Below are 60,787 nucleotides of genomic sequence, written 5' to 3' on the forward strand. Positions count from 1 at the left end.
AGATCCAGGTCGGAACGTCAGGGAAAACTTGAATCGTCCGAAAAACAACGCCCACCTGGCCTGGACGGGAGTTGAGACGTCTAGCCGATTGCACGTAAGCAAGATTCTTGTGGTCAGTCCAGACAATAAACGGTTGCTCCGCCCTCCAACCAGTGGCGCCACTCCTCCAAGGCAAGTTTCACCGCGAGAAGCTCCCGGTTACCCACATCGTAATTCCTCTCCGCAGGCGAAAGGCGACGAGAGTAGTAGGCGCAGGGATGGAGTTTACTGTCCGTGGAGCATCGCTGCGACAGGATGGCGCCAACTCCCACATCAGACGCGGCCCACTTCAACGACGAACTGACGGGCCGTGTCCGGTTGAGAGAGAATCGGTGCGTTGGTGAATCGCCTCTTCAAATCCAGAAACGCTCGATCCGCCTCCGGATTCCACTTGAAGGTCCTGATACTGGAAGTCAAGGCAGTTAACGGAGCGGCCACACGGCTGTAATCCCGGATGAATCTGCGGTAGAAATTCGCAAACCCCAAAAATCTCTGGAGCTGCAATCTCGTACCGGGCTGGGCCCATTCCAGAACCGCTCTAACCTTCTCCTGGTCCATCCTAATCTCTCCCCTGGAGATGATGTACCCGAGAAAGGATGTCGTGTGGGCGTGAAACTCGCACTTCTCGGCCTTCACGAACAGGCGATTCTCCAACAATCGCTGCAGAACCTGCCGGACATGCTGGACGTGGTCGGAAGGTTCCTTCGAGAAGATCAGAATGTCATCCAGGTAAACAAACACAAAGAGACCGATCATATCTCTCAGGACGTCGTTTCACCATACTCTGGAATACCGCTGGAGCATTGGTCAGTCCAAACGGCATCACCTGATACCGAAGTGACCCATCGGTGTATTGAAACCCGTCAACCACTCGTCCCCCTCTCTGATCCGGACCATGTGATACGCATTGCGTAGGTCTAGCTTGGTGAACACCGTAGCACCCTGTAAGGAGTCGAAGGCAGAACTCATCAAGGGCAGGGGATACTTGTTCTTGACCGTGATGTCATTCAACCCCCGATAATCAATACACGGTCGAAGAGAGCCATCCTTCTTACCCACAAAGAAGAATCCTGCCCCCAGGGGTGATGACGAGGGACGAACGAGACCAGCAGCTAGGGACTCCTTGATGTAGGTCTCCAAAGCCTCACGTTCAGGTCGGGAGATACTGTATAACCTTCCCTTGGGGTAGACAGCTCCAGGGAACAGGTTGATGGCACAATCATATGGTCGGTGGGGAGGGAGTGACAGAGCCTTCTGCTTACTGAAAACTTCCCCCAAATCGTGATATGTCTCGGGAACCAGGGACAAATCTGGGGGTTTAGCCTCAATCACCTGACTGGGAACCGAATGGGGACAGGCAGTCTTGAGACAGTTAGCATGACAATCAAGGCTCCAACTCGTTACCTTGCCCGTCACCCAATCGAACGTGGGATTGTGTTCCTTCAGCCAGGGGTATCCAAGGACCAGAGGAACATGGGAAGACGGCAGAATGAAGAATGAAATCATCTCAGAATGATTCCCCGACAACAGCATCTTAACCGGTTCAGTCCTCATCGTGATACGTGCCAGACTACTGCCGTCCAGAGTGGTAGCTTCAATGGCTTCCGGCAATTGCTCCTTGGAAAGCCCCAGCTGTTCCACCAACTCGGCATCAAGAAAGCTTCCATCGGCACCTGAATCGATAAAAGCGTTAATCGCTAAGCTCTGATTCCTGTTCATAAGGGTAGCCGGGAAACGGGGTCTGACAGAGGTATTGAGAGGTCGAAACTGGCTCGCTAAAAGTCCTCCCAACTTTAGCGAGCCGCGCAGTTTGACGACCGCCGGGAACCAGTGGCGAGGTAATGTCCCGAACCACCACAGTAGAGGCAACAGTTAGTCCCTACGTCTGTGTTGGCGCTCCTCCTTGGTTAACCCGTGCCGCCCCACTTGCATGGGTTCAGAATCGGGAGACAGGACCTCTCCACTAATCCTGTGTGGTGGACGATGATCGACGTATTCTGATCCAATCCCCGACCCGACTGGAACCTGAGAAGCTGATCGGTTGGACGGAACCCATTGCTTCTCCCTCCTTCGCTCTCGGACTCGATTATCCACCCGAATAGACAAGGCTACCAAGCTGTCCAGGTCACTAGGCTCCGGATAGGAGATCAACTCATCCTTGAGCTGCTCCGACAGACCCTGGTAAAAGGCCGCTTGCAGAGACTCCTCATTCCACCCACTCTCCACAGCCAACGTCTTGAACTCGATCACGAAGTCGGCCACGCTGCGAGTTCCTTGGCGAAGCGAAAACAGGCGCCTAGCTGCGTCCCTCCCTCGGACGGAATGGTCGAAGAGCTTCCTCATCTCGGCCGTGAACCCCTGGTATGAAGCCATGCAGGGATCCTGTCGTTCCCAAACGGCTGAAGCCCACTCCAGTGCTCGACCACGCAGCAACTCAATCACAAAGGCTATCCTAGCCTTGTCTGTGGCATAAGAGTAGGGCTGTAGATCGAACACTAATCCACACTGCATAAGGAAGGAACGGCATCTTCCCAGCTCCCCCTCATATTTATCCGGCGTCGGAACCTTGGGCTCACGGAAGGACACAGCTCCAGAAGCGGCAGGCGAGATGGGTGAAACCGGTAGTGGATCCTCCACCGGAAACTTGCGTTGGTTCTGGACCTCCGTCAGACCGGTAGAAAGGTTCCGAACTGACAACGCGATCTCCTGTAGTACCGTGCTATGATGGCCCAACATCTTCTCCTGATGGGTAATGGCATGGCGAACAGAGTCCAGGTCCGCTGGGTTCATTACTGGCCGGATCGTTCTGTCACGAGTTACAAAGCCAGAACCCAGAAGCAGACCAGGACAAGGTAAGTTGAAACGAAGGTGAGTGTTTATTTACAAATTCAAGAGTGATGCTGAATAATCCAGGGAACAGAGCGGGCGGCGTTGATTAGTTGTTGGGGGTGCAGTGGTTGATCCCATCATGGCTCGGCAGCCGCCGACCACCAGGCAGAGGTTGGATGAAGGTTCCGGACGAGTGACTGCAGATGGAACAAAACGGAGGTAAGTAAACAACAAACCAACAAGGTGCAAAACAACAAAACTAACGCTAGAAGCTCTAAGACTGATACTCTGGTAAACCTACTGTTCATGGCTAACGATCCGGCAGGGAATGGATGTTAGGCCAGAGCCTAAGAAGGGTGATGATCAGGACCAGGTGTGCAGATTGCTGATGGGATGCAGGTGCGGAAATCAAGAGAGCTCCCGCCTAGCAACGTTGCCCGGCAACCAGGCAGGGAGCGTTCCAGAACCCTCGGGAAACTGGAGATCACGAGCAGAAAAACTAGTCCACAGACAGGACCCGACTCAGACTGCCGGGATCGTTACATAGCAAGAGAGTTGGCTAAAGACGGCATGCTCAAGAGTTTTGGAGAGAAAAGAAAGAAGGGATACTGGTCTGTAGTTGTTGACATCAGAGGGATCGAGTGTTGGTTTTTTGAGAAGGGGTGCAACTCTCGCTCTCTTGAAGACGGAAGGGACATAGCCAGCGGTCAAGGATGAGTTGATGAGCGAGGTGAGGTAAGGGAGAAGGTCACCGGAGATGGTCTGGAGAAGAGAGGAGGGGATAGGGTCAAGCGGGCAGGTTGTTGGGCGGCCGGCCGTCACAAGTCGCAAGATTTCATCTGGAGAGAGAGGGGAGAAAGAAGTCAAAGCATAGGGTAGGGCAGTGTGAGCAGGACCAGCAGTGTCATTTGACTTAACAAACGATGATCGGATGTCGTCAACCTTCTTTTCAAAATGGTTGACGTAGTCATCCACAGAGAGGGAGGAGGGGGGTGAGGGGGAGGAGGATTCAGCAGGGAGGAGAAGGTGGCAAAGAGCTTCCTAGGGTTAGAGGCAGATGCTTGGAATTTAGAGTGGTAGAAAGTGGCTTTAGCAGCAGAAACAGAGGAAGAAAATGTAGAGAGGAGGGAGTGAAAAGATGCCAGGTCCGCAGGGAGTCTAGTTTTCCTCCATTTCCGCTCGGCAGCCCGGAACCCTGTTCTGTGAAATCGCAATGAGTCGTCAAGCCACAGAGCAGGAGGGGAGGACCGAGCCGGCCGGGAGGATAGGGGACATAGAGAGTCAAAGGATAAAGAAAGGGAGGAGAGGAGGGTTGAGGAGGCAGAATCAGGAGATTGGAGGGAGAAGGATTGAGCAGAGGGAAGAGATGATAGGATGGAAGAGGAGAGAGTAGCGGGAGAGAGAGAGCGAAGGTTGCGACGGCGCATTACCATCTGAGTAGGGGCAGAGTGAGTAGTGTTGGAGGAGAGCCAGAGAGAAAAGGATACAAAGTAGTGGTCGGAGACTTGGAGGGGAGTTGCAGTGAGATTAGTAGCAGAACAGCATCTAGTAAAGATGAGGTCAAGCGTATTGCCTGCCTTGTGAGTAGGGGGCGACGGTGAGAGGGTGAGGTCAAAAGAGGAGAGGAGTGGAAAGAAGGAGGCAGAGAGAAATGAGTCAAAGGTAGACGTAGAGAGGTTGAAGTCACCCAGAACTGTGAGGGGTGAGCCATCCTCAGGAAAGGAACTTGTCAAGCTCATTGATGAACTCTCCAAGGGAACCTGGAGGGCGATAAATTACAAGGATGTTAAGCTTGAATGGGCTAGTGACTGTGACAGCATGGAATTCAAATGAGGAGATAGACAGATGGGTCAGGTGAAAAAGAGAGAATGTCCACTTGGGAGAGATGAGGATTCCTGTGCCACCACCCCGCTGACCAGATGCTCTCGGGGTATGCGAGAACACATGGTCAGACGAGGAGAGAGCAGTAGGAGTAGCAGTGTTTTCAGTGGTAATCCATGTTTCCGTCAGGGACTGGAGGGTAGCATAGGCTGAGATGAACTCTGCCTTGTTGGCCGCAGAACGGCAGTTCCAGAGGCTGCCGGAGACCTGGAACTCCACGTGGGTCGTGCGTGCAGGGACCACCAGGTTAGAGAGGCAGCAGCCACGCGGTGTGAGGTGTTTGTTTAGCCTGTGCGGAGAGGAGAGAACAGGGATAGACAGAGGCATAGTTGACAGGCTACAGAAAATGGCTACAATAATGCAAAGGAGATCGGAATGAAATGAACTAAACATCTGGGAAAGCGAGAGAGCGTGGCCTCCCTCACTTACGTTTCACTGAAACACCCAAATATAACTCTCCCAACTTCCACCTCAGAAGCTATAATTGTTGTAAACAATTTTTAGACTACTAAATTTTTTGACTACTAAAATGTAAATGTACTTTTCTACTTCAGCCAATTTGTTGATGTTGAGGTAAAGTAACAATGCACTGTAAGTTATGCATGTAGGGAGGCTTCTAGAATTATTTAGTCTACTGACCTTCTTCAGGAGAACAAAGTTGTTTTCAGACTCGTTACGCTTGTTGATCTCCTCCTCATACCTGAGAGAGGAGAATAGAGCAAGCCTTTAAATCAAACAAGAAACATTTCTGACAAGCTTAAAATGAAATCATGTTTAGGATTAAAATTTGTATTTAATCAAAAAGAAAAGCGTCTTGAAATCATAATACTGAATTTGAGACCCAGATTTGTACAGTAGTGCAACTTTTCCAAAATAGCATGCTAATGCTAATGACCTTTTCAGGCCCAATGAACCCTTCTTGTCAAGACGTTATAATATGAAGAAAGTACTCACTTGGTCTTGAAGTTCTCCACCAGACCCTTCATGTTGTGCAGGTCCAACTCCAACCTCATCTTCTCGTTGCCCAGGCCGTCCAGCTGTCTGCGCAGGTTGGAGATGTAGGCCTCGAACATGGCGTCGATGTTGGAGCGGGTGGTAGTCTGGTCCTGCAGGAGGCTCCACTTGGTCTCCAGCATCTTGTTCTGCTGCTCCAGGAAACGCACCTGCAGGGACAAAAGGGAAATGCTCTGTGTCATTGATTGAAACTTGTGAATGAATGGATGAAGGAAGGAAGGAAGGAAGGAAGGAAGGAAGGAAGGAAGGAAGGAAGGAAGGAAGGAAGGAAGGAAGGAAGGAAGGAAGGAAGGAAGGAAGGAAGGAAGGAAGGAAGGAAGGAAGGAAGGAAGGAAGGAAGGAAGGAAGGAAGGGAGGGAGGGAGGGAGGGAGGGAGGGAGGGAGGGAGGGAGGGAGGGAGGGAGGGAGGGAGGGAGGATAGGAAGGAAGGTATGAACAAACAAATGAATGAATGAATGCGCATGAATGGATATAGCAAAAGTGTGAATGGATGTATAGGCTAAAGAATGTCCAACAAACAAATGTGTGTCAATGTGTGTCCGTGTTTCAGCACAATGTGGTACTGTTTCTGAAACAAAGTTACACACAGTTTTGTCTTTTGTCCCCCTGCCCCTGGGTGGGGTTCCACTCAAACACAACAAGCAAGGAGGAGAGAGAGCAGAGGTGTGCATCGCTAAGGTGTGGAGAGGGGTAGAATGCCACACATAGATAAGGTTAACCTGGCGGTAAACATAACCGATTTATGGCTTAAGCTGTACATTGATCCTTGAGTTATTTGGTTCTTTAGAAATAAGGGGCCCCATTAAGGTAGGTAAAACAATAAGGGATGGTTGAAGCATGTAATCATTGTAGAGATAATTGACAGTTGATAAGCCCTGTGCATGAATGGGCTGATATATCTGACAGTGAATCTGCCATTTCCTGTTTGAGTGTGTAGGCCTATGGGACAATGGCACATTGAGCAAGAGAGGATCCTGTGACAAGATGGATCCCTGCCCAACAACAAATCCCTAGTTGCCTACAAATTCTACTGACAAGAAAGATTGTTTTGTGGATTTAAGAGTCAGTTACTAATGTCTAGAAGGGGTTTCCGAACAGCAAACCCTGTATTCATAAAGCCAACCTCGTCTTGTGGTCTGTCTCTGGCCGTATCTCTATCTACACCCTTTCCACTCTCTCTCTTTTAGTAAGAGGGTAGTGATCAATGAGGGAGTTTGGTGATGCCAATTTTAATCTGTTAATAACCAAGTTTGTCTTATATGCTTAGTATGCAATAGTATGCAATTAGTCACATATTTACAGTTTAATTTATTTCCATAGTTTTGTACATAATGTACATTCAGTTATGATTGACTAAAGCAGGGAGATTATTCGATGAAGGTAAGGCAATGCTTATAGGTAACATAGAAATTCCAAAACAGATTACCGAAATCACAAGATAATCTTTCCCTTCAAATACCAAGTTAATACAAACCAGACCTGTGTCAGGTATTTTACTGTCCAATGCTATAATATACCTGAGGTGTGTTTGATTTAGCTTGACCATGGTGCAGAGTGGGTGGACATTGCACTTTTGGGACCACTCCATTGGCCCCATTGTACCAGATGAGCTAAATCAAGCTCACCTCATGTGTATGAAAGTATTTGGCATGCACTATGCATTTGACCCTGTTGTGATAGGAACACATGAGGAACTGACCTTATCGATGAAGGAGGCAAAGCGGTTGTTCAGTGTCTTGATCTGCTCCTTCTCATGGGTGCGGACCACCTGGATGTTGGGGTCAATCTCCAGGTTCAGGGGGGCCAGCAGGCTCTTGTTCACCTGAACAGCTGTGATTTGAGGGGGTCCCGTACAGGTCATCTTCCCACCCCCCATCCCCATACCACCGCCAACACCCATGCCCGCATACCCAAACTCCATCACACCCCTTCTTTGCCCGGACCCCCCAGCCACAACTACCCTATAACCACCTGCTGCAACGCCCCCGCCGCTGCTACCAACGCCACCATAGGAGCTGCGGACGCTGTAGCTCTGTCTGGCGCTGCCGCCATAGCCGCCGGAGTAGGAGCTGCTGCTGAAGTTCTGAGGGCAGCCCATGACTGCAGAGGAGGACCTCACAGAGTAGCTGGTGTTCTTCACAGCTCTGGTGGACATGACGACTTAGCAAGTGCTACAGGAGGTGGTGTGTAGAGACTGAGAGACTCGCTGTAGATGGAGCTCACTGTTCCCTGGCCCTCTTTTTATCTGGAAAGGGGAGGGTCCGAGGGGCGTCATGATTGGCTAGCATGCATTGGGGATAAACGCAGAATAGAGGAATGCTGGAGGAAAATAATAGGGTCTTGTTACACATTTACAGCACACAGATTGAATATGAGAGAATACAAAACATACATAACAGGGATTGCCAGTCTCAGTGAAGCTTTAGATGGATTTGGAGCTGCTTTTCCTTGTTTTCAGCATAATGTGCTATCATCATGCTATTCTGGCTATTCTTATGATCATTTATTTATGTTAAAGTCTCAATGCAGTTGACCAGTGCAGAATGCATTATATCAGGGTTGGGGAGTATCTGATTACATGTAATCAGTTAGATGTAATCTGATTACAAAAAAACTGCAACTGTAATCAGTTACATTACCAGCAAACATATTGTAATTCGATTACAGAGTACTTCTTGGATTACTCTCAAATTTAGACAGGATGTTGGCTAAACTAATTATGACACCTTGGACACAATTCAATTCAGCATTGAAAAAAGGTGCAAGTTATGTTTGTTTCACCTGAGCGAGTCTGACCACAAGTCAGAGACCACTATGATGACACACCAAGTGCGTTTGATGGATCCTTTTTGTCTTCTTCTAATCCCTCTGATGGGGAAAGTAATCCAAAAGTAATCAGATCACGTTACTGAGTTTGGGTAACCCAAATGTTAAATTTCTGATTACAATTTTGGACAGGTAACTAGTAACTGTAACGGATTACATATAGAAAGTAACCTACCCAACTCTACATTCTACGCATCGTCAAACACACCAACAGTATTGAATTGTACAAAAACATACAGCTCTGGGAATGGGCTATTGCACTGTAAAAAAATAAAAAATAACGTTAATTATACTTAATTATAAAATTATAAAAAACGTAGTTGTCATCTTTACTTGAATATAATTAGCACTTTACTCTACTTCACTTGTTCAACCAACCCCCCCAAAAATTATATGAATTCAACATAAGATAAATGCATAATCTAAACAACTATTTGTGTGTAAAAACAACTACAAGGAAAATTGTGTTTAACTCACTCAGTTTTCATAATATTTCCTTTCAACTTAAGAATTGTAAGTTCTTCCAACAACTTGCTATGTGGCTCTGTTTTCAGAGGATTGTGGGTAATTGATTTATTTTTAACTTTACGATACTTTTACACAATGTTGTAATCATGTTTGAAGAATGAAAAGCACATGTGTATATTTGTATCAAACACTTTGTTATTATGTGAGGTGTAATGGATCATGATGAATGGATATCAAAACCGTTAGACAAATTGATGTTCAATGATGAGACCACCCATTCTCACCCTTAATAAGACTATACATGCCACACTTGACAGAAAAACTACATCAAGCTATAATGTTTGCAGCTTGACTTCCAGTTAATGGCTCATGATGAGCACTGTGCTCAGCAATTCCTGCTACAGTGGATAAAAATGTAAAGTGATGAAATACGTAAAACCATGTTTGATAGTAACATGTGATCAATGAAAGTAACTTATCAGAAAGATGAAGTAGATCTAATGTACTATAATAGTTCTGGATTTGATAAACTAAGTTGAATCTTAGCCATTTTTATGCTGGACTTAATATAGTAGTGTTTGTGAAACAGTAAAAGTTAAGTATATTATATGTAAAAATACATTATGTTGGAAATACTCAAAAAGCTAATGCAAATTGTTGCCTCCATTTTTTTTTGTGGAACTAGTACAATATCTAAAATGTTAGATGATTGCTAATTAACTTGGTGCTTGGCGTAATCCTGTGAGACAGTTTGTCACCGTTAACGATTTAACTTGCTGCAGCAAGCGTTTTGCATGTGTAAAAAGGAACTTTATAATGCCCAGAACTGTATTAGATTTTAAACAACATTTATTTCAACTCTCAAGTGAGCTAACATAATATAGTCCAAGGATATTCCATGAGAGATTCTCCCAAAATCAAGAGACATATTTTAATATGACCAATGAGCAGCGATAAATCTTACACAGACAGACTGCACGTGTCAGCCAGTCCTTCTAGACACATTAAACCACATAAAGTAGATTGTTCAGGTTTTTACAATCAGATATGGCATGTATGTGTTGATAGTGACTGAATGACTCACAGTTGTGGGTTTTAATGTTAACCTAATTGACAATCCATATGTTAACACCCCTTAAAGTGAGTCACACATACTGTATAATATGTTGCAATGAACAACTCTCATTGATCAATTACATTTTTACAAAGGCACCTTTATTGTGTGGAGAGTGTCATATTAATTAATATTCCTCTCTTATCTGCTGAACAAATAGCGAACAGTGGTTGTCTCTAGTTTCCTCACTATAAAGTGATTTAGAGTAGGACTTATTCCACATTTTGTTGGGTTACAGCCTGAATTCAAAATTGATAAAAAAATAAAATAAATGTTTCACCCATATACGCACAATACCCCATAATGACAAAGTGAAAACATGTTTTTAGAAATTTTAGCACATTTCTTGAAAATGAAATTCAGAAACATCTTATTTACATAAGTATTCACAACCCTGAATCAATACTTTGTAGAATCATATTTGGCAGCGATTACAGCTGTGTGTCTTTCTGGGTAGGTCTTTAAGAGTTTTCCACAGCTGAATTGTGCAACATTTGCCCATTATCAGGGCTTGACTTGGACTGCAATAGGTGCTGGTTCTCATTTTGGTGCTGGTACATTTATATTTAGTTGCAGGAGCGCCACAATACTTTTGAGCTAATATTCTGTAAGAGAAACAGGAGCTCAAGCAGTATAAAATGTGAGGTGCCGGTACTCAGCTCTGTTGAGCTCCTGCCCAAGTCAAATCAAATCAAATCAAATTGTATTGGTCACATGCGCCGAATACAACAGGTGCAGACATCACAGTGAAATGCTTACTTACAGCCCTTAACCAACAGTGCATTTATTTTTTACAAAAAAAGTAAAAAATAAAACAACAACAAAGAAAGTGTTGAGAAAAAAAGAGAAGAAGTAAAATAAAATAACAGTAGGGAGGCTATATATACAGGAGGGTACCGGTGCAGAGTCAATGTGCGGGGGCACCGGCTAGTTGAGGTAGTTGAAGTAATATGTACATGTGGGTAGAGTTAAAGTGACTATGCATAAATAATTAACAGAGTAGCAGCAGCGTAAAAAGGATGGGGTGGGGGGGCAGTGCAAATAGTCCGGGTAGCCATGATTAGCTGTTCAGGAGTCTTATGGCTTGGGGGTAGAAGCTGTTGAGAAGTATTTTGGACCTAGACTTGGCACTCCGGTACCGCTTGCCGTGCGGTAGCAGAGAGAACAGTCTATGACTAGGGTGGCTGGAGTCTTTGACAATTTTGAGGGCCTTCCTCTGACACCGCCTGGTATAGAGGTCCTGGATGGCAGGAAGCTTGGCCCCAGTGATGTACTGGGCGTACGCACTACCCTCTGTAGTGCCTTGAGGTCGGAGGCCAAGCAGTTGCCATACCAGGTGGTGATGCAACCAGTCAGGATGCTCTCGATGGTGCAGCTGTAGAATTTTTTGAGGATCTGAGGACCCATGCCAAATCTTTTCAGTCTCCTGAGGGGGAATAGGCTTTATCGTGCCCTCTTCACGACTGTCTTGGTGTGTTTGGACCATGATAGTTCGTTGGTGATGTGGACACCAAGGAACTTGAAGCTCTCAACCTGTTCCACTACAGCCCCGTCGATGAGAATGGGGGCGTGCTCAGTCCTCTTTTTTTCCTGTAGTCCACAATCATCTCCTTTGTCTTGGTCACGTTGAGGGAGAGGTTGTTGTCCTGGCACCACACGGCCAGGTCTCTGACCTCCTCCCTATAGGCTTTCTCATCGTTGTCGGTGATCAGGCCTACCGCTGTTGTGTCGTCGGCAAACTTAATGATGGTGTTGGAGTCGTGCCTGGCCATGCAGTCATGGGTGAACAGAGAGTACAGGAGGGGACTGAGCACGCACCCCTGAGGGGCCCCCGTGTTGAGGATCAGTGTGGCAGATGTGTTGTTACCTACCCTTACCACCTGGGGGCGGCCCGTCAGGAAGTCCAGGATCCAGTTGCAGAGGGAGGTGTTTAGTCCCAGGATCCTTAGCTTAGTGATGAGCTTAGAGGGCACTATGGTGTTGAATGCTGAGCTGTAGTCAATGAATAGCATTCTCACGTAGGTGTTCCTCTTGTCCAGGTGGGAAAGGGCAGTGTGGAGTGCAATAGAGATTGCCTCATCTGTGGATCTGTTGGGGCGGTATGCAAATTGGAGTGGGTCTAGGGTTTCTGGGATAATGCTGTTGATGTGAGCCATGACCAGCCTTTCAAAGCACTTCATGGCTACAGACGTCAGTGCTACGGGTCGGTAGTCATTTAGGCAGGTTATCTTAGAGTCCTTGGGCACGGGGACTATGGTGGTCTGCTTGAAACATGTTGGTATTACAGACTCAGTCAGGGACATGTTGAAAATGTCAGTGAAGACACTTGCCAGTTGGTCAGCACATGCTCGGAGTACACGTCCTGGTAATCCGTCTGGCCCTGGGCCTTGTGAATGTTGACCTGCTTAAAAGTCTTACTCACATCGGCTACGGAGAGCATGATCACATAGTCATCCAGAACAGCTGGTGCTCTCATGCATGCTTCAGTGTTGCTTGCCTCGAAGCGAGCATAGAAGTTGTTTAGCTCGTCTGGTAGGCTTGTGTCACTGGGCAGCTCGCGGCTGTGCTTCCCTTTGTAGTCTGTAATAGTTTTCAAGCCCTGCCACATCCGACGAGCGTCAGAGCCAGTGTAGTACGATTCAGTCTTAGTCCTGTATTGACTCTTTGCCTGTTTGATGGTTCGTCGGAGGGCATAGCGGGATTTCTTATAAGCGTCCGGGTTAGAGTCCCGTTCCTTGAAAGCGGCAGCTCTACCCTTTAGCTCAGTGCAGATGTTTCCTGTAATCCATGGCTTCTGGTTGGGGTATGTACGTACGGTCACTGTGGGGACGACATCATCGATGCACTTATTGATGAAGCCAGTGACTGATGTGGTGTACTCCTCAATGCTGTCTGAAGAATCTCGGAACATGTTCCAGTCTGTGCTAGCAAAACAGTCCTGTAGCTTAGCATCTGCGTCATCTGACCACTTTTTTATTAACCGAGTCACTGGTGCTTCCTGCTTTAGTTTTTGCTTATAAGCAGGAATCAGGAGGATAGAGTTATGGTCAGATTTGCCAAATGGAGGGCGAGGGAGAGCTTTGTATGCGTCTCTGTGTGTGGAGTAAAGGTGGTCTAGAGTTTTTTTTTCCTCTGGTTGCACGTTTAACATGCTGGTAGAAATTAGGTAGAACGGATTTAAGTTTCCCTGCATTAAAGTCCCCGGCCACTAGGAGCGCTGCATCTGGATGAGCGTTTTCCTGTTGATTTATGGCCTTGTACAACTCATTCAGTGCAATCTTTATGCCAGCATTGGTTTGTGGTGGTAAATAGACAGCTATGAAAAATATAGATGAAAACTCTCTTGGTAAATAGTGTGGTCTACAGCTTATCATAAGATACTCTACCTCAGGCGAGCAAAACCTCACACACTGCCCATTATTTTATTATTAATAAAAAATTATTCAAGCTCTGTACAATTGGTTGTTGATCATTACTAGGCAACAATTTTCAGGTCTTGCCATAGATTTTCAAGTAGATTTAAGTCAAAACTGTAACTTGGCCACTCAGGAACATTCACTGTCTTCTTGGTAAGCAACTCCATTGTAGATTTGGCCTTGTGTTTTAGGTTATTGTCCTGCTGAAAGGTGAGTTCATCTCCCAGTGTCTGGTGGAAAGCAGACTGAAGCAGGTTTTCCTCTAGGATTATGCCTGTGCTTAGCTCCATTCCGTTTCTATTTTATCCTGAAAAACTACCCAGTACTTAATGATTACAAGCATACCTATAACATGATGCAGCCACCACTATGCTTGAAAATATGGAGAGTGGTACTCAGAAATGTGTTGTATTGGATTTTCTCAAAACATAACACTTTGTATTCAAGACAAAATGTGAATTTCTTTGCCACATTTTTTCCAGTATTACTTTAGTGCCTTGTTGCAAACAGGATGCATGTTTTGGAATATTTTTATTATTTTCACTCTGTCAATTAGGTTAGTATTGTGGAGTAACCACAACGTTGATCCATCCTCAGTTTTCTCCTATCACTGCCATTAAAATCTGTAACATCACTGGCCTCATGGTTTTCCTTCCTCTCCGGCGACTGAGTTAGGAAGAATGCCTGTATCTTTGTAGTGACTGGGTGTATTGATACACCATCCAAAGTGTAATTAATAACTTCACCATGCTCAAAGGGATATTCAATGTATGCTTTTCTTTTACCCATCTACCAATAGGTGTCCTTCTTTGTGAGGCATTGGAAAACCGTCCTGGTCTTTGTGGTCAAATCTGTGTTTGAAATTCACTGCTCGACTGAGGGACCTCACAGATAATAGTATGTGTGGGGTACAGAGATGAGGGAGTCATTCAAAACATCATGTTAAATACTATTACTGCTCAGTCCATGCAACTTATTATGTGACTTGTTAAGCACATTTTTACTCCTGAACTTATTTAGGCTTGCCATAACAAAGGGGTTGAACACTTATTGACTCAAAACATTTCAGCTTTTCATTTTTAATTAATTTATAAACATTTCTAAAAACATAATTCCACTTTGACATTATAGGGTATTTTGTGTAGGCCAGTGACAAAAAAAACCTCAATTTAATTCATTTGAAATTCAAGCTGTAACACAACAAAATGTGGAAAAAGTCAAGGGGTGTGAATACTTTCCGAAGGCTCTGTAGATCATAATGAATAAGATGATATGGACCTAGGTTGGAACTGATCCTAGATCAGCACTCCTCTGAAACGTTTTATGGATACGTGCCAGACATCTGTACCTGGAAGTAACATCCTGTACAAATTGTCAGTCTTGTACCTGGACATTTCTATCAAGTTAAAGTTGTCAGTCATTTCTATCAAGTACGGTATATATCTTTACCTTCGGGCTTGACTTCTTCTAGTGTTGACACTCCCTGTACTTCAGTTGATAGACTGTGATTCGGTTGACCAAAACAGAGGTCAAATAGGGGATGCTTATGTTTGTCCTGTTTCACACATGTACAAGTGTGTAGTGGAAATGTTTTTAGGCATATCCCACTACCCCTGAGACAACCTCAGAGAGTGGGGTCACAGCCAGGAATCAGCAACCCTGAAGCACTAGGGTTAAGTGCCTTGCTCAAGGTTAGACCAACAGATTTTTCACCCTGTCAGCTCATGATTCAAACTAGCAACCTTTAGGTTACTGGCCCAACACTCTAACCGCTTGGCTACCTACCGCGGTTAATTGGTCACTTTTAGAGAATGGGGTCCTTGTAAAAGCCTGGCCTACTGTGTTTACATGCAAAAGGAAGGCGTCCTTTGTTTATTTAGCCCTAAGCAATTAAATGCTACTATAATATAATAATAATAATAATAATAACTATAAACTACTATAAACACCCCGACACTGTTGGCACAGTTAGACACGAAGCATGACTGTGTGTGTGTGTGTGTTTTGTGTGTGTGTGTGTGTGTGTTTTACAGCCTTGTTGCTTAGTAACACATGTTAACCCACACACTCCCCTGGGAAAGGCTTATCAGAGTTTGACTGCTGGGTTGAAGAGATAAGTAATGACTGTCACTCAATGAACTAAATAACACACCTCAATGAAGTCAGTTGGGGAAACATTATATAGTATTTAATTTTTCACATGGTTTTAAATTATTTTTACTGATCTGATCGAGTAGACAGTGGAGAATTTTGACTCCTTTTCAGTTTTTCTAAAATGTTATAACTCCATTTGTAAACAGACTCGAAGTTGCACTGTGAAGAGCCTGCACCAATGTTTATATTTTGCCATACGGAAGCCACATGGCTTACGTTTGCATTGGCTATTGGGAGCCCTTATCTGCCTCAAGCCTTACCATGTTTGTCAAAAAGTGACCAATGACCTACTATTCATCACGTTCATCCCTAAACAAACAAAAAAAGCTGTCATCTTTCTCTAATCTTCTTGACTTTGATGACTCATATATGGGACTAAATATATTTTCCTCTCTGTCTGAAATCACTACATTCCTCATCTACCGTCAGAGGCCTGGGGTAATTTCAGATGCCCGTTTGACATCTGACCCTCTCAACCCGTGGCCTCCAGAGACGAGAGATGTTTTGGGCTTCACATGCGACGCATAAAGATTGGAATGTGCTGGGATAGACACATACATGCAAAGGGTGGGTGATGGTGGGAAGGTCAGAAGACAAGATTAGAGCCGAGAAGAAACAGCCTCTTTACAAATATCAGAGGTTGACCCTGACCTGTATGGGGCTGCTGTTCCAAATAACCCTATGGGCTTGGCGGTATGGGTCACATAATTGCCCTACAGGCCTCTCCCTGCCACCTACGCTTAGAGTCATAAACATCTTTGTCTGAAGTGGAGTCAACACTAAGGTAGCGATTTCAACATCCCATAACAGCAATGGGATGGTCCACGGGAAGGTCAGGGCCAAGGCATAGGCTTCCCATTTGCACATTGACTGCCACACCCTCTTCAGTTATGCCTGTTTGGGGTTGCTTGGCTTGAGGCTGGCTCCCCCTAGTGCTCCTTGGGAAGAATCCGATGCTTTAATATTATAGTTGTGCCGGTCGGCGCGACTATAGTGTGCATACAACAAACCACATACCAGATTTTTAATAGGGTCGTTAGCAATTGAGTTTTAATAGTATTTTCTGCTCCTACCTAGCTCAAATTCTAGATGTTGGATTAAAACGAGATTATACCGTCCATAAAATGACCATTGGATTTTAAAAATGCCGGATTGACTAAGTTTGTAGGTGCAACAGTTTTTGTTAAATTTATAATTTATAGCTCTCACGATGTGCTACCTTTTTTGTAGCATTTCTGATGCTAACATATTTTCAGCTGAATCTCAGACTTTAGCTGTCTAACCTGGTCGAGCAACTTGGTTGCTCGTTAACAACAAAGCTGCTGCTGCCTGCAACAGGCTGCCTGTCATAAGAAGTGGCTGAGAACCAACCTAGGCTACTGTAGATAGCTAGAAATATGGTGGTATTCAAGCTGAGGTTCATCAATAAATGCAAACAGATACTGTATATATTATTAGGCTGTATGTATTTTTAGATATAGACCTTTTGTAAATGTGTATTATTGTAGCATTACCATCTTTATTGCAAATACAAATACATGCATAACTTTAAGCTACATATTCATTTGACAGAGGTAATGAACTGCCCATTGATCAGCACAGCAATTGATAAAACAGGACCATGTTTGTACAACAAGTGTTTCTGAGCTTATGTGAATATTACACAGGTAAGCTAACAGTAACAGAAATCAGGAATGCAGGCAGGCTCTATAGACCTCTATATGAGTGACTGTGTCCAACACACCACCACTGACCAAAAAAAGATGCTATGATTTTATTTATTCTCTCAATTCCATGTATTGCTAAAACAAAGATTTAAGGAAATACAGGCAGGCACTATATTACTACAAGATAAAACAACTCGCTCAATCAAGCAGGATGGTCTTGTAAGTATAAAAGCAAAGCTTGCTTTTATATAATAATAAAAAAGCTTGAAAAGGTAGAGGAATGGGATTAGTGTTGTGTGTGAAGTATCCAATACTTTAACTTGTATGCGATACAAATCACATTATTGTGGGAGCACCTCCTCTATTGTTGTCATAACCTTTATTCTAATCATTTTAAATACACTACCGGTCAAACGTTTTAGAACACCTACTCATTCAAGGGTTTTTCTTCATTTTTACTATTTTCTACATTGTAGAATAACAGTGAAGACATCAAAATTATGAAATAGATTGCCCTGTTTTTCAACAGGGCAATGACCCAACACACCTCCAGGCTGTGTAAGGCCTATTTTACCAAGAAGAAGAGTGATGGAGTGCTGCATCAGATGACCTGGCCTCCATAATCCCCCAACCTCAACAAAATGAGATGGTTTGGGATGAGTCGGACCGCAGAGTGAAGGAAAAGCAGCCAACAAGTGCTCAGCATATGTGGGAACTCCTTCAAGACTGTTGGAAAAGCATTCCAGGTGAAGCTGGTTAAGAGAATGCCAAGAGTGTGCAAAGCTGTCATCAAGGCAAAGGGTGGCTATTTGAAGAATCTCAAATATAAAATATATTTTTGATTTGTTTAACACTTTTTTGGTTACTACATGATTCCATATGTGTTATTTCATAGTTTTGATGTCTTCACTATTATTCTACAATGTAGAAAATAGTCAAAATAAAGAAAAACCCTTGAATGAGTAGGTGTTCTAAAACGTACTGTATTCCTATGTTCCTAAAGAGTATGAAGGCTGACTATGCATTTTCCGTTGAGCGTTATAGACTCAAGTACTGTATGTCCAAATGGTAAAAGGGAACATGTTAAATCGATAATTATTAGTTTCCTTACCCTGTAAGCGCTCTACTATGGGATATTGACTTGCATTGGTTTTGGGCCAAACATGCTAAAAAGTTCAATAAAACCAAAGTAGGATTGAGGATTGCTGTCACACCTTGTCCATAGAAACTTACAGGATAAGGAAACCAATATATATTTTCTTTTAATTTGGGTGAACTATCCCTTTAAGAGGCTATTATGCTGTGGAGTGTTCATGAAATTGTTGTCATTTAGGGCGAGTATTGGTTAAGTGGGATACGTAACAAAGTGGGACACTTAAGTTTTATGGATATCTTTAAATGTGTACAATAACATCACAAACACTCAATGCCTATGTGTTAGTGAGGAAGTATGCGATGATAAACAATGTTTTCAATGGGTACGATGTCATCATTGTGGGCGTAGCATCCTGTGTAATGACACGCATCTCCAGAGGCATAATGATAAGTAAAATGAAATGTCATTCTCAGGTAAATTATGTTAAGGTTATAAGAAACTAAGAAAGTATATTCAGTGTCTCATTACAACATATTTAGTTATAGGATGTAATTGTGAATCAAAATGACTGTAAATGGATTCCATACTACTTTTTAATGACGTTGGAGGCGGCTTATGGTAGAAATATGGAGAAATTAACATTCAATTATCTGGCAACAGCTCTGGTGGACCATCCTGCAGTCAGCATGCCAATTGCATGCTCCCTCAAAACTTGAGACATCTGTGGCATTGTGTTGTGTGACAAAACTGCTCATTTTAAAGTGGCCTTTTATTGTCCCCAGCACAAGGTGCACCTCTCTAATGATAATGCAGTTTAATCAGCTTCTTTTTTTTTTTTTTTTTTTTTTTTTTCCTTATTTTTTTTATTTTTTTTTTTGGGGGGATGGATCAGCTTAATATTGCAGATAGATTGTATCTTCTATCAATGTAATTGTCTGCATCACTTCCAATCCCCCATGTTTTTTTATTTTTTATATATATATTCCCCTTTATTACTTTTCAACCCCACCATCCTTTCCCTACTTGGAGTAAATTAGTGAACAACAACGCCCAGGCCTCTACTTCCGGTCTATACTTACTATCTACACCTTATAGACAGAGTTAATTTTACAATAATTCTATATATATATACATATATACATATTTATTTTTTTGCTCCTAAACTTCTTCTACTCTCAACCTCTCCGATCATTTTCATGATGTCCATCCGGTTTGCTTCTAAATGCCATATCTTTCTAACTGTGCTCTTTCCCAAAAGCTCCCAACATACAACCTATATACTTATTATGGACACAGTATGCTTACATTATTAGCTATCTTTGTTATTATTTGTTGTTATTTGTTATTAGTCCCATCCTTCAACTCTATTCAATACCTCCCATCTATCTCTTAACACCATCCATATAGGATTTCTATTTGCCATATATATTTCAACCATACTGTGATGTTTTACAAAAGTTCTGAACCTTTCTATTCTCATTGCTTCTACAGATTGTGAATTAAAAATAAACATTTTTGCTAAAAGTATTATTATATTATTGATTGATTGACTATGACTTTTCAGATCACCCAGTAATGCTATCTGCAAGGTTAGTTCCAGGTAAATATTGCAATCCTTTAGCCATTCCTGGACCTGTGTCCAAAAACAAGCTACAAATGGACAGAACCAAAACAAATGATCTAATGATTCTATCTCTTCACAGCAAAATCTGCAGAGCTGGGAAGATTGTATCCCCCATATAAATAACATTCTATTGGTAGCAAGAATTTTATATAATAATTTAAATTGAAAGATTCTAATTTTTGAATCCGGTGTCGTTTTGCGTGTCAGTTCATAAACACTATGCCATGGGATCGGTACGTCAAAGATCTCTTCCCAACTATTTTGCAATCTATATGGGACTGCTGTCAATCCTTTGGTCCTTAAGTGAAACTGATATACTTTTTTATTTATCACAGTTTTCCTTAACCAATTATGTTCTTTAATGCAAGGCCGACAGACAAGTTCCTTACTTTCTCCCCCTTCAACTTTCCTCTTCCACTTTTGCGGTAAGGCTGCAATTATTTGGTTGTAATTTTGGGTAGAGCAGACATTTCCATATGTTTTTGTTAGCTGCATGTGCGACATAACTCCACCAGTCCTACCGATGATATCATTTACGAAGATTATACCTTTTTTAAACATTCTGTCAAAAAATAAAGGTTTTTTGTCAATTAGTATATTTGAATTTAACCACAATATTTGTTGCATTATTTGTTCTGTCGTTTCTGGAGGATTAAATTGAAATTGCAACCAACTTTCTATGGCTTGTTTTAGAAATAGTGACATTTGGGAGATTATTTCCTTTTCAAATAACTGAAAGTGAGAGGTTGTAATCTGAATAAAGGGAAAAAGGCCTTTCTTGAACAGTGGGTGAGACAATCTTACTAATTTGCTTGAGAACCAGTTCGGATTTAAGTATAACTTTTGGATGACTGAAGATTTTAGTGATAGGTCTAATGCTTTAATATTTAATAATTTCTGTCCTCCGAATTCATATTCATTATATAAATATGCTCTTTTAATTTTGTCTGGCTTGCCGTTCCAAATAAAATTGAATATTTTTTTCTCATATAATTTAAAAAACTGTTTGCTAGGCGTAGGCAAGACCATAAGCAAATAGGTAAACTGGGATAATACTAAAGAGTTAATCAGGGTGATTTTTCCACAAATTGACAGGTATTTTCCTTTCCATGGTAGTAAGATCTTATCTATTTTTGCTAACTTTCTATTAAAATTTATTGAAGTGAGATCATTTATTTCCTTTGGGATATGTATTCCAGTATATCCACATCACCATCAGACCATTTTATTGGTAAACTACATGGTAATGTAAAAATTGTATTTTTTAGTGATCCAATACGTAATATAGTACATTTGTCATAATTTGGTTTTAATCCAGAGAGGTTAGAAAATGTATCTAGATCCTCTATGAGGCTGTGGAGGGATTCTAGTTGTGGATCTAAAAGAAAACATGAATCATCTGCGTACAATGACACCTTTGTTTTTAAGCCCTGTATTTCTAATCCTCTGATATTATTATTGGATCTGATTTTAATAGCTAACATCTCGATGGCCACAATAAATAGATATGCCGATAGTGGACAACCTTGTTTCACTCCTCTTGACAGTTTGAAACTTTCTGAGAAATAGCCATTATTTACTATTTTACACCTAGGGTTACTATACATGATTTTGACCCATTTTATAAGAGATTCTCCAAAATTGAAATGCTCCAGGCATTTATATATAAATTCCAGTCGAACTTTATCAAATGCCTTTTTCGAAGTCTGCTATGAATAGCAGGCCTGGTTTCCCATATTTTCCATAGTGTTCTATTGTTTCCAATACTTGCCTTATATTATCTCCAATGTATCTTCCATGTAAAAAACCTGTCTGATTAGAATGAATAATATCCGACAATACCTTTTTAATTCTATGCGCTATACATTTTGCTAGGATTTTTGCATCACAACACTGAAGTGTAAGGGGCCTCCAATTTTGTAAATGGACTGGATCTTTATATTTTCCACTTGTATCCTGTTTCAGTAATAATGAGATCAGACCTTCTTCTTGAGTGTCAGATAATCTACCATTTACATAGGAGTGGTTAAAACATGCTAATAACGGTCCTCTTAGTATATCAAAAAAGGTTTGGTATACCTCGATTGGTATGCCATCCAACCCTGGAGTTTTCCCGGACTTAAAGTCTTTAATTGCATCCAGAAGTTCCTCCTCTGTAATTTCACCTTCACATGAGTCTTTCTGTGTGGCTGTTAATTTGACATTATCAATAGGAAAAAAATCTCTACAATTAGCTTCAGTTAGAGGAGATGGAGGCGACTGAAAAGAAAACATATGCTTAAAATACTTTGTTTCTTCCTTCAAAATATCATTAGGTGAATTATGGGTGACTCCGTCAATTGTAACCAGTTTCATTAAGTTCTTTTTGGTAGCATTCCTATGTTGAAGATTAAAAAAGAATTTTGTGCATTTTTCCCCATATTCCATCCAGTTTGCTTTATTTTTATAATATATTACACTTGATCTTTCTTGAATAAGTTTTTCCATTTCTTTTTGTTTTTCCTCTAATTTATTCTGAGCCTCTATGTTACAGTTTTTATTGCCATCTATCTGTTCTGTTAGACTTTCTATTTCCTTTCTTAGTATAAACTCTTTTGACCTAAATTGCTTTTGTTTTCGAGATGAGTACTGAATTGCATGGCCTCTAAAGGCACATTTAAAGGTGTCCCATACAATGAGGGGATTCGCTGTACCTATGTTATGTTGGAAAAAGTCAGTTATAAATTCCTTTGTTCTAATTATAAATAAATTATCATCTAATAGGCTTTGATTAAATTTCCAATATCCTCGCCCACGTGGAAATTCAGTCAGAGTAATGTATATGCCTATTATATGATGGTCCGACCGCATTCTGTCCCCTATCAACACTTTTTTTACTTTTGGTGCCAACGAGAATGAGATAAGAAAGAAGTCAAGACGACTAGCTTGATTCAGTCTCCGCCATGTATATCTCACTAGATCAGCATATTTAAGCCTCCATATATCTACTAGTTCTAATGTATCCATGACATTCACAATTTCCTTAAGAGCATGTGGGTGATTGTTTGTGGTGTGATTTCCTTTTCGGTCCATTGAGCTATTTAAAACAGTATTATAATCCCCCACCATAATAATATTGTCTTGAGTTGCTTGCAGGCTTGATAATTTATTATATATATTGTCAAAGAATTGTGGATCATCATTATTTGGTCCGTAAAGGTTAATGAGCCATATCTGTTTATGGTCCAATACCATATTTAAAATAATCCATCTACCTTGCGTATCTATTTGGACAATTTGCACATTCGGATCGAAATTACTATTAATTAATATCATCACCCCCTTTTGAATTTCTTTTGCCCATGGGAGAAGTATATTTCCCCCCATTCTTTTTTCCACGCTACTTCATCTCGAATTGTTGAATGAGTTTCCTGTATACAATAGATATTATATTCCTTCTCTTTGAGCCATGTAAATATTGTTCTTCTTTTGTTATTATCAGCTAAGCCATTACAATTATAACTGGCTATACTTATTTCACCATACACCATAATGAGATACAAGTTTCAAGTCTATTTATCATTATATATGTTTGTAAATTTACCAATAAAAAATAGCGTAATGATTGAGTGTCCATATAGCTGTACCGTGATATTTGCATTGCTACGGAGTAACCCTTCAATTGTTCTCCACTAATTCCCCGCTAAAGCCCCTCCCCATCCCAAGTTGAGCCGTCATCCCAGTGATCAGCATCCCCCCACGTCCCTCCGTATCCCTAAGGCCCCGAGAGGCCAGGACCCATCCATCGAAAACAGCACACAGTGCCACCCACAAAACAGAAGCAGGTTAACCGCCAAAAGCATTTCCAATGCTTTCACCTCTATATATATATATATCTATATAACTATTTTTTTTATTTTTATTATGCATATCCTATTTTCCATCATTATCAATTAATATGCGTAATAATGTCGGCAGTTCACGCATAGGATTCTAACATATAACCAGGATTGCCATTGTATTACATTTAATTCATTGACAAGCAATTATTAAATCAGCTTCTTGATATGCCACACCTGTCAGGTGGATGGATTATCTTGGCAAAGGAGAAATGCTCACTAACAGGGGTGTAAACACATTTGTGCACAACATTTGAGAGAAATAAGCTTTTGTGTGTATAGACATTTCTGGGATTTTTTATTTCAGCTAATGAAATAGAGATCCCCTGTAGCTCAGTTGGTAGAGCATGGTGCTTGCAACGCCAGGGTTGTGGGTTCGTTTCCCATGGGGGGCCAGTATGAAAATGTATGCACTCACTAACTGTAAGTCGCTCTGGATAAGAGCGTGTGCTAAATGACTAAAATGTAATGAAATGTGGGACCAACACTTTACATGTTGGGTTTATATTTTTGTTGAGTGTACTTAGAAGGATATTACCTCACCAACATTAACCCTAGCTAGCTATATTTATAACCATACAGGTACTGTGTATGACAAAAAAAAAGTTTATTTAGCTGTATTGTCTGGTGACAATTAAACAGTCATTGAAATGGAAGGGTGAGGGGTCTTTCTGGTTGCATTCTACAAAATGTCCACTAGAGTGTAGCGTTGAGAATGTTGACCTGATGGGTTTAGATATAGTTCTTTTTATTTTGTTTATAGGCTATACAATTACATATGCACCATATAATTATAATCAAGTATGATGATATTAATAATTATGATAATAATACAATTAAGACAATTGGATGATTTTGTAAGGTGAAAGCACATTTTCAGAAAGTGTCCCACTTTACCAATACTCACTCTACGTGTGCATGTTAAAAGGGAGCGTATTAATTAAGCAGGCCATTGGGCTGACAATGCGTTTTCTGTAAGTGTTCATGCATTTGTTGTCATGTAGTTGTTGACATTTGTTGTCATGTCAGTTGGTAGAGCATGATGCTTGTTACGCCAGGATAGTAGGTTCGATTCCTGGGACCACCCATACGTAAAATTTATGCACGCATGACTGTAAGTCGCTTTGGATAAAAGCGTCTGCTAAATGGCATATATATTACTGCTAATACACACGGATCACTCTCAAACAATGTTATGCTTTTACCCCTATTTTAAGGTTGAAAAACAAACAAACAAACAAACATGATAGCTTCTGTTCACCGGGATACCAGATAACTTCTGTTCACCAGGATGCCAAGTCTCTACCTATCAAGTTAAACGGTTGAGTGGGTAAATACAGAAAATCATGTTCAACATTCATTGGTCCTATTGAACAGGGCATGGGTTTTGTTTCAAAATGTATTACCAGGGTGGTATTCCTTTAATGCTTGACGAAGGCTCTGATTAACGTGGCAATTATATATTTTTGTTGGAAGCTGTTTTAAAAGCATAGAAAATGCGCTAATCTTTGTCTGACACTTTATTTCCCAGACCCTTTAAACAGTCATACAATGCTTTAACCATATCATTATCAAATGATCCATAAGGGGAAGACTGAACATTTTTCAGAATACTTTGTAAAAAAAAAAAAAAGAAAGTTACTTTATCAAATCTCTACTAACCCATTATACACACATACAATTTCACAATACTTTTCTACCGGCTGGCTATGCTATCCTTAAACTATGGTCATACTCCGAATACTTTGGACTTATTTTAAAGTACAGTCAACTCCAAATACTGGTCAAACTCCGAATACTGGTTAAACTCAGAATACTGGTCAAACTCTGAATACTGGTCAAACTTTGAATACCTTTCCACCTACTTTGAAGAACATTCAAACTCCGAATAATATGCCTGTAGGCTATCACATGATTTCATTATATAATAGAAAAATCTTTAATCAAGCAGCTGCAAGGGAGATCTATCTATGATGTCCCTTATATAGTGGGAGGTGGTAATACATTCATATTGTTTACACAACAGTTATTTCAATACCAGCAACAGTTCCAGAACACAATGGCCTTGTATTAGGGTACAGACATGCCAGGAGTCTATGAAAGGCATAACATCACAGTCCAACACAGATTATATCCCTTGAGAAGTTACAACAGCTCATCACCCCAAATTCTGCCACCACAAGGGCATCCAACAATGTTCAGGGTCTCAGGGTGTAACCAAGGCATCCAACAATATTCAGGGTCTCAGGGTGTAACCAAGGCATCCAACAATACTCAGGGTCTCAGTGTGTATCCAAGGCATCCCAACAATGCTCAGGGTCTCAGGGTGTAACCAAGGCATCCAACAATATTCAGGGTCTCAGGGTGTAAACAAGGCATCCAACAATATTCAGAGTCTCAGGGTGTAACCAAGGCATCCAACAATATTCAGGGTCTCAGGGTGTAACCAAGGCATCCAACAATATTCAGGGTCTCAGGGTGTAACCAAGGCATCCAACAATGTTCAGGGTCTCAGGGTGTAACCAAGGCATCCAACAATATTCAGGGTCTCAGGGTGTCACTGTCACGCCCTGGCTCTGGGGACTCTTTATGTTGAGCCAGGGTGTGGATTTGCTATGTTTTGTTTTTCTAGGTTTTTGTTCTAGATCGTTTTGATCTATGTTGGCCAGGGTGGTTCCCAATCAGAGGCAGCTGTAGCTCGTTGTCTCTGATTGGGGACCATACTTAGGCAGCCTGTTTTGCACTAGTCTTTGTGGGATCTTGTTCCGTTTGGTTTGTTGTGTATAACCTAGGACTTCACGTATCGTTTGTTTGTTGTTTTTGTTCGTGTAAGTACAATTAAAGTATGTACGCTTACCACGCTGCGCCTTGGTCCGTGTCTTCAGTCGACGATCGTGACAGAAGATCCCACCATAAGAGGACCAAGCAGCGTGCCCAGGAGGAGAAGATGGCGATGTCGCAGGTGGGCAAATGGTGGTCTTGGGAGGAGATAGTCGCGGGGAAAGGGCCATGGGCAAAGGTGAATGCCCAGGCAGGAGAGGAGACTGTGGAGGCGCGCTACAGAGAGGAGCAGCGGCAACGCAGAGGGTACCGGCCGAGGAGGAAGCCCGAGAGACAGCCCCAATAAAAAAAAATTGGGGGGCTAAAAGGGTGGTTGGCGGAGCCTAGAGGTAGAGCAGAGCCAACTCCCCGTACTCAGGCTAGGAAGCGTGAGACTGGGCAGGCTCCGTGTTATGCGGAGCCACGTACTGTGCCGCGAGTGTTCCGGCACAGTCCTGTACGTCCTGTGCTAGCACCACGCACGTGTCGTGCTAAGGTGGGCCTGCAGCCAGGACGGGGTGTGCCGGCTCAACGCTCGTGGCCTCCAGTACCCCTCCTCGGTCCCGTATATCCTGCGCCAGTGCCACGTGCTGTAGCGCCAGTAAGAGTGCACAGCCCTGTACGTCCTGTGCTGATGCCTCACACATATTGTGTGGAAATAGGCATTCAGCCAGGACGGGTTGTGTCAGCTCTCCGCTCCAGACCTCCAGTCCGCCTCCACAGTCCGGCCCGGCCCATTCCGGCTCCCCGCACCAAGCTAATGGTGCGTGTTCCCAGCCCGGTCCGGCCTGTTCCTGTCCCTCGCACCAAGCCAGTGGTGCTCGTCGCCAGCCCGGTCCGGCCTGTTCCTGTCCCTCGCACCAAGCCAGTGGTGCGCGTCGCCAGCCCGGTCCGGCCTGTTCCTGTCCCTCGCACCAAGCCAGTGGTGCGCGGCCGCCAGCCCGGTCCGGCCTGTTCCTGTCCCTCGCACCAAGACAGTGGTGCGCGTCGCCAGCCCGGTCCGGCCTGTTCCTGTCCCTCGCACCAAGCCAGTGGTGCGCGTCGCCAGCCCGGTCCGGCCCGTTCCTGCCCCTCGCACCAAGCCAGTGGTGTGCGTCGTCAGCCCGGTCCGGCCCGTTCCTGCTCCCCGCACCAAGCCAGTGGTGCGCGTGTCCAGTCCGGCACGGCCCGTGCCTGTTCCACCGGTGCCTGGTCCGGCACTGGTCAGCTGCTCCACTCCGGAGCCAGAGCAATCCGCTCCACCGGTGTCCAGTCCAGCTCCGGCCAGCGGGACCAGATCAGGGGCGCAACGGGGGGGGGTGGAGAGAGAGTGGTGGTCACGCCCGGAGCCGGATCCGCCTCCGAGGCGGAATGCCCACCCGGCCCCTACCCTCTTGTGTTTGTGTGGCGCGGTCGCAGTCCGCGCCTTTGGGGGGGTACTGTCACGCCCTGGCTCTGGGGACTCTTTATGTTGAGCCAGGGTGTGGATTTGCTATGTTTTGTTTTTCTAGGTTTTTGTTCTAGATCGTTTTGATCTATGTTGGCCAGGGTGGTTCCCAATCAGAGGCAGCTGTAGCTCGTTGTCTCTGATTGGGGACCATACTTAGGCAGCCTGTTTTGCACTAGTCTTTGTGGGATCTTGTTCCGTTTGGTTTGTTGTGTATAACCTAGGACTTCACGTATCGTTTGTTTGTTGTTTTTGTTCGTGTAAGTACAATTAAAGTATGTACGCTTACCACGCTGCGCCTTGGTCCGTGTCTTCAGTCGACGATCGTGACAGTAACCAAGGCATCCAACAATATTCAGGGTCTCAGGGTGTGTCTGGGCCTTTATCTAATAACCCTAATTAACTATAAAGAGATCAAGATCCACCCTCCCCTTTTCCTCTTTCCTTTTCTCAGACGTTGCACAACTAGTTGTCATGGGATTGAATATGTACCGTTGGCTATATGTTGATAAGCAACTGTTTCCTAAGGTTACGGTTAAGGTTAGGGTTAGAGGGAGGGTTAGGGTTAGTAGATAGTTAGTTGAAATATTACAGATAGTCTGTAGATAGTCTGTAGAGCGTCTACAGATGGACTATCCAAATAAAGTGTTACCTAACATTGTAGCAGTATAATTGTTTTAGCTGGGTAAGCATTCCCGAGCTCAGGGGTAACAGAGTAGAAAGTGAGTAAAAAATAAGAATAAAGAAGTTCAAGTTGATCCAAGAACGATCAAGCCGGGAGCTTTCATTCTCTGATGGTTGTCCAGAACCCATGAAGCAAATAAGCTCCTGTTGAGTTTCTCAGATTCCCAGAGTCTCCATTTCCCCCTCTCTTTTTCTCTCTCTTTCCCTCTCCTCCTTGGCCTCCCTGGTCTGAGGGTCTCCAGAGCTACTGCACATGCAGCAGTTTAAAGTGATATTGCCCTCCGAAATCAAAGTAGGTCCAATGTTTTCAGACTTCAAAAGATATCAAATGTTGAGTCCACAAATGACGCCATCTGTTGTGTACGAAGTAATAGTAGGTTTGCAGTATCCCAAACCATTCTGTTTATTTGACCGTTCAAAAAATGGCAACTGCACAAAAACCACAATGTGTGCACTTATATATTGAGCACTTCAAGTAAATAAAAATGAAGTATTTGGTTATATGTCCCATGCCATAATAATTGCATCGAACATGCAACCCATTGGCATCACCAAACTCTTGTATTGTCCTTTTTTGCAGCCTTCTGCAGCCATTTCAGTTGTTGTTTATTTTAGTTTCTGACTTCAGTCTTCTCATTAGCTAAACGCACACTCCATTGAATTTAAAGCTAGACTTATGGCCAGTATACAATCAATTGAGTGGATTTCCAGGTAGCACTTTCAGAAGTGCATCTGATTTGCATAATGAATGGAAGGAGTTGAAAACATCTGACAAACTTTGATTTCGAAGTGGACTGTCATTTTAAACATTTCGAAATGGCCTAGAAGTAGAAAGATGAGTCACTCTGATTCCATTGAGAAGTTTCTCTTCCTCGACCATTAAACCATTCTAAATCACTGTGGTATAAACTCCTTGATATATGATATGACCAAACATTGATAAGTACTGTATTATATGAGAGCTGTTCTGATGTAGAGGTGGAAGCTTTGAAACTTAATCAACCAAAAGGTGAGGTAGAGTGACAGTATAAAGAAAACAATGGAAGTGTATGAGCTTAAGCCAACGTCCCGTGGGTACTGTGTGTTTTGTTATTTTGTCCTCTGGGGTCCATTTTGTGAATCCGCCCTAGCCAGGGCATACAGTAGTCTCGTCAGAGAGAGTGGTTGGGAACCTGCTATTTTCCACTGCTATAAACACCACCACCTATTAAATTTGAGACCATCTACTTAAGGGCAGAGGTTTTATTTCGGAGTGTTCCGTTACATTTCCACACACAACCAGCCCTTCATGTTATAATGTCTAAGATACAGTATCTGTTGTAAGTTTTAAAAAGTAAGTAGCCTTGTCCAAGCCAGAACGGCCCATATTTCTGTAGCGTGAGGCAGCTTGATATACAAGTACACCCCCTGGACAGGATGCTAGTTTATTGCAGGGCCTAAGAAGGCATAACATTCCTTATGAACATAATTTGAGGCTATGAAGTTGCTTGTTTATTGTAAGACTAAAAGTGGTGAGAGTCAGAGTAAAATCTTACATACTGCGTTCTTATTAATCGATAATGTATTTAATTATATGTTATTTCTGACTTTTGAGAGGTAATGTTTCCACTCACAGTCCTATTCTAGTATGTTTTCTTAAGAACAATGGATATTGATGAGTTTGTTGTGCACTGGATTAAAACTCAATGGCTCTGTCTGTCTGTGTGACCTTATTACCTTTCGGGTGACACAATCAACACTCCTGCTCATCAATGAGATACAAACTCCACTAAAAGATACCATTCAAGATGTCACAGCTATCTGCAGATATCTACTTCAAGGTATCAACTTGAAGATATTAACTACTCAGCTGAAGAATTTTGTGAAAATAGTGTCCGATATTCTATCACTCAAAGGTGACTGAAGAGCATTCCTTCCCTCCCCCAATCCTATCCCTGAAGACAGAGAGACAGAGACACTGTGGTATCAGCTTACCAAAGTCTTTGTGAACACCCAATTTGATTAACCTATAAATCTTGTAGGTGTGTTTGAAGTTTGGGTGTTGACTGTTTAATATGGGCTATGGGGTCTTTCAATACATGACTATACTACACTGAGTATAAAAAACATTAAGGACACCTGCTCTTTCCATGACATAGACTGACCAGGTGAATCCAGATGAAATCTATGATCCCTTATTGATGTCACTTGTTAAATCCACTTCAATCAGTGTAGATAAATGGGAGGAGACAGGTTAAAGAAGGATTTTTAAACCTTGAGACAATTGAGACATGGATTGTGTATGTGTGCCATTCAGAGGGTGAATGGGCAAGACAAAATATTGAAGTGCCTTTGAACGGGGTATGGTAGTAGGTGCCAGGTGCACCGGTTTGTGTCAAGAACTGCAACGCTGCTGGGTATTTCATGCTCAACAGTTTCCTGTGTGTATCAAGAATGGTCCACCACCCAAAGGACATCCAGACAACTTGATACAACTGTGGGAAGCATTGGAGTCAACATGGGCCAGCATCCCTGTGGAACACTTTCGACACCTTGTATAGTCTATTCCATTTGTTTTGTTTCGGGTCTAAACTGATGCTAAAATAATCAAGTGGCCATGTAGATTTATACTATATTTATTATGAATAGCCAAGTCATTTTCAGTTTGAATATTGTTGCTAAAAAGCCACAGTAATCCTTACAAAAAGTAGCTGTTTGATGTTTCACCATAATATTTTGGATTGTTCATTGAAATCGTTCAACTGAAATTGTTACTCTGGCAACATGTTCGCTGCAAACAGAAACCTTGATGAACCCGCCTAAGGAGAAACATGTTTGGCATGACAAGGAGTTCACATGATAGCACAAACAGATAGGTGAACAGGCTAGAAGTTAACTACAGCAAATAGAATGTGTTTAGCACAGTAACTTTTTAATTGATGTGTTTGTTTCTGAGCATAGTTTGCAACAGACATATATCCTTGTGTAAGCCAGTTTAGTTTAGCCCTGCTGAGAAATGTGGCCATATCCAGTTATTTTGGGGTTTGGCTGACCACGTATGTAGAAACTATGCAGCAACCGTTCCAAATATGCCTTTTATGGGCAAAACCAGAAGAATGTCATGTTTGGTTCTTTTCTCAATTTTTCAATTTCTTCATTTTTCCCATTTGTAAAAAAAATAAAATGTTTTACAGTGTGATGAAGTTGTAAGCTGGACTGTCACAGTAGAAAGTCATTTTTGGTAAGATTTTTCAAAAATAGGGAAAATAAGGAACAGAGTGAATGACAGCATGAGAGAAGAGGGAGGAGAGTAAGAAAGAGAGAATGGGGGGTGTGGATGTAGGCCGGCCTGTGAAAGAGAGAGAGGAGTTGTGTAGGGGGAGTATTAGTTCTCCGGTTCATTCTACCCGTGTCACTCTCTCTGTATCTCAGCTCCTCTCGCTCTATCTCTCTCTTCTCCATTATTTCTAAGTACTCCATCAGCAGTCATGAGTTACAGACCGTCCAGCAGCCACACCTCTTTCCAACGCTCCACGCCCGTGTCCTCCTACCGGGCCGCCAGCACCTATGGAGGGGCCGGGGGCCAGGGCACTCGCATCTCCTCCACTGCCTACGGGGGCCTCCGCAGCGGTGCCCCGGCCGGCTCCTCCTCCTACTCCACATCCTCCTTTAAGGTGAGCGGCGGTGGTATGGGCATGGGTGGTGGCATGGGTGCCGCTATGGGTTTGGGCATGGGTGGTCTGATGAAGACGGCGGCGGCAGGTGGTGGCGGTGGTGGTCACGTCATGGGAAATGAGAAGGGGGCCATGCAGAACCTGAACGACCGTCTGGCCAACTACCTGGAGACGGTGAGGAACCTGGAGCAGGCCAACGGACAGCTGGAGATGAAGATCCTAGAGGCCCTGGAGAAGGGAGGACCAGACGTCCGCGACTACAGCAAGTACAGCCCTATACTGGACGACCTGCGCAAGAAGGTGGGGGTGTGAATGAGAAAGAGAGAGGGGGGGGGGGAGATAGTGAGAGGTGCAATATGGGGTGTCTTGATGAGTCGTATCACATTCAAACAAATAATCATACAGTATTATTACAAGAGTGATAGTGACAAAGAGAGAGAGGGAGAGAGAGAGAGGGAGAGAGAGAGAGGGAGAGAGAGAGCGAGAGAGGGGGGCTGTTGATAAAGGATAATGTGTGTAGAAAAAAGGGTTAAGGTGAGGAATTTGTGGTTTTGTTGTCTTTTGTTGCTTTAGATAAGTGTGTTCATAGATAATCCTTGATTTGATTAACCTATAAATCTAAATATCCATGTAATGTCACCACTGTTGCAACTTTTCTGTGAATTAAAACCCATATGGTATGAGAGATGGCCCTCCAAGAATGAATTTAAGCAAAGGGACAATTCTGTATTTGCCCATTTATACATTGCTTCTCACTCTTTCTGCCTTTACTTCAACAATTCTGTGGGAAACCCTGCTTTGGAACAACTGGCTTATAACATTTCCTAACAACTGAATAGAGGGTGGGGCAGGGTGGGGCTGGGTGGAGCTGGTATCCCCTTACCTTCCCCCTCCTTCCCTAGTTCCCTCACTCCTCAAACTGGTCAAAAAGTTCCTCAAATGAATAATTTGGTGGAAGCAGTGAATCATCATTAAAAAAAACTGACCAAAACCCATAAACAATGTTCCAAAATCGTTTCCAACCCACTGGGTCACTCTCCCAGGTTACTCTGGGGCATAGTGTAGTGTAGTGTGGGAAGGACCAGCAATGTGAACCAGATGTTGTGTGACAACACACAAAAATAATCCCCTGTGAGATTTGAAACACATGGTGGGTGTGCTGGTTGTATAACCATTATAGCTCCACACAGCACAGTCAAAGATCTCTGTAAGAATTCCAACAAGATATCACGAATTCCCAGCAAAAACAGACTTTTGTCCAAAAGAATTCATAGGCCCTCTATAGCTTATGATGGCACTTTTATGATGAATGCTAGCCTTGTTCCACTTGCCGGACACATAAAGCAACAAGAGTTTAATTTTTTGTGTGATTCACACCAGAATGCCATGGTTACAAACACACAGATTGTGGTGGGGGGGAAAGAACTCTCTTTATGGTTTTGTGGGGGGACAGGAAGCCCCGCCCTTTTCTTTTAACAATGAAAACTGAGAACAGACTCAGCCCTGGAGCGGGAACCCATTTTCCTGTTTTTACGTTTGTGGTTCCTCTTTTTCTGTAACGATCCCGGCAGTCTGAGTCGGGTCCTGTCTGGTGACTAGTGTTTCTGTTCGTGATCTCCAGTTTCCCGAGGGTTCGGGAACGCTCCGGGGAGCGCTCTTGATTTCCGCACCTGCATCCCATCAGCAATCTGCACACCTGGTCCTGATCATCACCCTTCTTAGGCTCTGGCCTAACATCCAGTTCCTGCCGGATCGTTAGCCATGAACAGTATGTTTGTCAGCGTATCAGCCTCTAAGCTACTGGTGTTAGTGTTGTTGTCTTGCACCTTGTTGGCTTGCCGTGTACTTACCTCCGTTTGTTTCTATCTGCAGTCTCTCACCCGGAACCTTCTCCCCACCTCTGCCTGATGGTCGGCGGCTGCCGAGCCATTACCGGACCAACCACTGCACCCTCAACAACCCATCCACGCCACCCGTTCTGTTCCCTGGATTATTCAGCCTCACTCGGGAATCTGTTAAATAAACACTCACCTTTGTCTCAACGTACCTTGTCCTGGTCTGCTTCTGGGTTCTGGCTTAGTAAACCGTGACAGAACGATCCGGCCAGTAATGAACCCAGCGGACCTGGACTCTGTTCGCCATGCCATTACCCAGCAGGAGAAGATGTTGGGCCATCATAGCACGGTACTACAGGAGATCGCGTTGTCAGTTCGGAACCTTTCTACCGGTCTGACGGAGGTCCAGAACCAACGCAAGTGTCCGGTGGAGGATCCACTACCGGTTTCACCCATCTCGCCGGCCGCTTCTGAAGTGGTGTCCCTCCGTGAGCCCAAGGTTCCGACGCCGGATAAATATGAGGGGGAGCTGGGAAGATGCCGTTCCTTCCTTATGCAGTGTGGATTAGTGTTCGATCTACAGCCCTACTCTTATGCCACAGACAAGGCTAGGATAGCCTTTGTGATTGAGTTGCTGCGTGGTCGAGCGCTGGAGTGGGCTTCAGCCGTTTGGGAACGACAGGATCCCTGCATGGCTTCATACCAGGGGTTCACGGCCGAGATGAGGAAGCTCTTCGACCATTCCGTCCGAGGGAGGGGACGCAGCTAGGCGCCTGTTTTCACTTCACCAAGGAATTCGCAGCGTGGCCGACTTCGTGATCGAGTTCAAGACGTTGGCTGTGGAGAGTGGGTGGAACGAGGAGTCTCTGCAAGCGGCCTTTTACCAGGGTCTGTCGGAGCAGCTCAAGGATGAGTTGATCTCCTATCCGGAGCCTAGTGACCTGGACAGCTTGGTAGCCTTGTCTATTCGGGTGGATAATCGAGTCCGAGAGCGAAGGAGGGAGAAGCAATGGGGTCCGTCCAATCGATCAGCTTCTCAGTTCCCAGTCGGGTCGGGTGGTGGACCAGAACACGTCGATCATTCGCCACCACAAGGGATTAGTGGAGAGGACCTCTCTCCCGATTCTGAACCCATGCAAGTGGGGCGGCACGGGTTAACCAAGGAGGAGCGTCAACATAGACGTAAGACCAACTGCTGCCTCTACTGGGGTCGCTCGGGACATTACATCTCCACTTGTTCCCGGCGGTCGTCAAACTGCCCGGCTCGCTAAAGTTGGGAGGACTTTTAGCGAGCCAGTTTCAACCTCTCAGTACCTCTGTCAGACCCCGTTTCCCGGCTACCCTTGTGAACAGGAATCAAAGCTTAGCGATTAACGCTTTTATCGATTCAGGTGCCGATGGAAGCTTTCTTGATGCCGAGTTGGTGGAACAGCTGGGGCTTTCCAAGGAGCAATTGCCGGAAGCCATTGAAGCGACCACTCTGAACGGCAGTAGTCTGGCACGTATCACGATGAGGACTGAACCGGTTAAGATGCGGTTGTCGGGGAATCATTCTGAGATGATTTCATTCTTCATTCTGCCGTCTTCCCATGTTCCTCTGGTCCTTGGTTACCCCTGGCTGAAGGAACACAATCCCACGTTCGATTGGGTGACGGGCAAGGTAACGAGTTGGAGCCTTGATTGTCATGCTAACTGTCTCAAGACTGCCTGCCCCCATTCGGTTCCCAGTCAGGTGATTGAGGCTAAACCCCCAGATTTGTCCCTGGTTCCCGAGACATATCACGATTTGGGGGAGGTTTTCAGTAAGCAGAAGGCTCTGTCACTCCCTCCCCACCGACCATATGATTGTGCCATCAACCTGTGCCCGGGAGCTGTCTACCCCAAGGGAAGGTTATACAGTATCTCCCGACCTGAACGTGAGGCGTTGGAGACCTACATCAAGGAGTCCCTAGCGGCTGGTCTCGTTCGTCCCTCGTCATCACCCCTGGGGGCAGGATTCTTCTTTGTGGGTAAGAAGGATGGCTCTCTTCGACCATGTATTGATTATCGGGGGTTGAATGACATCACGGTCAAGAACAAGTATCCCCTGCCATTGATGAGTTCTGCCTTCGACTCCTTACAGGGTGCTACGGTATTCACCAAGCTAGACCTCACGCAATGCGTATCACATGGTCCGGATCAGAGAGGGGGACGAGTGGTTGACGGGTTTCAATACACCGATGGGTCACTTCGAGTATCAGGTGATGCCGTTTGGACTGACCAATGCTCCAGCGGTATTCCAGAGTATGGTGAACGACGTCCCTGAGAGATATGATCGGTCTCTTTGTGTTTGTTTACCTGGATGACATTCTGATCTTCTCGAAGGAACCTTCCGACCACGTCCAGCATGTCCGGCAGGTTCTGCAGCGATTGTTGGAGAATCGCCTGTTCGTGAAGGCCGAGAAGTGCGAGTTTCACGCCCACACGACATCCTTTCTCGGGTACATCATCTCCAGGGGAGAGATTAGGATGGACCAGGAGAAGGTTAGAGCGGTTCTGGAATGGGCCCAGCCCGGTACGAGATTGCAGCTCCAGAGATTTTTGGGGTTTGCGAATTTCTACCGCAGATTCATCCGGGATTACAGCCGTGTGGCCGCTCCGTTAACTGCCTTGACTTCCAGTATCAGGACCTTCAAGTGGAATCCGGAGGCGGATCGAGCGTTTCTGGATTTGAAGAGGCGATTCACCAACGCACCGATTCTCTCTCAACCGGACACGGCCCGTCAGTTCGTCGTTGAAGTGGGACGCGTCTGATGTGGGAGTTGGCGCCATCCTGTCGCAGCGATGCTCCACGGACAGTAAACTCCATCCCTGCGCCTACTACTCTCGTCGCCTTTCGCCTGCGGAGAGGAATTACGATGTGGGTAACCGGGAGCTTCTCGCGGTGAAACTTGCCTTGGAGGAGTGGCGCCACTGGTTGGAGGGGGCGGAGCAACCGTTTACTGTCTGGACTGACCACAAGAATCTTGCTTACGTGCAATCGGCTAAACGTCTCAACTCCCCGTCAGGCCAGGTGGGCGTTGTTTTTCGGACGATTCAAGTTTTCCCTGACGTTCCGACCTGGATCTAAGAACGGCAAGGCGGACGCCTTGTCCCGGATGTTCTCCAAGACGGAGGAGAGTGGGTCCAAGACCGAGACTATTCTCCCCCGGAACTGCGTCGTGGGAGCAGTTATGTGGAGGATTGAGGAGGAGGTGCTGGCGGCCCTTCGGACTCAGCCCGGTCCCGGTAACGGTCCACCCGGTCGGTTGTTTGTGCCTGAGTCGGTTCGTCCTGCTGTCCTCAAATGGTCCCACGCCAGCAAGATGGCTTGTCACCCTGGCGTGGCTCGGACAATGGCGTTTCTTCGCAGACGCTTTTTGGTGGCCTGCCGTGGCCGAGGATACTCGGGGTTTTGTTGCTGCCTGTCCAGTGTGTGCGCAGAATAAGAGTACCAATCGGCCCAGCTCTGGACTACTTCACCCCCTTCCTATTCCCCGGCGACCATGGTCGCATCTGGCCCTGGACTTCGTCACTGGGTTGCCCGCTTCTGAGGGGAACACGGTCGTTCTGACTATCGTGGACAGATTCAGCAAGTTCGCCCACTTTGTGCCAATTGCCAAGCTTCCCTCTGCCTCGGAGACGTCCGAGATCCTGGTTAGGGAGGTTTTCAGGGTCCACGGTTTGCCCAGTGATATCGTTTCCGACCGTGGCCCTCAGTTTACCTCTGCTGTCTGGAAGTCCTTCTGTTTGGCCATTGGAGCTACAGTCAGTCTCACATCTGGTTTTCACCCCCAATCCAATGGTCAGGCGGAGAGAGCCAACCAGAAGATGGAATCCACGCTACGCTGTCTGGTCTCTTCCAACCCCACCTCCTGGGTCTCTCAGTTGCCTTGGGTTGAGTATGCCCACAATACTCTCCCTACATCTGCCACTGGGATGTCTCCCTTCCAGTGCCTGTATGGCTACCAACCTCCCCTGTTCCCTTCTCAGGAGAAGGAGCTCTCAGTGCCTTCTGTTCAGGCCCATATTCGTCGTTGCCACCGGACCTGGCATCGGGCCAGAAAGGTACTCCTTAGAGGTTCGGACCGGTATCAGCTCCAGGCGAATCGTCGCCGGATCCCCGCTCCCACCTATACCATCGGAGATAGGGTTTGGTTGGCCACACGGGATCTTCCGTTACGGACTGAGTCTAGGAAGTTGTTACCGAAGTTCATTGGTCCGTTTGTGGTGGAGAAGGTGATCAATCCAGTGGCAGTTCGACTCAAACTACCGAGGACGCTCAGAGTCCATCCCACCTTTCATGTCTCCTGCCTCAAGCCTGTCTTCCTCAGTCCTCTGTTGCCTCCTCCGCCTCCTCCTCCTCCTCCTCGGATGATCGGAGGTGGTCCTGCCTACACGGTGCGTCGCATCATGGATTCCAGACGGCGGGGCCGGGGTTTCCAGTATCTCGTGGACTGGGAGGGGTATGGCCCTGAAGAGAGGAGTTGGATTCCGCGGCGACAGGTCCTAGATGCGGACCTCATCAGTGACTTCTACCGCCTCCATCCTGGCGCTCCGGGTAGTCCGCCCGGTGGCGTTCGTCGGAGGGGGGGTACTGTAACGATCCCGGCAGTCTGAGTCGGGTCCTGTCTGGTGACTAGTGTTTCTGTTCGTGATCTCCAGTTTCCCGAGGGTTCGGGAACGCTCCGGGGAGCGCTCTTGATTTCCGCACCTGCATCCCATCAGCAATCTGCACACCTGGTCCTGATCATCACCCTTCTTAGGCTCTGGCCTAACATCCAGTTCCTGCCGGATCGTTAGCCATGAACAGTATGTTTGTCAGCGTATCAGCCTCTAAGCTACTGGTGTTAGTGTTGTTGTCTTGCACCTTGTTGGCTTGCCGTGTACTTACCTCCGTTTGTTTCTATCTGCAGTCTCTCACCCGGAACCTTCTCCCCACCTCTGCCTGATGGTCGGCGGCTGCCGAGCCATTACCGGACCAACCACTGCACCCTCAACAACCCATCCACGCCACCCGTTCTGTTCCCTGGATTATTCAGCCTCACTCGGGAATCTGTTAAATAAACACTCACCTTTGTCTCAACGTACCTTGTCCTGGTCTGCTTCTGGGTTCTGGCTTAGTAAACCGTGACATTTTCTTAGAGTCATGTCACGGTAACCATAGATTCATTTGTGATTCACTCAACCTGCAGTTTCAATATCTCCCCCCTGAGAGTCTTAGATTTAAAATGGTGGTGATGGGAAGCAGATCCCGTGATGGAACATATTAGTTCTTCTTTTGTATTGCCAGCTCAACTGTGTATGACACACACAATTATAGTTAGAATTAAGAAGTGGGGGAAAACAAACAGGCCTACAGCTTTCCTCTATAACTGACATGGATTCAAAAGTTAAGTTAAGTTAAGTTAAGTAAAGCATCATAATGCTCATGTCACCTGCAAAATTGTCCTCCAAAATAGTTTCAGAAAAGATTGAGTCTGTTATTGTCATATATTCATTGGAATTAACAATATTTTTCTCCAATAGGTCTTCGATGCGACAGTGGACAATGCTAGCCTTCTGCTCCAAATCGATAATGCCCGCTTAGCTGCAGATGACTTCAAAGTAAAGTGAGTTTACCACTATAAATTACATCTTTCTGCACACTGGTTAGCTGCAGATGACTTCCGAGTAAAGTGAGTTTAGCGCTGTGAATGACATATTTCTGCACACTGGTAAGCCGTAGATGACTCTTTTAACAATGAAAACTGAGAACACACTCAGCCCTGGAGCGGGAACCCATTTTCCTGTTTTTACGTTTGTGGGTCCTCTTTTTCTCAGAGTCATGTCACGGTTTCTCCCATTATTCTCTGCAGATCCTCTCAAGCTCTGTCAGGTTGGATGGGGAGCATCGTTGCACAGCTATTTTCAGGTCTCTCCAGAGATGTTAGATCAGGTTCAAGTCCGGGCTCTGGCTGGGCCACTCAAGGACATTCAGAGACTTGTCCCGAAGCCACTCCTGCATAGTCTTGGCTGTGTGCTTAGGGTCGTTGCCCTGTTGGAAGGTGACTTTCACACCAGTCTGAGGTCCTGAGTGCTCTGGAGCAGGTTTTCATCAAGGATCTCTCTGTACTTTGCTCCGTTCATCTTTTCCTCAATCCTAACTAGTCTCCCAGTCCCTGCCGCTGAAAAACATCCCCACAGCATGATACTGTCACCACCATGCTTCACCGTAGGGATGGTATTGGCCAGGTGATGAGCGGTGCCTGGTTTCCTCCAGACGTGACGCTTGGCATTTAGGCCAAATAGTTCAATCTTGGTTTCATCAGACCAGATAATCTTGTTCCTCATGGTCTGAGAGCCTTTTGGCAAACTCCAAGCAGGCTGTCATGTGCCTTTTACTGAGGAGTGGCTTCCGTCTGGCGACTCTACCATAAAGGCCTGATTGGTGGTGCTGCAGAGATGGTTGTCCTTCTGTAAGGTTCTCCCATCTCCACAGAGGAACTCTGGAGCTCTGTCAGAGTGACCATCGGGTTTTGGTCACCTCCCTGACCAAGGCCCTTCTCCCACCGATTGCTCAGTTTGGCCGAGCGGCCAGCTCTAGGAAGAGTCTTGGTGGTTCCAACCTTCTTCTATTTAAGAATTATGGAGGCCACTGTGTTCTTGGGGACCTTCAATGCTGCAGAAATGTTTTGGTACCGTTCCCCAGATCTGTGCCTTGACACAATCCTGTCTCTGAGCTCTACGGACAATTCCTTCGACCTCATGGCTTGGTTTTTGCTCTGACATGCACTGTCAACTGTGGGACCTTATATAGACAGGTATGTACCTTTCCAAATCATGTCCAATCAATTGAAGTTCCGTGGATGTGTAAATCAAGGCCGGACCGGACTGCACCAAAACAAGACGTCCAAAAAGCGTCAGTGTCATTCCGTGCTTGATGAGGTGCCTACAGTGTTGCCTGAAATTGAATTTTATGAATGCCCATCTATGTGGTAAGCCTACCGTTTGTAAAACACCACAAAAAGACGTCCGGTCCATTCCATATTATCCATTTTACTTTGACCTGCCCTGTTAGTAGGATATGTTGTTTGTTAACATGACATTTTATCTCCAGCCTGTAGGCTACAGAAAAGACCACATACTCTTTCCTACATATGCTATATCTACATATGATTTATGTTGGATGATTATTTTGACAGAACATTGGTGGAGCGCCGCAGCAATGCGTCTCTCCAACAGAACCCTGGAGAAACGCGCTGGGAATGGACAAAGTGGGCACTGCGTATCACAGGGCGGCATCAGCGCTCACCTAAAAAGCCCATATGCCACTGGTTGATAGAAATTGTCATTGTTTTTGGCCAGAATTATGTGAGGTTTTTGTGTTGTTGGAGGTGCGTCTTGCTCAGTTTAGCTCAGAAAATGCCGCCCTTGTCAAACAGCTGCCATAGGCGGCCACCTAATTCTGCCTAATGAGCGGGCCGGCCATGGTTGGAACCTTCGTAGGAGCATTGTTAAATCTCTGAGCTGTTGTTATTAACATTGCACTTGAAAACGCTCGTAATCTAACGCCACCACTCATTGAACACCTAAATGCATCGTTAGATGCTTTTTTGCCTTCCCATGTCACTTTATACACAGAAGATCTCCGCTAAACATAGAATCACATGTTTTTTATTTCTCTCTGTGACCGCTGATAACTTCAGAACAAAGTTGACTACAAATATAAAATTTCCAATGTCTATACAATTGATACAAACAAGTGACGTATAAAAACATGCTTCAAATGAATACAGAGATGACTGCATTAAAATATAAACAGTAGGCTATAGGCCTATTTCAATCATATTGAAATACATTTAATGTTTAACCTATTAAGGATCTGACCCTTTTTTTCAATTTTCGCATAAAATTACATACCCAAATCTAACTGCCTGTAGCTCAGGACCTGAATCAAGGATATGCATATTCTTGATACCATTTGAAAGGAAACACTTAGAAGTTTGTGGAAATTTGAAATTAATGTAGGAGAATATAACACATTGGATCTGGTAAAAGATAACACATAATCTTTGAAACGCAAGAGAAAGGCCACAATATAATATTGCAGTTTAGGCGCTATTTAGGTTTTGGCCGTTAGATGGCAGCAGTGTGTGTGCAAAGTTTCAGATATATCCAGTGAAGCGTTGCAATACTGGACTATTTTGTATAAAGTCTGCCCAAACGTGCCGAATTGGTCAATTGATACATTTTAAAGTACATAACTATAGAGAACATACAAAAATGATATGGTAATACAAAACGTAAGTTTACACACTCCCAGGAATGTCATACATTTACATTTACATTTTAGTCATTTAGCAGACGCTCTTATCCATAGCGATTTACAGTTAGTGAGTGCATACATTTTCATACTGATGGATCATTAGCTTATACACTAACTTTCACACATCTAGATGGCCGGGCGGGGTGGGTGTGGAGCCAGAGACAGCAGGGGTTCAAACTGTAGAACCCAGTTCCTACATTTGAATATAAACATGGATTTTATCAAACAAAACTATGCTACATTTAATCTCTGGGACCCTTAGGATGACAAATCAGAGCAAGATTACTGAATGTAAGTACATTATTTACCTTCAGAGGTGAATGTATCAACCCAGTTGCCGTGCTAAGTTTTTGGCTGTTGTGCACTCTCCTCAAACAATAGCATGGTATTTGTTCACTGTAATAACTACTGTAAATTGGACAGTGCAGTAAGATTAACAAGAATTTAAGCTTTCTGCCTATATAAGACATGTCTATGTCCTGGAAAGTTTGCTGTTACTTACAACAGTCATGCTAATCACATTAGCGCACGTTAGCTCAACCGTCCCGTATACCGGACACCGATCCCGTAGAGGTTAATCAATTGAGTTCTATTTTGCTACTTGTATGCTACTATCTGTAATTTGTCTCAATATATTTCATGATGTGTAGCCTAACACGTGCGCAATGATGTGCCAAATCTGTGATTTAGTACATTTTTATTGGGTAAGCATTAGAATGAGACGCCTCAATATTTGCAGCCGTGGGTGGTAATATCTCTCTAGGAGCTGATCTGTTGTCAGTATTGTGAAATAACCAATTTTATACTTCTTATTTTTGTATTTTTGTATTTTTTATTTTTTTTTTACTTTTTTTTTGTCATTTAGCAGACGCTCTTATCCAGAGCGACTTACAGTTAGTGAATACAATATATATATATATTTTTATACTGGCCCCCCGTGGGAATCGAACCCACAACCCTGGCGTTGCAAACGCCATGCTCTATCAACTGAGCTACATCCCTGGCGGCCATTCCCTCCCCTACCCTGGACGACGCTGGGCCAATTGTGCGCCGCCCATGAGTCTCCCGGTCGCGGCCGGCTGCGACAGAGCCTGGATAATTCTAATGCTAAGGCAAGATTTGAATGGAGAAAGCTGATCCGAGAGCAGTTCTCCCTTTCTTTCGATCCTACCAGTATCGACACATGCTACAATGACGCACTTAGCGACTGTTCTCTCTGTGTGGTGTTTTGGGAAACGCATGTTACATATTTGGCCTCTGTAAGAAAGATGCATCATTAAAACACTCGTAAGCCTAAGTTCCATCGCTATCGGGAAGCCCTGTTCTGAAAATTGGGGGGACATGTCCCCCCATATCCCGTGGCAATTTCGCCCATGCTATCTTGGTTAAATTGTGTTATTCTATCATTTATGTATTCAAATAGCTACAGTTTTCTTAAAAACTGAACATGTCTAATTCAGAAGTGTCAGATAGAGCCTTATGGCTGAACCCAGATTGACATGTCAGAGCCATAAGGTTCTATCTGCTATTGCACCCCCCTAAAAACTGATTTAGGATTTCTATACCTTTAAGGTGAGGACCTTAATGGGTTATGAAAGAAGAATTCACTACAAAACAGTTCCGAGATCTGGGATGTGAAAACTTTGATGCTCAATATCTCAGAACAATGCTTTGCTCAGATAAAACCTTATAGTCAAAGGTCACAATTTCCAGCTATTTTATGTCAACAAGGAGTTTAGTGACAGTCTCCCTATGCCCACAGGTTTGAATCTGAGTATGGAATTCGCCAGTCAGTGGAGGCGGACATTGCCGGGCTGAAGAAGGTCATCGATGACACCAACATGGGCAGGATGAACGTGGAGAGTGAAATCGAGGCCGTGAGGGAGGAGCTCATCTTTCTCAGGAAGAACCATGGCAATGTGAGCTATAGTATTAATATTGAATATCATAATCAAATAATCATTTGAAATTTAATATTTTTATTGTAATAGAATAGGTTGAAGACTAATATTATTATTGGAAGCGTCTCATTACGTTTTGAGCTACTCCAGGTAGCGACATTTCAGGCTAGCTCAGTGCTGCCCCCTCTCATTGATTATCTCAAGTTGAAGGCCGACTAGGGTACTGCAGGCAGCAAATTAATTATTTACATTTTAGTCATTTAGCAGAAGCTCTTATCCAGAGTGACTTACAAATTGTGCATACATTTTTCATACTTTTTTTTTGTTCATACTGGCCCCCCGTGGGAATCGAACCCACAACCCTGGCATTGCAAGCGCCATGCTCTACCAACTGAGCTACAGGAGGCCTATAACTGTCCTTATAACTTTACATTTACATTTAAGTTATTTAGCAGACGCTCCTATCCAGAGCGACTTACATATTGGTGCATTCAACTTAGGATAGCCAGTGGGACAACAACTTTTTTTTATTATTTTTTTTATGGGGGGATGGGGAATGGGGGGGGTAGAAGGATTACTGTTATACTATTCCAGGTATTCCTTAAAGAGGTAGGGTTTCAAGTGTCTCCGGAACGTGGTCAGTGACTCCGCTGTCCTGGCGTCGTAGGGGAGCTTGTTCAACCATTGGGGTGCCAGAGCAGCGAATAGCTTTGACTGGGCTGAGCGGGAACTGTGCTTCTGTAGAGGTAGGGGGGTTAGCAGGCCAGAGGTGGATGAACGTAGTGCCCTCGTTTGGGTGTAGGGTCTGATCAGAACCTGAAGGTAAGGAGGTGCCGTTCCCCTCACAGCTCCGTAGGCAAGCACCATGGTTTTGTAGTAGATGTGAGCTTCAACTGGAAGCCAGTGGAGTGTGCGGAGGAGCGGGGTGACATGAGAGAACTTGGGAAGGTTGAACACCAGACGGGCTGCAGCGTTCTGGATAAGTTGTAGGGGTTTAATGGCACAGGCAGGGAGCCCAGCCAACAGCGAGTTGCAGTAATCCAGACGGGAGAAGACAAGTGCCTGGATTAGGACCTGTGCCGCTTTCTGTCTAAGGTAGGGTCGTACTCTGCGAATGTTGTAGAGCATGAACCTGCAGGATCTGGTCACCGCTTTGATGTTAGCAGAGAACGACAGGGTGTTGTCCAGGGTCACGCCAAGGTTCCTTGCACTCTGGGAGGAGGACACAATGGAGTTGTCAACCATGATGGCGAGATCATGGAGCGGGCAGTCCTTCCCCGGGAGGAAGAGCAGCTCCATCTTGCCGAGGTTCAGCTTGAGGTGGTGATCCGACATCCACACTGATATGTCTGCCAGACATGCAGAGATGCGATTCACCACCTGGTTATCAGAAGGGGGAAAGGAGAAAATTAATTGTGTGTCGTCTGCATAGCAATGATAGGAGAGACCATGTGAGGATATGACAGAGCTAAGTGACTTAGTGTATAGAGAGAATAGGAGAGGGCCTAGAACTGAGCCCTGGGGGACACCAGTGGTGAGAGCACGTGGTGCGGAGACAGATTCTCACCACGCCACCTGGTAGGAGCGACTTGTCATGTAGAACGCAATCCAAGAGTGAGCAGCGCCGGAGATGCCCAACTCGGAGAGGGTGGAGAGGAGGATCTGATGGTTCACAGTATCAACTCTCGCTCTCTTGAAGACGGAAGGGACATAGCCAGCGGTTAAGGATGAGTTGATGAGCGAGGTGAGGTAAGGGAGAAGGTCTCCGGAAATGGTCTGGAGAAGAGAGGAGGGGATAGGGTCAAGCGGGCAGGTTGTTGGGCGGCCGGCCGTCACAAGTCGCAAGATTTCATCTGGAGAGAGAGGGGAGAAAGAAGTCAAAGCATAGGGTAGGGCAGTCTGAGCAGGACCAGCGGTGTCATTTGACTTAATAAATGAGGATCGGATGTCGTCAACCTTATTTTCAAAATGGTTGACGAAGTCACCCACAGAGAGGGAGGAGGGAGGGGGAGGAGGAGGAGGAGGATTCAGCAGGGAGGAGAAGGTGGCAAAGAGCTTCATAGGGTTAGAGGCAGAGGCTTGAAATTTAGAGTGGTAGAAAGTGGCTTTAGCAGCAGAAACAGAGGAAGAAAATGTAGAGAGGAGGGAGTGAAAAGATGACAGGTCCGCAGGGAGTCTAGTTTTCCTCCATTTCCGCTCAGCTGCCCAGAGCCCTGTTCTGTGAGCTCGCAATGAGTCGTCAAGCCACAGAGCAGGAGGGGAGGACCGAGCCGGCAGGGAGGATAGGGGACATAGAGAGTCAAAAGATGCAGAAAAGGAGGAGAGGAGGGTTGAGGAGGCAGAATCAGGAGATCGGAGGGAGAAGGATTTAGCAGAGGGAAGAGATGATAGGATGGAAGAGGAGAGAGTAGCGGGAGAGAGAGAGAGAAGGTTGCGACGGCACATTACCATCTGAGTAGGGGCAGAGTGAGTAGTGTTCAAATCAAATCAAATCAAATGTTATTGGTCACATGCGCCGAATACAACAGGTGCAGACATTACAGTGAAATGCTTACTTACAGCCCTTAACCAACAGTGCATTTATTTTTAACAAAAAAAGTAAAAATAAAAATAAAACAACAACAAAAAAAGTGTTGAGAAAAAAAGAGCAGAAGTAAAATAAAATAACAGTAGGGAGGCTATATATACAGGGGGGTACCGGTGCAGGAGAGCGAGAGAGAAAAGGATACAAAGTAGTGGTCAGAAACTTGGAGGGGAGTTGCAGTGAGATTAGTAGAAGAACAGCATCTAGTAAAGATGAGGTCAAGCGTATTGCCTGCCTTGTGAGTAGGGGGGGACGGTGAGAGGGTGAGGTCAAAAGAGGAAAGGAGTGGAAAGAAGGAGGCAGAGTCACCCAGAACTGTGAGGGGTGAGCCATCCTCAGGAAAGGAACTTATCAAGGCGTCAAGCGCATTGATGAACTCTCCAAGGGAACCTGGAGGGTGATAAATGATAAGGATGTTAAGCTTGAATGGACTAGTGACTGTGACAGCATGGAATTCAAATGAGGAGATAGACAGATGGGTCAGGGGGAAAAGAGAGAATGTCCACTTGGGAGAGATGAGGATTCCTGTCCCACCGCCGCGCTGACCAGATGCTCTTGGGGTATGCGAGAGCACATGATCAGACGAGGTAAGAGCAGTAGGAGTAGCAGTGTTTTCTGTGGTAATCCATGTTTCCGTCAGCGCCAAGAAGTCGGGGGACTGGAGGGTAGCTTCCTCTGTATTTTAAAATAATTGGATACATCTGGTGTGATAGAAGCAATTATTGGTACATGACTGTCTTCTAAAAAACATTTTTTTACATGAATATTTCCAAAGAAGATTGACATTTTCCCATTACATTTACATTTACGTCATTTAGCAGACGCTCTTATCCAGAGCGACTTACATTCAGTTTAATACTTTTTCCATTCAGGGCGGCGCACAATTGGCCCAGCGTCATCCGGGTTTGGCCGGTGTAGGCCGTCATTGTAAATAAGAATTTGTTCTTAACTGACTTGCCTAGTTAAATAAAGGTTAAATAAAAAATAAATAAAAAATACAAATCTTCACTATAATGGGGGATCCTGCTTTCCGGAAATAACAACCTGCAGTACCCCAGTCAGTCTTTATCTTCATGGCTTCAATGAGACGTGGCAGTTGTTCTCCCCTGATTGAGACTGAATGTCCATGTCAAACAATCATTTGAAATAGAACATTTTCAGAATAGATTTAAGAATAACATAATCCAGGAAGAATGATGATAACGTGATAACAATATCAGACTAACCTCATCACTAGCTGTGAACTTTTCACATTTCACAGTTGGTTAATTTTGGAATGCCTTACTATTTCTCTTTTGTCTTTGTCTTTGTCTCTCTCTCTCTCTCTCTCTCTCTCTCTCTCTCTCTCTCTCTCTCTCTCTCTCTCTCTCTCTCTCTCTCTCTCTCTCTCTCTCTCTCTCTCTCTCTCTCTCTCTCTCTCCACCTTCCCTTATACCCTCTCTCCAACAGGAAGTGATGGAGATGAGGAACCAGATCACTCAGTCGGGGGTGCAGGTGGACGTGGACGCCCCCAAGGGTCAGGACCTGTCACTGGTCATGGAGGAGATGAGGGCCAAGTACGAGAAGATGGCTCTGAAGAACACAGAGGACCTCAAAGTGTGGCACGAAAACCAGGTTAGCCCATCCTATCTTCACAGTGTTCAGAAGGACAGAATAATGAATATGTTCTTATCATTGCTTCATACATTCTAATATTGCACACCACATAAAGCCTATGATACTCTGGTTTTGTTCCGCAATTGGAATTGAAATGAATTACCTCACACCCACAGGCCAATATAAAAATGTGTATTTGCAAAAAGTGTAGATCTCCAATAATTTTTGTACAACTAGTATCATATCTGGGTACTCTAGTCACACAACAAAAGCCTGAACTCCAAAACATGAATTCACCTCTCAAGTTGACTAAGCTTCTCTCCCTCTCTCCCTCCCTCCCATCTCCCTTCCTCTGTGCTGTGGTATAGATCTCAGATGTGCAGGTGCAGGTATCCCAGAACACAGAGGCCCTGCAGGGGGCCCAGGTCGAGATGAGCGACCTACATAGACAGCTACAGACCCTCGAGATTGAGCTGGCGTCTCAACAGAGCTTGGTAAGGACATTCTTTCAATATGATGATAACATATTTCAGTTAAATTCCTAAATTCCTCAGAGCAGAGATGGAACTGATAGTAACCCCAGTATGTCCTCTATGTCCAACAGAGGAGGCTGGTGAGAGGAGCTATAGGAGGATGTGCTCATTGTAATGGTTGGAATGGAATCAATGGAACGGTATCAAACAAATGGAAAACACGTTTGACTCCATTCCGTTTATTCCATTCCAGTCATTACAATGAGCCTGTCCTCCTATAGCTCCGCCCACCAGCCTCATCTGATGTACAGCATCCTTTTGAAGCCCACCACCAAACCTTAGCCATACCCTCCATATCCCCAAATTCCAACATTCTAATAATCCCAATATTATTCAACAATATTCCCAAAATTCCCCTGTTATTCCCAACAGAAATCCTCCTTGGAGGACACCTTGCGTAACGTGGAGATGCGTTCCAACATGGAGGTGGAGAAGTACAATGCCATCCTCATCCGTCTGGAGAGTGAGCTGACCAACCTGCGGGGCAACATCCAGCAGCAGGGCCAGGAGTATGAGGCGCTGCTCAACATGAAAATGAAGCTGGAGGCCGAGATCGCCACCTACAGGAGCCTGCTCGACGGAGGGGACTTCAAGTGAGTGGACGATGGGATGAGGGAGATTGGCCTAATCCCAAATCGACCCTTAGACCAATTGGATAGGTATAAGCATTATGTTCATAGCTCCACCTTCCACCTTGATAGGCCAGGTGGAAGTTTCATCATATTGGTTATACCAATCAAATCGTCTCAGATCTCCACAAGTGCATGGGACAAAGGGCTTGAAGGTTGATTTGGGATTGGACCATTGACTGACTATTGGGGTGCATCTTAATAGCCTAAAGTGGCTTCCTCTCTTCTTGATTTGTTTTCTTCATGTGCACTGATTTACAGACACATGGATAGGTGGATGTTAGATGTCCACCAATCCAGTTCGTTGACATCAGTGAAGGAAAGAAGGCGAAAATGAGAGGAAGCAACTTTAGACTATTGAGACGCACCCTTATCTCCGAGAAGGGTTGAGCTGACTGAGATTAAATACATGTTTTAATCAGTGTTATCAGGCAAGAATAAGAACAAAGAGTTGAGGGTCAAATTCCTGATTCAATCACAGCTATGCTTCAAGCTCAACTACCACAATAGGCGTGGATCAAATAAAATCTAGGGAGTTGAAAGAGGATATAATGAGATGGTGAGGTGGGGGTGACACTTACCATGAGTCAAATACTTGGAAATTGTGACAAAGTGAAATGGCAGAAACACAAAATAATTTTGGACACATCTGCAGCAAGAAGGCCTAGTATGTGTGAAATACAGTACTTGAGGTAGTTTGGCACCATCTACAGTATAAACCAGGTATAGCCAGATTATTTGTCCTGTTAATGAATGTTTTTAATTTATTTTACTAGGCAAGTCAGTTAAGAACAAGTTCTTTACAATGACTGCCTACACCAGCCAAACACGGACGACGCTGGGCCAATTGTGCGCCGCCCTACGGGACTCCCAATCACAGCCAGTTGAGATACAGCCTGGAATCGAACCAGGGGGTCGCCTCAAGCACTGAGATGCAGTGCCTTAGACCGCTGCGCCACTCAGTCCCATGTTTTAATACCTATTTTTTCTATTCCAGGCTCCAAGACGCTATGGATGAACTGAAACCCTAAGGAAATGAGGGGGGACAAAAGTGATGACCAATTGTCAACTTCATGGAGAGAGATACCCACAAACACAGAGGAGTCAAACCCATCAAATGGGCATAACCATCTCATAAAAATTTAAAATTAAACTTTGATGCAATAAATGCAACGGTTTATCATTTAACGTGTTGTCTCTCATATTTGTTTCTTTGTACCTAAACACTGCACTGAGCGCATTGAACAGAGCCCATTGAACTGAGCCCATTGAACCAAGCCTATTGAACTGAGCCAATTGCAAGATTTTAGGAAAGTCTAAAATGTATCTTCTTTATGTGATGGATAGAAAACTGTAATTCACTTTTTAAAATATGATGTATTATTCATATTACGAAGCACAGGCAATCAAAAAGTCACAAAGTCACAAACACCCCTTGTGTGGCAATAGAAGAAATACAAGAAAAGTAACAAAATAAACTAAAAGCCATCATCACACATTATGTATGACATAGTATATGGTTAGTATACTATGGGGCCCCGTGTAGCTCAGTTGGTAGAGCATGGCGCTTGCAACGCCAGGGTTGTGGGTTTGTTTCCCACGGGGGGCCAGTATGAAAATGTATGCACTGGATAAGAGCGTCTGCTAAACTACCTCATCCCTATATTGTTATTTATTTAGCTAATTTTGCACCCCAGTATCTCTATTTGCACATCATCTTTTGCACATCTATCATTCCAGTGTTAATACGAAAGTGTAACTATTTTGCACTATGGCCTATTTATTGCCTTACCTCCATAACTTACTACATTCGCACACACTGTATATATATTTTCTGTTGTATTTTTGACTTTATGTTTTGTTTACCCCATATGTAACCATATGTAACTCTGTGTTGTTGTTTTTATCACACTGCTTTGCTTTATCTTGGCCAGGTCGCAGTTGTAAATGAGAACTTGTTCTCAACTGGCTTACCTGGTTAAATAAAGGTTAAATAAAAAAATAAAAAATAAAAATGAGTAAAATGTAGTAACAGAAGAAGACAAAAATGATTAAATGGACAGAAATATTGTCCTGAAATTATCTCAATGGACAGAAAGAGGAACACACCCCCAAACACATGAACAAAAGCTAATAGGCTATTGCAAAAGCGTATCACCCTAAAACCAAGGATGGTGTGGCTTAATAATGAGAGGAGAAATTGGTTAATATTTATCATATCAATCAAATTATATTTATAAAGCCTTTTTTACATCAGCAGATGTCACAAAGTGCTATACAGAAACCCAAAACAGCAAGCAATGCAGATGTAGAAGCACGGTGGCTAGGAAAAACTCCCTAGAAAGGCAGAAACCTAGGAAGAAACCTAGAGAGGAACCAGGCTCTGTCGCCTTCTGGCTGTGCCGGGTGGAGATTATAACAGGACATGGCCATTAAGGCCAGATTTTTCTCCAAGATGTTCAAATGTTCATAGATGACCAGCAGGGTCAAATAATAATCACAGTGGTCATATGTGTATAACAATATTGTCAACATTTAAACCAACATGTGAGGTAAACAATTAACAACTAAACATCCATAAAGTCCTTAATTAATCACAACACATACAATAAAATCAGTCATTATAACTTATTGTGAATAGGCTATTGAGCAGAATGCTTTAGGAAGCAATTGATGCTAATGCTCTTATTGAATTTAGGTAGGCTACTCAAATATTATTATTGCTATTATAAACTGGTTACCAACGTAATTAGAGCAGTAAAAATACATGTTTTGTCATAACCGTGGTATTAGGTCTGATATATCACGGCTGTCAGCCAATCAGCATTCAGAGCTTGAACCACCCAGTTTATAATAGGCAATAAATAAGAAAGACCAGAGTGCAATGCATAGTTTATGCCTAGCTCCTTATTATGAAGGCCAGCAGGTTATGTCATCAATATACAGTATCTGCAAACTTGATCTCAAACAGCCTACCACATGGAGAACATAACTGTAGTCAAATCGTTTTTAAGAAGTAAAGGAGAAACGAATGCACTTCTTCAGAATATTGATCTATTTTTGGCAAGGGCTGCAAACGATCACGGATTATAAAGGGAAAACCAGCTGCATGGCGAGCACCGATGCCTCTCTCCCAGACAAGTAAAATACTTTTTATGCTTGCTTCGAGGTAAACAACTTTGATCCTCCTACGTGGGCCCCCGCTGCTCAAGATGACTGTCAGAAGGCGACGGTGAAATGCGGTAGGCGAAGTCAAACGCAGGACACAGAGCTTACTGGAAACGTACTTTACTAGAAAGTAATCAGAGACGAAAACTATCTCCATACAAGGAGGAAAACAACCCGCACACTAACACCGCCGAAGACGGATACAATAACACACAACACACAATGCACGACAGAGGGTTAAATAGGGGACACAATACAACATAATGGGGAACAGGTGTACACAATCAGGACCAAACAAGTCAAACACCGAAACATAGATCGTGGCAGCTAGTACTCCGGGGACGACGAACGCCGAAACCTGCCCGAGCAAGGAGGAGGAGCAGCCTCGGCAGAATCCGTGACAGTACCCCCCCCCCCCTTGACGTGCGGCTCCAGCCGTGCGCCGACCCCGGCCTCGGGGACGGCCAGGAGGACGCGGAGCAGGGCGAGTCGGATGACTCCGGTGGAAGTCCCTCAACATGGAGGGATCTAGAATGTCCCTCCTGGGGACCCAGCACCGATCCTCCGGACCGTACCCCTCCCACTCCACGAGATACTGCAGGCCCCCCGTCCGACGTCTCGAATCCAAGATGGAACGGATTGAGTACGCCGGAGCCCCCTCGATGTCCAACGGGGGCGGAGGAGCCTCTCGTACCTCATTCTCCTGGAGTGGACCAGCCACCACCGGCCTGAGGAGAGACACATGGAACGAGGGGTTAATGCGATAATACCTGGGCAGTTGTAACCTATAACATACCTCGTTCAATCTCCTCAGGACTTTAAAGGGCCCCACAAACCGCCGACCCAGCTTCCGGCAGGGCAGGCGAAGGGGCAGGTTTCGGGTCGAGAGCCAGACCCGGTCTCCTGGTGCGTACACCGGAGCCTCACTGCGGTGGCGATCGGCTCTCGCCTTTTGCCGCCTGATGGCACGCTGCAGATGGACATGCGCAGCGTTCCAAGTTTCCTCCGAGTGCCGAAACCACTCGTCCACCGCAGGGGCTTCGGTCTGGCTCTGATGCCAAGGTGCCAGAACCGGCTGATAACCTAACACACACTGGAAAGGCGTCAGGTTAGTGGACGAATGGCGGAGGGAGTTTTGGGCTATCTCTGCCCAGGGAATATATCCCGACCACTCCTCTTGCCGGTCCTGGCAATATGTCCTCAGAAACCTACCCACATCCTGGTTAACTCTCTCCACCTGCCCATTACTTTCGGGGTGAAAACCTGAGGTAAGGCTAATCGAGACCCCCAGACGTTCCATAAATGCCCTCCAGACTCTAGAGGTGAACTGGGGACCCCGATCAGACACTATATCCTCAGGCACCCCTAGTGCCGGAAGACGTGTGTAAACAGGGCCTCAGCAGTTTGTAGGGCAGTAGGGAGACCTGGCAGGGGAATGAGACGGCAGGCTTTAGAAAACCGATCCACAACGACCAAGATCGTAGTGTTCCCCTGGGAGGGGGGAAGGTCCGTGACAAAATCAAACGATAGGTGAGACCACGGCCGTTGTGGAACGGGTAGGGGTTGTAACTTCCCCCTGGGCAGGTGTCTAGGTGCCTTACACTGGGCGCACACCGAGCAGGAGGAAACATAAACCCTCACGTCCTTGGCTAAGGTTGGCCACCAGTACTTCTCACTAAGGCAGTGCACTGTCCGACCAATACCAGGATGACCAGAGGAGGGTGACGTGTGAGCCCAGTATATCAACCGGTCACGAACCTCGAGCGGCACGTACCTCCGACCCTCTGGACACTGTGGAGGAGTAGGGTCGGAACGTAACGCCCGCTCGATTTCTGCATCCACCTCCCACACCACCAGCGCCACTAAACAAGACTCCGGGAGTATGGGAGTGGGCTCAATGGACCTCTCCTCTGTGTCATATAGTCGGGACAGGGCGTCTGCCTTAGCGTTCTGGGACCCTGGTATATAGGTGAGCTTAAATACAAAGCGGGAAAGAAACATTGACCACCTTGCCTGGCGAGGATTCAGCCTCCTCGCTGCCCGGATGTACTCCAGGTTACGATGGTCAGTCAGAATGAGAAAAGGGTGTTTAGCCCCCTCAAGCCAATGTCTCCACACCCTCAGGGCTTGAACCACAGCCAGCAGCTCCCTATCCCCCACGTCATAATTGCGCTCCGCCGGACTGAGCTTCTTAGAATAGAAAGCACAGGGGCAGAGTTTAGGTGGCGTACCCGAGCGCTGAGACAGCACAGCGCCGATCCCAGCCTCGGAAGCATCCACCTCCACCTGGAATGCCAAAGAGGGATCCGGATGCGCCAGCACCGGAGTCGAGGTAAACAGGTCCTTCAGACGTTTAAACGCCCTGTCCGCCTCAGCTGACCACTGCAGGCGCACCGGAACCCCTTTAGCAGAGAGGTAATGGGAGCCGCTACCTGTCCAAAGCCCCGGATAAACCTCCGGTAGTAATTGGCAAAACCCAAGAAGCGCTGCACCTCCTTTACCGTGGTGGGAGTCTGCCAATTATGCACGGCAGAAACGCGGTCAATCTCCATCTCTACCCCTGACGCGGACAACCGATGTCCCAGGAAGGAGATGGACTCCTGGAAGAACAGACATTTCTCCGCCTTCGCATACAGGTCATGCTCCAACAGTCTACCAAGCACTCGACGCACCAGGGACACATGCTCGGCTCGTGTAGCGGAATATATTAGAATGTCATCAATATATACCACAACACCCTGTCCATGCAAGTCCCGGAAAATCTCGTCCACAAATGATTGGAAGACTGAAGGAGCATTCATTAACCCGTAGGGCATGACGAGGTACTCATAGTGACCCGAGGTGGTACTGAATGCTGTCTTCCACTCATCTCCCTCCCTAATGCGCACCAGGTTGTACGCGCTCCTGAGATCCAATTTTGTGAAGAATCGCGCCCTGTGTAATGACTCCGTCATACTAGCAATCAGAGGGAGCGGATAGCTGTATTTGATGGTGATCTGATTTAGACCACGGTAATCAATACACGGGCGTAAACCCCCATCCTTCTTCTTCACAAAAAAGAAACTCGAGGAAGCAGGGGAAGTAGACGGCCGTATGTAACCCTGTCTCAAAGACTCGGTGACGTAGGTTTCCATAGCAGCCGTCTCCTCCTGAGACAGAGGGTACACGTGGCTACGTGGAAGCGCAGCGCCTACCTGGAGGTCTATCGCACAATCCCCCTGTCGATGAGGTGGTCATTGAGTCGCCTTCGTCTTACTGAAGGCGAGAGACAAATCGGCATACTCAGGTGGAATGTGCAAGGTGGGAACTTGGTTCGGGCTTTCCACCGTCGTTGCCCCTATGGAAACACCTACACACCACCCAGTACACTGATCAGACCATCCCTGGAGAGCTCTCTGCTGCCATTAAATGTTGGGGTCATGAGCTGTTAACCAGGGAAGCCCCAACACCACGGGAAACGCAGGAGAATCAATCAAATACAAACGTACTATCTCCTCATGACCCTCCTGCGTTTTCATCCGGAGAGGCGCCGTGACCTCCCTAATCAACCCAGACCCCAACGGGCGGCTATCTAGGGCATGAATGGGGAAGGGCACATCAACAGGTACAATAGGAATCTCTAACTTATAGGTAAACTGGCGATCAATGAAATTCCCAGCTGCGCCTGAATCTACTAGCGCCTAATGCTGGGAGTGAGGAGAAACCTCGGGAAACACCACTTTAATACACATATGATCAGCAGAGAGCTCTGGGTGAGTTGGGTGCCTACTCACCTGGAATGACTCATCAGTGCGTCGCCCACTGCCTCGATTCCTAGGAGACCCTCCCCAGCACCGAGCAGCAGTGTGTCCTCTGCGGCCACAGCTGGTGCAGGGGACGGCCTCCCTCCTGGTCTCCCTAGCACCAGCACCCCCGAGCTCCATAGGGGTCGGCTCGGAAGTGGGGGATGGAATGGACGGCCCCGAATTCGGACGTCCGCGGTTAGCCAACAGGGTATCCAGGCGAATCGACATGTCCACCAGTTGGTCAAAGCTGAGGTTGGTGTCCCTGCAGGCTAATTCCCGACGCACGTCCTCCCGCAGGCTGCATCTGTAGTGGTCGATGAGGGCCCTCTCATTCCATCCCGTGTTGGCTGCTAGCGTACTCCTGCGCGCTCCTCCTCCCCTGTCTAAGGTGGAATAGACGCTCACCCGCCGCTTTACCCTCTGGGGAATAATCGAATACTGCCCGGAAGCGGCGGGTGAACTCTGCATAGCTGACCGTAGTGGCGTCTATCCCACCCCATTCGGCGTTGGCCCATTCCAGCGCCTTGCCGGACAGACAGGAGATGAGGGCGGACACGCTCTCGTATCCCAAGGGCGCCGGGTGAATAGTTGCTAGGTAGAGTTCAACCTGGAGTAAAAAACCCTGACACCCGGCCGCGGTGCCATCATAAGCCCTCGGGAGCGAGAGCCGAATCCCACTGGACTCCGGAGATGGACCGATGGGTATGGCTGATGGTGGTGGTATCGTAGGATGAGGTGTGGGCAAACCTCCACTCTCCCATCGCCTCAAGGTGTCCATCACCCCTTGGATGGTGGTGCCCAGGTGCTGGATCACGGCCTCTTGTTGGGCTACACGCTCCTCCAGTATACAATAACACACAACACACAATGCACGACAGAGGGTTAAATAGGGGAAACAATACAACATAATGGGGAACAGGTGTACACAATCAGGACCAAACAAGTCAAACACTGAAACATAGATCGGTGGCAGCTAGTACTCCGGGGACGACGAACGCCAAAACCTGCCCGAGCAAGGAGGAGGAGCAGCCTCGGCTGATTCCGTGACAATGACTGAGTGCTCTCGATCTCTGTGGCCAACGTGAGCAAGACTTTTAAGCGTGTGAATACTCGCAAAAGCAGACCAGCTGGCTGGAGTTATTATGGACATATTCAACCTCTCCCTGTCCTAGTCTGTAATCCCCACATGCTTCAAGATGTCCACCATTGTTCCTGTACCCTGGCAAACAAAGGTAACCTGCCTAAATGACTATAGCCCAGTGGCACTCACTTCTGTCATCATGAAGTGCTTTGAGAGGCTGGTCAAGGACCACATCAGCGCCACCTTACCTGACACCCTGGACCCACTACAATTTGCATACCGCCCCAAAAGATCAACGGACAACGCAATCACTGGCGGGTAGGAGCATTGGGCCAGTAACCGAAAAGGTTGCTGGATCGTATCCCAGAGCTGACAAGGTAAAAAATATGTTGTTCTGCCCCTGAGCACGGCAGTTAACACACTGTTCCCCGGGCGCTTAGAACATGGATGTCGATTAAGACAGCCCTCTCTGAATCAGAGGGGTTGGGTTAAATGCGGAAGACTCATTTCAGTTGAATGCATTCAGTTGTACAACTGACTAGGTATCCCCCTTTCCCATTGCACTACACCAAACCAGAAACCATGGATTACAGGAAACATCCGCACTGAGCTAAAGGGTAGAGCTGCCGCTTTCAAGGAGCGGGACTCTAACCCGGACGCTTATAAGAAATCCCGCTATGCCCTCCGACGAACCATCAAACAGGCAAAGAGTCAATACAGGACTAAGATTGAATCGTACTACACCGGCTCTGACGCTCGTCGGATGTGGCAGGGCTTGAAAACTATTACAGACTACAAAGGGAAGCACAGCCGCGAGCTTCCCAGTGACACAAGCCTACCAGACGAGCTAAACCACTTCTATGCTTGCTTCGAGGCAAGCAACACTGAAGCATGCATGAGAGCACCAGCTGTTCCGGATGACTATGTGATCACGCTCTCCGTAGCCGATGTGAGTAAGACTTTTAAGCAGGTCAACATTCACAAGGCCGCAGGGCCAGACGGATTACCAGGACGTGTACTCCGAGCATGTGCTGACCAACTGGCAAGTGTCTTCACTGACATTTTCAACATGTCCCTGACTGAGTCTGTAATACCAACATGTTTCAAGCAGACCACCATAGTCCCCGTGCCCAAGGACACTAAGATAACCTGCCTAAATGACTACCGACCCGTAGCACTGACGTCTGTAGCCATGAAGTGCTTTGAAAGGCTGGTCATGGCTCACATCAACACCATTATCCCAGAAACCCTAGACCCACTCCAATTTGCATACCGCCCCAACAGATCCACAGATCTCTATTGCACTCCACACTGCCCTTTCCCACCTGGACAAGAGGAACACCTACGTGAGAATGCTATTCATTGACTACAGCTCAGCATTCAACACCATAGTGCCCTCAAAGCTCATCACTAAGCTAAGGATCCTGGGACTAAACACCTCCCTCTGCAACTGGATCCTGGACATCCTGACGGGCCGCCCCCAGGTGGTAAGGGTAGGTAACAACACATCTGCCACACTGATCCTCAACACGGGGGCCCCTCAGGGGTGCGTGCTCAGTCCCCTCCTGTACTCCCTGTTCACCCATGACTGCATGGCCAGGCACGACTCCAACACCATCATTAAGTTTGCCGACGACACAACAGTGGTAGGCCTGATCACCGACAACGATGAGACAGCCTATAGGGAGGAGGTCAGAGACCTGGCCGTGTGGTGCCAGAATAACAACCTCTCCCTCAACGTGACCAAGACAAAGGAGATGATTGTGGACTACAGGAAAAAAAAGAGGACTGAGCACGCCCCCATTCTCATCGACGGGGCTGTAGTGGAACAGGTTGAGAGCGTTAAGTTCCTTGGTGTCCACATCACCAACGAACTATCATGGTCCAAACACACCAAGACAGTCGTGAAGAGGGCACGACAAAGCCTATTCCCCCTCAGGAGACTGAAAAGATTCGGCATGGGTCCTCAGATCCTCAAAAAATTATACAGCTGCACCATCGAGAGCATCCTGACTGGTTGCATCACCGCCTGGTATGGCAACTGCTTGACCTCCGACCGCAAGGCACTACAGAGGGTAGTGTGTACGGCCCAGTACATCACTGGGGCCAAGCTTCCTGCCATCCAGGACTTCTATACCAGGCGGTGTCAGAGGAAGGCCCTCAAAATTGTCAAAGACTCCAGCCACCCTAGTCATAGACTGTTCTCTCTGCTACCGCACGGCAAGCGGTACCGGAGTGCCAAGTCTAGGTCCAAAAGACTTCTCAACAGCTTCTACCCCAAAGCCATAAGACTCCAGAACAGCTAATCATGGCTACCCGGACTATTTGCACTGCCCCCCCACCCCATCTTTTTACGCTGCTGCTACTCTGTTAATTATTTATGCATAGTCACTTTAACTCTACCCACATGTACATATTACTTCAACTACCTCAACTAGCCGGTGCCCCCGCACATTGACTCTGCACATTGACACCGGTACCCCCCTGTATATATAGCCTCCCTACTGTTGTTTTATTTTACTTCTGATCTTTTTTTCTCAACACTTTTTTTATTGTTGTTTTATTTTAATTTTTTATTTAAAATAAATGCACTGTTGGTTAAGGGCTGTAAGTAAGCATTTCACTGTAATGTCTGCACCTGTTGTATTCGGCGCATGTGGCCAATAACATTTGATTTGATTTGATTTGATTTTATCTCACCTGGACAAGAGGAATACATTTGTGAGGATGCTGTTCATTAACTGCAGATCAGCTTTCAAC

General features: G+C 45.5%; 2 protein-coding genes across 4 annotated transcripts in view; one reads left to right on the forward strand and one right to left on the reverse strand.

The window, feature by feature from the left end:
- The window catches only part of LOC121578025 (keratin, type II cytoskeletal 8), a 16,230-nt gene extending 8,259 nt beyond the window's left edge, over positions 1 to 7,971 (reverse strand). For both annotated transcript variants that reach the window (XM_041892073.2, XM_041892072.2), the window contains exons 1-3: positions 7,463 to 7,971; positions 5,704 to 5,912; positions 5,389 to 5,449 (exon numbers count right to left, since the gene is read on the reverse strand). In XM_041892073.2, coding sequence (XP_041748007.2) covers positions 5,389 to 5,449; positions 5,704 to 5,912; positions 7,463 to 7,918 — 726 coding nt within the window. In that variant the 5' untranslated portion in view covers positions 7,919 to 7,971. The remainder of the gene's footprint in view (positions 1 to 5,388; positions 5,450 to 5,703; positions 5,913 to 7,462) is intronic.
- A 24,323-nt stretch (positions 7,972 to 32,294) lies between these two features.
- LOC121578438 (keratin, type I cytoskeletal 18) lies at positions 32,295 to 51,181 on the forward strand. Of its 2 annotated transcripts, none has more exons than XM_045224041.1 (7): positions 32,295 to 32,889; positions 39,972 to 40,054; positions 44,513 to 44,669; positions 48,709 to 48,849; positions 49,200 to 49,325; positions 49,737 to 49,957; positions 50,991 to 51,181. In XM_045224041.1, the coding sequence occupies exons 1-7, from the start codon at positions 32,404 to 32,406 to the stop codon at positions 51,022 to 51,024; spliced, it is 1,248 nt and encodes a 415-aa protein (XP_045079976.1). In that variant the 5' UTR covers positions 32,295 to 32,403; the 3' UTR covers positions 51,025 to 51,181. The 2 variants fall into 2 exon arrangements, with proteins under 2 accessions (XP_045079976.1, XP_045079975.1); XM_045224040.1 differs by having other exon boundaries at positions 32,297 to 32,889; positions 48,685 to 48,849.
- Positions 51,182 to 60,787: the final 9,606 nt, after the last annotated feature.

Source organism: Coregonus clupeaformis, chromosome 12, assembly GCF_020615455.1.
Source record: "Coregonus clupeaformis isolate EN_2021a chromosome 12, ASM2061545v1, whole genome shotgun sequence".
NCBI lineage: Eukaryota > Metazoa > Chordata > Actinopteri > Salmoniformes > Salmonidae > Coregonus > Coregonus clupeaformis.

Bases quoted from the DNA above. Each gene is read 5' to 3' on its own strand.
- LOC121578438 (XM_045224040.1), top strand. From the start codon at position 32,404: ATGAGTTACAGACCGTCCAGCAGCCACACCTCTTTCCAACGCTCCACG. The intron at 32,890-39,971 runs GTGGGGGTGTGA...TTTCTCCAATAG, and splicing joins TGGACGACCTGCGCAAGAAG to GTCTTCGATGCGACAGTGGA. The intron at 49,958-50,990 runs GTGAGTGGACGA...TTTCTATTCCAG, and splicing joins CTCGACGGAGGGGACTTCAA to GCTCCAAGACGCTATGGATG.